Source organism: Episyrphus balteatus, chromosome 1 (assembly GCF_945859705.1).
Source record: "Episyrphus balteatus chromosome 1, idEpiBalt1.1, whole genome shotgun sequence".
In the NCBI taxonomy this organism is placed as follows: Eukaryota; Metazoa; Arthropoda; class Insecta; order Diptera; family Syrphidae; genus Episyrphus; species Episyrphus balteatus.
The window spans coordinates 54,735,517-54,806,763 of NC_079134.1; the positions used below are offsets into that span (position 1 = coordinate 54,735,517).

Below are 71,247 nucleotides of genomic sequence, written 5' to 3' on the forward strand. Positions count from 1 at the left end.
AAAAATAATTGCACTTGAAGTCTGATAGGTAAAAGTTATTTGAAAATAAAAAAAAAATTAAATTTCACACCACCAACATTTTCTTGAGTTTTTTTTTTTTTACCATTTTGATAGCGGCTATTTTTGGCTCCAAGATTTTTCAAAATCGGCTCCTTACCTCGAAAATATTCGACACTGTAACCATGATGAAAACACCATCTATTTAGGTATTTAAATATATGAATACCTCAACCATGAATACCGTATCCAAAACGTCCACCAACTCTCAACTTATTGCACGCTTTTTCATTGCCATGAATTTGATATTATTCACTATAAAATTTGTCATTTACTTGAAAATATTAAATTTTGGAAGATAATCAAACAATGGCGTCTCGTCGGTATACTAGAAATAAATATTTGCTAGAACAAATTTATTAGATAATAGAAGTTACCAAACCACACGTGAAACAAATAAGATATATTAATAAATCAACACTTATCATCTAATAATGTGTCTGTTTAAATCAGGTTGAAATGCTTACCTGGTTGTAATATCAATACATCACTTTTATTTATTATACATGAGTTTTATATGTATGTAAATATAATATATTATGTATTAAAGTTATTTAAAGTTGTTACATTTAATTTATTAGAAAAACAAAACCTGGACAATTAAATTTGATAAAAAGACCTAACTGCAAAAAATTACTATTTACATGTTTGAACAGAACATTATTTGAGTTTTTATTATAGTTTATAGGAAAAATAAAATCTTGATGTAACTTAAAATTAACAGTATATATCTTACGAAAAAAACAGAAAAAATTAAAGTTAGTACCTAGGATCGTCTGACAATGGCGACTAGAGGATCTGCCAATATTTTGTTTCGTCATTAAATTAAGAATCGAAGCATATCGTTAAGGTTCCTAACATGGGTTTTAACAATCCTGAAAGTATTTTTTATGAATCTTATCGAAAACAACTTTTGGTAACTTTAAAAAGTATGTAACATTATTTAAAAAAATAACAATTGTTGAAATTAGTCAAGCAATTAACATTTTTAAAGTTAATTTAATCGCATTTAGTCATGGACTTGCTTCAGGATGGATTGCCCCAATGCTTCTAGCGTTACAGACGATTGACTCCCCATTGCCATTTGAAATAACAGTTCTTCAAGCGTCATGGGTAGGATCTTTGATAAGTCTTGGAGGGCTGTGTGGAAATATTGCCTTTGGAATTTTAATAAATTGGATTGGCCGCAAGAAGTGCGTTTATTTAGTAGCAGTTCCCCACATAGTGAGTACATTATTTTCCATTAGAATTTATAAATAGAACAATTGCAGAAAGTTTTGTTGATTTAAAAAGGTTTTCTGCTCTAAATACTTTTCGCACGAACTTAGTTTTTCGGGTGAAACTAATCGTTGCATATTTCGTTACTACAGAAGTTAGCTGACAATTTATATTTTTGTATTATTTTCTGGTACCTATTCTACACGGTTAAAAATTCTGGAGTATTTTTTAATACAGCTCTTGTATTAAAGCAATTTTCAATACAAAAAATATTGCATTTTAATACTTCCAAAATATTAAAATTATTTTTAATCTTTTTTGTATTAAATTTCAATATTTAAGTATTAAGTTTACTACTTGTAATACAAACATTATTAGAAAATAATCTCCGTGGGTTAAATTCTAATCTTGTATTGAATTTTAATACCGCTGTATTAGAATTTAATATAATTGTAATAAAATATAATACAAATTTATTAAAAACTAATATAAAAAGTATTAAGTCGCAATACGAGAATATTAAATTTTAATCAAACGTCAGCAGCCACAGTACACATAATAAGGTAATATAATCCGAACGTTGTCAAAATTTGTTTGTCAAAAATGGGCACCAATCTTTCAGGTCGGCCTTTAATTAATATATTTCAATCGCAGTAAACAAAGTTGTTTTTGTTTTAATTTATTTTATAAATTTGAAAAATTATAAATTAAAAAATAACAAATTTTCTTCGTGTTTCTTCGCGGAAAATGGTGAATAATTTTTAACAAATTAGTGGTGTGCGTGGTTTTTCGCTTTTTGTGCGTTTTTCGTCGGTAAATAAAAGAAATAAGATTTACGGTAGCTGACATTGGTCGCCAAATTGTCATGTTTCGATAGTTTGGCGATGTCAGTTTGAAAGATATTACGTTTTGATGTGTACTGTGGTCAGCAGCAGCCATTTTAAAAATGAAAAAAAAAATCCATTGTTTGAGGTACTTTTTCTAAAAAAAATTAAATTACAATTTGTAAATTTGTACTAGTTTGAAGGCGCTTTGTGTTTTTTCGAAGCAAAATGCATACATTGCAGATGAATTTTGATCGGCAATAAGATTTTACATGCCACAGTTTGTGAAACAGATACCATTTATGATTAATATTTATTTTCAGTAATGAATTGAGGAAAAGAATACATTTTGTTAACTTTAAATACATTTGGTATTAAATTGAAATATTTTTGTATTATCTTTTAATAAAATTGTTATTGGAAATTAATATAAAAAGATTAAATTTTAATATGTACTACTTGAAATTTAATACATTTGGTATTAAATTCTAATATAAACTCTATTATTTTTTAATACAACTATATTACATTTTAATACATTTTTTATTAACTAAAAAATTTTAATATTTGTCTTGTATTAAATTCTAATACATTTCTGGTGTAGACCTATATGTAACCCAAAAAGTATTAAAAAATACTCCAGAATTTTTAACCGTGTATCATAGTGGAAGGATAAAAAAAAATGTGTTGTGTACTTCTCAAATGGAAGAAAACTTCGTTTTGTTTTAAGACCTTAGGCCCATTATTTGTATCTTCATGTATCCATCGTGTTATTGGGCCTTAAATCTCCGTTGGTATATTCTGTGTTAGAATTCGTTAACTTTTCTTGCGTCTGGTATCTGGTTTGCGAACCCATACAATTTTTTTTATTTTTTCAGGTTCATAGGGCAAAAACCAATTTTTTGATGTTTTGAAAAATCGTACATCACATTTTTACAAATTAAAAATGGCTTTTTTAGATTCTTGTCGTAAAGACGAAAAGATTAAGTAAAATTTTTCGATATTTTGCTTCGTTTTCCAGATTAAGACAGTTACCGTTTGCTCGATGTCGGCTCTTCCCCATCCATTGTGGTACATTTTGTACTCGTATATATAATTTTGAAAATCAATAAAACCCTTGCAGAAATACATATTTAAAATTAATAAGCTGGTTTGCATCAAAAAAACTAAGTGTACTTGGAATCAGTGTTGCCGCTTGAAAAAATCAAAAAGGGCCCAAAAAAGGGGACCGAGACAAAAAAAGGGGCTAACCATACAATTTCGTACAGCAAAAAAAAGAAAAAATATATAAACATCACCGAAAACATATCATAACCTTTTAATAATAAAATTAACAAATGAAAAAAATAAACAGGTTTCCAAATTAAGTCATTTTTTTAGAAAATCCCCCTTCCGCTAAACGGAGGGGAATAGACGGGAAGGGTATAGCCCGACTCAGGACAACACGACTTTGTACACCCCGACTCACGACAGCCCGATTCAACCCATAGCCCGACTCAAGATAACCCGACTCATCGCAACTCGACTCAGGTCGAGTTCTTACCTGAGTCGAGTTGCGATGAGTCGGGCTATCTTGAGTCGGGCTATCTTGAGTCGGGCTATGGGTTGAATCGGGCTGTCGTGAGTCGGAGTGTACAAAGTCGCGTTGTCCTGAGTCGGGCTCTGCTTCTACTGAATACAATTTTTTTCTTGCCTTGACTAAACCTATACGATCCAGCTTTTTGGTACGTTTCTCCCGTATATCCCTCATCTCAATGGTTGCTAACCCAAAAACCACGTTTCATAGCTTTGGTGTTCATAACTCTGGTTTTTCATAATTTTGGTTTTTCATAACTTCGGTCTTTCATAACTTCGGTCTTTCATAACTTCGGTTTCGCGTTACTCTGTCGCCCATAACTCTGGTATTCATAACTTCGTCGGTTTCCCATTTATAACTTGTATTAAAATCACAAAGTTCAATTTTGGTGTGTAGCACATTTGGCACGTTTACCAACTTCACCACCACAAACGCACCCATCTGAATTTTCAGACAAAAATTTCCAACTGAAAATCGTAACTTAATGTCAAAAAACGTAACTAAATGCCACCATACTTTTTATGACATCTGACCAATCAGAGCCTCTGAAAATTCAGATATTAAGTTCAGGTGGCCTGCGTTGAACGCGGGGAATCATTTTTATCAATAATAATTTTTATCAAAAAAACAAAACCGACTTCCATGGATCAAAACTGGGTTTTATGGTTTTTCAAACAGTTTCTATGGCTTTATTATTAACCCTCTGTAGGCACACCTCTTTTTTGTGACGTGATAGGCACACGGGTGCGAATTTGGTTTATACTTTTTCATGTCGCTAGAACTTTTTTCGGTCACAATATTTTATAGAGAATCAAGGATGAAATTGATGTAGAATATTCCGAGGAATTCGAATATTGTATTCACAATTCCGAAAAAAAATATTTTCACCCTTATAAAGAGACTTTTTTGTGACCATTTTTTGAAAAATCGTAATTTTTTTATTTTTGTCCTGCCAAACTCGCACCCGTGTGCCGACAGAGGGTTAATCAAGATGATAAAAATCGTATTAAGATCAAAAATTATCAATTTTTTTTTTCGCCTACCACTTCGACAGGACTTCTGGTGGAGCTGGTTCTATGATGCTCATCACAGAAAGATAAACCTGTTTTTTCTTTTTCTGTTCCAACCCCAATACTCTAGATTAGATCAATGTAATTTCCGAGCCAGGTTTGATCATATGATCATCATATTTCAAAAATATCTTTTTCATTCCTGGTTACTCATTTAACACTTTTCAGCTTGTATTTTTGTTTCGCAGAAAACTTTTCACCAAATTGTTCTTCGAAAATGTTCTTATTATCACCGAATTCGTAGTCATCTTCGGGGTAGTCTTTGTTTTCGAGATTTACTGGTTGGTTGTATGATGCTCCTATAGCTACCACTCGCAGAAAAGTGTCTTAAATAATGCTCTGTTTTTGGGTGGAGAGGCAGGAAAGCCAGCGACCCTTAAATAAGTAATGCGAAACAGCAGCTTTTGCAGGATTTAAAACTTCGTTCTACATTACGAAAAAAAAATTAATCTTCGGTACTGTACAAAATTACTTCAACAATTAGCTTGCAATATTGGAGGTCTGCGTAGCTCTAAGGTTTTTCAATTTACTTTGAAGGCTTACAACGCGTTGGGAAAAGTATTCCTTAGGGATAGTTGTCGCCCCATAGTTTGGATTGCAATTTGCAATTGGAAAGTCACTTGTACATTTTATATACTCTTTAAAGTATCTAAAATTATTTTCCTTCAAAGGATCGTTGAGTGTAATCTCAATTTCGGGTTCCAGGAGTTTTTATTTTTAGTAGTATGTATGCAGTCGTAAAAAGAGTTCCATCACCTACTATTGGTTTTTTAAATGAAATCCACAGATGCATTCCCAGACATTCATTCATTTTTTATGAACGCAATAATTTCCACACTCCATTTTTCAAGAACAACCTTGTGCTTCTTTGGAAGACGGTTGGACCTTCTTATTGTACCTATTGCAAATATTGTCAGAGGTGGCAACTAAGTTAAAGGTGTGACTTGCAAGTCTTAAGTTTCTTGGCAATTTTTTTTGACAACCGCTATGGAATTTTTTGTCTGTCTTTCCGAAATCGATTTGGAATCTGGAAGATGATTTTTAGTTGTATTATCAGGTAAAACTTAAAACGAAAGTTAAAAGATACATATGTACCTATTATAAAAAAATCGTCTAAACTAAATGTTGGCTTGGTTACGACACCATACTATCTAAAATCTAATTTGCTACATCGCCTTCAAATTGTTCTTGGGAAATATTGCAGGTCGCCGGATTTATTCTCATTTGTTGTTTTCTCTGCACGTATGTAAACTTTATGCTCATCAAATATGTCTGAATGCTTAAACAGTCTATAAACATTTTTTTAGTTATGTATTAGCTTTTAAAAGTAAAAAATAGTACACTAAGCATGCGATACATTTCCGGACCATTATATTCGGGATGCGCTAAACTAATTTTTTTTCGGGAGCGTATCGGAATCCCGCTTTTTAAAATCCCGTTTTTCTAAAATCCTGAAAAAAAAGGTTTTAAAATACCGATTTTTTTAAATCCTTATTCTAAATCCCGATCAATTATAATCCCGCATTTTAAAATCCCGTCAAATCCCGTTTTTTTACAATATACATGCATCAACCTAAAGAAAAAAATCATGAGAAATAGACAAAAAATGAGCAAAACTGATTTTTTGCGTCATAAACCCCACAGTATACCTACTGTTGAACACATTATGAAAATAAAAGCCGTCTTTTAATTATACCACTTGATCCATATAGATAATTAATTAACACGTATTACAACAACTATATGAGATCTTACTTTTCATCAGGATCACGATTCGTAATCGTGATGAAAAGCAAGATCACGATTCGTGATCCTGATGAAAAGCAAGATCTTATGTAGTTTTTGTAATACGTGTTAATTAATATATGGATCAAGTGATAGAACAAAACGGCTAGTATTACTCTTATAAATTACAAAATTGTCGAATAACATCCAAATAAAAGTTGAAATTTAATAAATGACATTTCTTTTGATTGTATTCTGAATTAAAGGTGTTGTAATCATTTTATGTCATTATAAATCTATGGGAGTATCACGATTTAATTGTTCTTCTTAAACTTTTAAGTAAATATTAGTTTGTTAATTGATTTGAGCTTATTATTTTTTTTATGTAGGTACTTTACTTTTTAATTGTGATTTAATTTGTTTTTTAAAACAACTAGTTTTGATAGAAAAATCGGGATGATAAAAAACGGGATTATAAAAAACGGGATAGTAGCTTACTTTTAAATGCGAAGATAAATATGATGTTACTAGCATTGAAAGTTTTATTATTTTTCTGGGTATACAGAATTTACAAATAGCAAATGTACTTTTGATCAAAACAAATAGATTTATTTTTAAAAAAATTAAGAATGGATGTTTGACTTAAAACAAAATATGTATGTCACAATATTGTAAGCTTTACCATTTTTTTTTTTTCATACCTCAAGCCTAGTACGCAGTTCCCGCTAAATTTTAGCTCCCATACAAATTACCGATAACTCTGCGTACCAGGCTTATGTTAAAATATATAAGTACATAATATATTGTTTGAAAATATTGAGAGGGATTGTTTAAAGTTCCGTGTTTTTGTAAAAAGCGCGCGCTTTTTAACATTTTCTAAACCCTTTAATTTTTTCCAGAATTTTGTAAAATCATCATCTCGAAAAATTAGCTGCTTATTTGAGATAATTTACTTACGAATTAATTTTTTGATAAATTAATAAATTTAAAAATATTGAAAAAAAAATTAGTACCTAATTATTTTTCAACGGTATATTGATGTGAGTCTTCTAGGCAGTTAGGAAAGTACCAAACATAAATTACCTACATATGAAAACGCTATGAAAAAAAAAACAGAATTAGCAGTTTTTTTCTTTAAAAAAAAAATGCTTATAGAATTTTGAAAGAGAATATAAAAAATGCAGAATTTTGAAAAACAGAATTTTCTTGAAAAAAAGCAGAATTTTGAAACCATTATTTTGAAGCCAGAATTTTGACCCTCTCCCATATCTCACATATACCGTTTTCGAGGTATTACAATTTTCTCGAAAACTGCTCTAACGATTTCGATTAAATTTGATGTACCTACGTAGTAGTCTTATAGGTTCTAACAAAACTGCGTTTTTAGTTTTTCTTAAAAAAAATTGGAGAACGAAAATATGGCGTTTCCGTTTTTTTTTCAAAAATTTTCATATTTTTTAGGTAATTCCTTTGCACCTAAATTATATCTTTACCTGGTTAAGAATTAAAATTAAATACTCGTCTTCTTTTTTTTTAATACAAGAAAATCAAATTTTAAACAAAACGTAAAGGAAAATGGGAGCCATTTTAAAAATAGAAAGAAATTTTTTGTATCTGGACTTAGGATTATCGCTACCTGAAAAAGTACCTATGTATATAAAACTATTTTGGTTCAGAAAAATGCATTTGGTAACCATTTTTCTAATAAAAAATAAAAAATCTGAATTTGTACTATTTTGAAGGGAGGCTTTGTGTTTTTTTCGAAGTGAAATGTATGATTTACTGACAATATTTGATCGCCAATAAGATTTCACTTCACATTGTTTGTGAAAAAAAATAAACGAGATAATAATATGACCATTATTATATTTATCATGAGTGTTCACTTTCAGAAATGTTTTGTTTCATTTTAAAGAAGTAAGAAAGAAAATACTTAAAATAATAAAAATTATTAAAAAAGAACGAAATAAAAATAAAAAAAAAAAAAAAAATAATAAAAAAGAAAGAAAGAAATATCATTATAATAAACTTAAAGTTTAAATTTAGGAATACGTCCTTAATTTTTAATACAAAAATAATCAAATTTCATTTAATTTTGTATTAGACTCAAAAATGTATACAATCAAAGTATTAAATTTAAATAAAATGTTGGTGTTGCCTCACATGTAACCCAAATTTTCGTAGAATCTACCTACGCCAAAATTTTTAACCGTGTGGTTTGAAAAAACACATAATCTTCAAAAGTAATGCTCTACAACTTTTATGAAAATAAAAAATTATTTTATTATCATAGAGTTTGAGAAAAATTAAAAAAAAAAACCGAAAAACTCGCTTAAAAACAGTGAATGCATAATAAAAGATATTTATATTACCTACAACTTTGGTTAAATATTAATTCGATAAAGCCAATAGTTTGGGAGATATAGACCAATTCGAGTTTTTCAAAATGGTGGATTTCGCCAGGGGGTTGGCGTCCCGAAAACCAGGACTTAAGCTTTTCTATTAACCTTCTTTCAGATTTGCAAAAATCAGCCTTCCTGTATTTCGTTTCACGGAAAAGTCTATCTTTCCTGTGCTTTAATGTATTTCAAACAATTTTTGTTCCATTGATTTCGTTCTAAATTATAACCTTTGAGAAAAAATAACTCCATCGATATCATGTATGTTTTTTGTCTTTATTACTCGGAAGTAGTTAACTGTGTATCATTTAATCTTATTACAATAATGGCAAGACTACAGAAAAAATGGAACGAAAAAGCCATACTTCCGATCTGTGCCTAACAGAGGAAAAGGCATTGACTGGCAAACAAACAACTTTCATTTATTTAACAATAATTATTTTAAATTTTTTTTTTTTTAAATAAAAATGAGCGTGTTCGTCGCTAATTCTTGCTCGTGAAATTGTTGATTTGTTACACAATAAAATAGGTTTCATCCAAAACTATGCAAAATTTAATACACCTACTATTTTAAAATAGATACGCTTTCAGAAATAAATAGATTTTTTTAATTTTTATAGACACAAAGTAGGTTATAAAGTTAATACTGGTGGCAGTACATAATCATTCACAATTAAATGAAAGGTTGTTACGCTTAAAATATTGATTTGTTTGCAGTTAAAACCAATACTTGTCCTATAGATTGAGTTAAATAATATCGTAGCCAAAAATAAAACTACACGTACTAGACGCCGGTGCAACCTTTATAAATAAAATGTTTTCAGGGAAACCGATAACGTGATACCAATAATAAATACATAACTTAAAGTTCTAAGCCAATGTGGAAGTGGTTATTTGATATAATGAAAGTACGGTTAGTTCATGAGCGGTCCGGTGCGATATGTGCAAAGAGTGTTGAAATTTCAAGTCATTCTGCTATAATAAAACAAATAATTGAAACTTGAGTATGTTCAAACCAAGTTAATAGGCTATGCGCTTAAATAAATAATTTAATAAATAGAGATGTACCAGATGGACGGCATAACGAAAATCACTTTTTTGGACTTCTCTATAATTGTAAAGTGTAATGATGGTTTTGATTAAAACCTCGAAATTTTGTTTGACACGGAGCCAATACTTGCCCTATAAAACAAGAGAAAATAATAATTTAACTCTTCGTAATAATTAAGTGATATGTTACGTTAAGTCCTTACTCAACCTTTACGAACTGAAAATTAAAATGTGCTTCGTTTTAAGGCTTAGCGTAGTAATACTTTTTTGCCCACTTTCAATACATAGCAAATGCACACAATTTTCAGGAATACCTACCCAGCAAGATGCTAGTTACATAAAACAAGAAGCAATATTACAAAACGAACGCTCAAACCTCTTTTCTATTTTAAGCCAAACTAGATTCAATGAAATCAATTTTGCTCAAATTGTTGATCAAGAAAGACTTCACCAAAGGCAACTCAGAAAAATAGACGCAACTAGACAAACTCGCTTGTTTTCAAAATAAACACTCTTGGAATTCTATGTTACGCTTATAGTCAAGTATTTTTAGTATTTTTAATCTGAGACATGATGATACACTGTTGATGTTGTTGGCTTTGCTATGCATTTCTCTCTTCATAATACCTGTTGGTAGATTCTCTCTCATATGGACCAGCAACATCTGAAGGTCGTTACACCTACACGGAGATCCTCGACGACTTGACTTGAATCGTTACCTCACTTCTTCTTCTTTCATTTTATTCGTTGCTACTTGACTATTTCCTTTCACTCCATTCAATCTCTGGTGCTTTGCAACTACAAAGGACTGTACAAAGCGTAGAGAGCTTGTAAGCAAAAACTGAAAATACTTCATTTTAGAAGTGACGTCCGTAGTAATCCTGCCGCAAATTATGATTCAGACTGACCATGGCCGGCCGTTAATACCTAGACAAAATAGCGCTACTTAAATATTGATACCATCATGTTAGTACTAAGACGAAAATTGAGTGCTTCAACAAGTTGAAAGTTAGAACCTTATTTGAACTTTCTTTCAAAATTAGATAAACAAAGGTAAGATAACAACAAGTGTTACTTAAATTTTTACTAATTCTTTTTTGTACCCAATTCGCAAAATAATTAGCTTTTTTAATTTTTGCTTTTTCTATACAAAAATTTTACTGACGTTTATTAGTATTTTTTATTTTATTTTTTTTTTTTTGTTTTTTCTTTGAGCAAAATATTTTTATTTGAACAGATGAAATGATTATTGATTTTTTTTATTTTCAAAACACATTTCACATTTAATTGGCAGAGTATAAAACGCTTTAAAAGGTTATTTGATTGTAGACAAATTTTTTTTGTGATATAACTTTTCTCAATTCTACAATTATTTATAAACATATGAATACATAAATGCAAAATGCAATTAACGAGAATAACTCTATACCTACATTTACAAATACAAATATTTGAATTATGGCTTTTATGTGGGATAGTTAGAATACAAATTTTGAGGTCAAAGTTGTTAGTTCGAAAAAAGAGCTACAAAATTAAAATTACGTTTTATTTTAAGCGTATTTATCAGAATTTCAGTAATCAGTGTTTCCATAAATACAATTTTTGCCTTAACTTCTTCTTTTTGTAAGCACAAGTTCATTGAGGTAATTTGTGCCAGCACAATTTCTGTTACACTCGAAATCTTGTCTCGCTAAAAAACACATATTTATTATTTTTATATTTAAGCATAAATTATCAAAAACTCGCCTTAAATAAAGTCACCACAGTTTATTTATTTAAGGCACCTATGAAATGTGGGTTTACATTATTTTGTCAGTTAGGTATGAACTAAAAAAGTCTGAAATAGTAGAACTGGACCAAACTTAAATGCAGGCACATCGGAAGAACTAGATTTCAAATAAAATAAAATTCATGACTGGGTCGCACGAACTTGCTCTAAGGGTTCGAGTTACTAAAATTCTTAAGAGTTTTTATATGAAAATTTAGAAAATTTATATTAAAAAAATTGAATTCGTTTTTCAAAGGAAAAAATAAACAAAATCCTACAATCAAATAGAGCTTCAAAAAATTATGCAATTTAGCATTTTAAAAACAAATATTTTCAAAATCATTAGAGCCGTTTTTTTTTAAAATAGTTTTTTATAAATAAATCTTCGAAAAAAAGATTTAAAATAAAATTTTTATTTTATTTTTCAAAAAAAAACAAAATTCAATTTTTTAAAAATTTTATTTTTGGCTTATATTAAAATCATATAAAAGCCTTTGTAAAAAATATTTAGTTGAAATTAAATTAGTAGTTTTGGAGATAATCGGATTTAAAAAAAAGCCGTTCTATGGCAGGTACCGTTAATAATGATTTTGGAAAAAAACATTTTTTCATTAAAAGATAGACCTTGTCTTAAAATAAACATTTAATTTTTTTAATAAAATCAAGTTAATCTTCTTCGTTGGCTATAGGTCTTGTTTTGATTCTATCTTATTATTTTTTTTGTCGACGTTTCACATGTGCTTACAAGCTTCTTCAGAACTAAGAAAAATAATTCTAGGAAATTCTAAAAACGTATAGAATAAGTACTTATCTTGAATCCTCTAATGATCCCCAATTGATTGCAGTGAAAGGTTTCTTTAGGTTTTTTTGTCTCGTTTCAATATTTTGAAAATCAAAAAAAAATGTCTTGAAAAAGACGTTTTTAATTAAAAACGTCTTTTCAAGACACAGAAAATAAGATAGAATCAAAACAAGACCTATAGCCAACGAAGAAGATTAACTTTATTTAAAAAGAAAGGTCACGGAATAAGGAAGTATTTATTTAACAAAATCGTTAAGCCGTTTTTGAGCAAATTCAACTTTAATAAAATCAAATTTCAAAACACAAATAAAACTATACTTTTGCCATTTTGCTTTAGCTGTTTTGTTAACCAGGTTTTAGATATAAATGACGATGTTTCTTTTAAACCGCGAATGCCATAATTTGTAAAAACACAGTGCTGAAAGTGGTTTCCCGCTTAACCCATTATGATCTGAATAATTTCAGTTTTATAAAATCGGTTAATATTTTATTATTTTTTGGATTTTGCTCAAAAAAATCTCGAGTCAATTAAAGCAGAAACACAATCACGCTTTGCCGTTGATTTTGACAACTGCCAAAAGTTCAACCATACGAAATCTGTGTAACCTCCCACAATGACACTTTTCCTACGTACGCTTTTTTTGGCAAACGTAAGGAAACGTAAGAAAGCGAACAAAAGTTCAACCAGACTGAAGTTTTGCTCGCTTTCTGACATTTATCAGACATAGTTACAGTCACCCACATAATTATTGCGCCAAATGTGAATAAAAAAAAAAAACAAATTATTGCAAAACTAGGTGTGTTTTTTAATTTCTCTTTATAGATGTTGAACATCAAAACGACATCGAGATATTTTAAATCAAAACAATTTACTTATTAAAAACAAAAATAATTTAATGATGTTGTAGACTGAGTTTTACTGGTAAAACAATTTATTTTGATTGGTTTTGTTTTGATAACTATAGGATTAAAGAATAAACAAATTTCTATGCATTTTTTAAACACATTAATATCCTTTTTCATTTTTCCACAATTAAATCAAGATAAAAACTTGGCCCAATCATTTTGTGAGTGACTGTGTTTTTTTATTTGCCAGCAGATTTTATGTTTAAATCAGCTGTTCGAAGTCAAAGTGACAGAAGCGCGCTATGAGGATTTCTCAACGTAACGCAATGACGCGTTTGGCAAAGCGTGATTGTGTTTCTGCTTTTATTATGATGTATACCTGCTCGATTCTGACCCTAATAAAATATTAATTTTGTTGGTGCTTAACGTATTATGATCTTTCAGTTTTATAACAAAAAATGAAGTAACTGTCTCATACGACACCCGTTGGAATGGAAATACACAATAACAGAATACGTGTGTGAAAATTCCCTAAACATCAATAGTTTTTTTTTATGAAATCGGTAGGAAATGGATTTACAGACCGATTCTCCCTTTCCAATCACAACTTGTGCGAGTCACAAAAATTATCAAAGTTGTGATCTCTTACAGACCAGGTAAATTCACAACTTAACGAAGAATAAATGCTTATTGTGATTCTCACATGTTATGAGTTGTGACTGTGGGGAGTGGGGGAGAATTGGGGTATTAATTTCATTTTTAAAGTAACGATATTTCTCTCAAAAATAATTTATAAATGTCGTACTGATATTTTAACAACATAAAATATTCGACTGGCAGGTTATCTTCAACTATTGGTCATATGTAGAACCAGAATAATGACCTAAAGTTTGCACTTATGCAACTATGCATAACCTCAAAAACAGTAAAAAAAAACGTTTTTATTGCATTTCATAAGGGTAATATTTCAAAAATGGAGGCCAATCGAATGCTTCTAACATCGGATTCGAGTTTAACACCCTTTAAAGCTTCAGAAAAGTATATTTTGGTTCTTGTGACAAAAAAATAAATAAAATAAATTTTAATTTTGCTGACCAGTGTAATTTTTATAGGAACTTGGAACTTTCCGTCTCCTACACCTTAAAGTTTTACTTATTAGTATAAAAAATAATTGATCTGTGTCAAACTAGCGTTACACAGCACACGGAGGCACTTGTGATTTTGTAATCATTTTACCAAAAAATTCATGATATCTCACATAAGTGGAAAACCTATGCAAAGAAATAAGATTACAAATTCAGAAACTCAAACAAAAACATTATTTATTTTCTTGATTCAAAAATAAGTAGAGAGTAATTCCTTGCACCGATTTTAAACTGTGGAACCAACATGCAAACAAAATTGTCAACCATATTTAATTTGCATGACTTTTGTGAAAAGCGTTATGCGAAACGTTAATAGACTCATAATTATAATTTCTCAATCATAAAAATACGTACATAACAAATAAGATTCGCCTATTTGCATATATTTTTCAACTCCATCCCTGTGTCCAATGTGGCTCCCAGCCAGCAACTAAACAAGGTAAATATATTTTTTTTTTTCGCTGATCAAGTGCAACATGTATTTTGTTTTTCGGTTCGTCGTCGTTATATTGCATACATTGTTAATCAGTATAAAACCTAGTTTGTTTAATCAAATTCAAGTTTTTATTGATTAAAAAATAAAAATAAAAGGAAAAAAAATGTGCATTGAACAAAAAAACAAGTTTAACACAACATGAAGTCGGTTCGACTTGTGGGTTTCTCAAATTGCCAGCCAACCGTTCCTTAAACCAAGATCATCATCATCTAATCTGCATAGTGTCGTGGTCTCCGTGGACAAATTTAAAAATTAAAAAAAGTGCGAAATTTTTTTTTTTTACTTTTTTGTATCAAACAACATTATGAATCAGCATTCTTCGACTAAGCTAGGCCTGATTCGAAAAACAAAATAACAACGTTAAGAGTGCAGTATTACACCTGCGGGCGGATGGAAAGATTTGGTGTTTTTTTTTGTATCTTATATTCGTATTGCTCGCTTGTGTGGTCAGTAGTAGCAAGTGCTGTTGGGGATACTGCCTGACACAGATTACGTTACATCTTCGCCCAGAAATCATTTATATTAAAATAAAAACCGCGCACGCAGGTGAAAGTTTAATCATTTCGATTTTTTTAATAAAATTGTGTTTACTGCATTTTTTAATTTGAAAATAATCGTACATAAAATATCAAATAAAACAAAAACAAATATAAAAATACTTACACCAGCTGAAATTGTTAATATCTTAAAACAAACAGTACTAAAGCCTTAAAAATGGAACAATGGTATTACGTACTTTAATAGTGAATACCAAAAGTAACTTCAAAATATCGCTTAAAAAAATGCAAACAAAATTTAGTAGATTATTTTAAACACAACCAAAGGAAAAACAATAGATCTTCGTGATTAAATATTTACTATTGATTTTAATGTATCACCTCCTTTTGGCTGAAAAAAAAAAAACAAATATGATATAAAAGGGTACACATTTTTGAAACAAAAATTAGTAGAATAATAAAAAAAGAACACAGCATCACCATTTCTTAACAAAAGAAACAAAATAAAAACAACATACAAAATAAGAAGATTTAAAAAAAATGAAATAAGAAAGAAATATGTGTTGTTCAAAAAAATAATACGTTCTCAGATACAAAAAATATATTGTATCTCAATTTTAGTCTGCATTTCGTTATGATGCGAAGCTAATTAATTTTCAAAAACGATAAAAAATTGTGATATCTCTTAGTGCATTTAAAATAATTAAATATTTTTCTGTGATTTATATTTAAAATATCAAATAATATAAAATGTTGTTGGGACTTCCTTTCAACAACCCGGGAAGTGTTTTTTGTAAAAACTATCGCCAGCAATTGGCCTCAACCCTTATAGGTAAAATAATTTTGTTAATAATTATGTTCTGTTGGTTTATAATGTATTTGTATAATGTTGCAGTTAATTTAATAACATTGAGCCATGGCATCGCGTATGCATGGGTCTCACCGATGCTTTTCAAATTGCAGTCAGATGACTCTCCGTTGGAGTTTAGAATCTCGGTAGAAGAGGCTTCGTGGATTGGAGGCCTAACCGGTATTGGAGGATTGGCTGGGAATGTAATTTTTGGCATCCTTCTGGATAGCATTGGCCGCAAGCTATGCATATATCTTGTCGCCTTGCCACACATAGTAAGAATTTATTTTTAGATTTCAATTTATTGCATGCAAGTATTTTGTATCTAAGTTATTTTTGTATCATGTGATTGAGAGTGTGTGGCCTTGTCTCTAGACAGTTCCATAGAAGGCTGAGTTAGAAGGTTAGGCATTGAGGTCAATGGGCTTGTCAATTTAATGAAAAGAAAATCAAAATAATGATTGTATTTTTAGATTCATATTTATGAGATATTTCAATGTGTCTGAATTGATCAATCTGATTTGCATCTGATTGAAAAAATTACCAGTATTAGTCATGTAAAAAAAACTCTTTGTTTGTAGTTGTTAAATTTTTTTTAAATTCATTGTTAGCAGGTGTTCTTTAAAAAGAAAGAGTTCAATTCCTTCTCCATATTTTTCAGACAAAAAGGAATAAAATGACGCATGACATTTCCTTTTCTCTCTTAATAATTTGTCTTTTCAAAAGGGGCACATAAATTTTATTTAAACACAACAAAGGGACAACGAAAAAGATTTACTAAGAAATTGAGTCAGTCAGTATTCCTTGGAGATAAATAATTTAATATGTCGTTAGGGGCCCGATTTAAAAGTTATTTTTATGATAACCCACATTTCTTTTTAGTGGCATTGGTATTAATTATTTGTAACTCCATAAAATTGGACATTACTTTCATTCAGAGAATTTTAAATTTAACTAACCTACCTTCTTTCTTTACATAAATTTCATGCATATGAAATATGGAGCTATTATACTTAACTATGTGTACAGTATTTTGAAGCGAATGTATGTTATCAATGCCTACCTTTTTTTGAGTAGGTACCTACGTATATTGATTAATTTGCATTTTGAACTACAATACTAATTTGTAATTACATTACTACAATACTATAATTAAAAAACATTGTCTTCTTTTCACAGAGTTCTTACGATAATTCCAAAACTTATTTGTGATTTCACAATATCCGATTTAGTTTTGAATAATTTATGTTGAAGTTTATTTCTATTAAAAACATGAAATAAATACAAAATTCCAGTAGCTTACTTGCATTGCAAATATAAAATGCACGACTGAATTGCACGTACTGGTTCATTTAGTTCAAAGTTCTAAAAAACTTTTTTTCTTATTTTAAATATGTATTAAAAATTGTACGAAATAATTGTTTGTATTTGTTCAGCTTTTAATGCGAGCTATACGCAAATATAATCAGTAAGTAAGTTAATTTTCGACAAAAAAAAAACGGCAACGTCATATCCGTATTTTTGTGACACTAGCCATTTTATTTCAATAGGGAATAGGTAGGTTGTTTTGAAATAAAATTGTGGATTTTATTAAAATTATTAATAGGTACTCTACCTAATTTCGAAATTTAACTTTAAGTTCTAAGCATACACAAATTTCTAAAGTTCAATCTTGTAGGTGAAAACAAGGAACATATTTTTTTTACTCTGTAATAAAATGAAAAAAAACCTCTTATAAATAATTGTAAAACACATCAGACAATTTCACATTAACTTTTTTTTAACGTCAGAATAAAAAAGAGTATCAAACTAAGAATAAACCTGGCTATTGAAAAACATTGATTTGCTTAAGAGACGGAGGAGTTAAAGACGTCGTTTGTTTTTATTTTATGAATAAAGGTTTATATTAAAATAAATGCGCTCTGAATTAAAATCTAATTGAGTGAGGGACAAAATAATACGAAATCAAACAATAAACCAAAAGTTATTGTAGGTTCAGCTGTGATACAAAAAATTTGAATGAGCTATCTCATTTGAGACCTTGAAGTTATTATTTTTTTATAAATATATAGAGAGATGGCATGTTTTCTTGACAAGCTTTTACTGTGTGATTAGACCGGGGAAAAACATGTGTTTTTTGTTTCCTATAGTAGGAATGCTAAGAATAGTATTTGTTGCAAAATAATATTTGAAATTTGCACGGTTTATACCTAGTCTCAATTTTTTTTTGCAGACACTATTTTGAAGCAAGCTAATTGCTAACTTAATTCATAAAATTCATTTCCTTCAGGCATTTATTTACACAGTTACTTCCAAAATGCGAAAATAACTGAAAGTGGGATACAGTACTCTTACTCTGAAAGTGTAACTCCTAGAGAAAAATGATGTACTAGAGAAAGAAAGATAAATTATATTTCCAATCTAAAAAATCCTTACAAATTTTCTGTCCGAGCAGTCGTTCTCGAGATAATGAGACAAATGCGTTTTTCAAAATGGCGGACGCCCCACAAGACCAAACAATACGCAAACTGAGATTTATACTCAGGGATTAACCCTTCTACAATACTGCATCCAAACTTAGCTGATGTCACAACTTTTTTTCGGATCCCCTGCATTTGACTCCTCATTGACTGAACTTAAAGTATTCTGAGACCCAGCAAACATTTTTGTGAATGTTCACTAAACTGGACGTCCAGTTTATTACAAAAACATTCACTTTTCTGGATCAAATATGAATGCCTGAACAAAGATTCAATTTTCCTTCACAAGTTTAACCTCAAAAAAGGTATATCTTGGGTACGTTCACTTTTATTCACATTTAGTAAATGTCCCATTTACGTTCGCTTAAGTGGAGAAATCCCTGATCATTTATGAACAATAAAAATGATTCGAATGTGTTGCCACGCTACCCAGGAGAAAGGACTTAAAAAGGTTCAGAATTGAATTCATATAATATGAAGGTTTTGTTCACTTATGTGAACCAATTATGATTCAGTTCTAAAAGGAAATGTTTGCTGGGGAATATCTTCAAAAAAGATGTAACGGTTGTAACTGTTTAACGTCCAGCACACATTTTTCTTCATAATTGAATCAAAAACAATTCGCAGAAATGAAGAAAACATCCGGATCTGAATTCTTTTTTGAACAAGTTTGGGCTCAAACTCGTAGGTAGCGGAACACCTTTCTGAATCTTTTAATGGTTCATTTTGTCTCCGGAAATCCTTCACTTAAATGAAGGCGTACAAGTACCTAAATACTCATTTAAATGGCTTAAAAATTATGCATTTTTGAATCATGGAATTTTTCGTAAAATGATCCATTAAAACGAAGGTAAATAGGATGTGCACCTACATAAGTATATATTCATTCCAACGACTTTAAAATGGTGCATTCTCGAATCATATGGTATTTGTCCGAATACGATGCATTAAAACGAAGGTAAATAGCATCTTTTCTAAATCGTTGAAAATACTCATTTATGACTCCAAAATCCTTCATAAAAGTGTATGCGTACAGTGCAGGCATCAATAATATATTCATTTAGATGACTAATATCTGAACCAAAAATTAATGTATGATCGCAATTCGCATCGGAATCTGATTTATTGAACAAAATAAGGGAACATTTATAATTTGATATTTTTAAGGAATTTCATAAATATGTAGTGTACAAATAGTTAAATATATAGAGTCAGTAAGTTAACCTAAAATCTTAATCAGAGATACCCAGAAGGAGATCGGAAACTTTCGTACGTTTTACCCTCTGAAGCCCATTTGCTTTTTCTTTTTACGCATATACATATATGCGGCTTTTCACGCATACTTCAAAAGTGTCAATCCGGGCTTGTAGGCAAACCAGTATGACCGCAGAAGTTTCCCATCTTCTTCTGGGTATCTCTGCCGTGGTTCGACCCCTGTTTTTATAATTAAATAAACACCGTTTTATTTGATCTCTTACGCAAAACCAAGTATGCCATTTGATTTCTTGTATAAGAAGGAATTTTTAGAAAAAAAATTTCAAAATCGTTAGAGCCGTTTTTTACTTGCTCTATAGAGCAAGGTATTGGTTTCGTGTAGAAAACAAAATTCAAGGTTTTAATCAAAATTAACATATCGATGTAGAGAAGATCAAAATAGTTGTTTTCTTCATGCCATCCGTTCGGTCTGTGTCCATCTGTACATCGAGCTGGGGCATAAACGAATGGATGGATTTGCTTGAAACTTGGTTCAGATGATTTTTGCGTAATTTCCTCCCATATACCGTTTTCGAGGTATTGCAATTTTCTCGAAAACGGCTCTAACGATTTCTATAAAATATGATGTACGTAATAGTCTTATAGATTCTAACAAAACTGCGTTTTTAGTTTTTCTCAAAATATTCGGGGAACGGAAATATGCTGTTGCCAAATATTTCTTCTAAGGAATAAAACCATTTTAAAATGTTTACAATCAAAATGTATTAAAATAATTTATTAAAAACAATCATTTCTTTTGAAAAACTTTTGAAAAAAGTGAAAAAATCACTTCCATCTCCCAAAAATCCATTTTTTTGATACAACGACCTATAATAAATTTTATACCACCTGAAAGTTTATTGCTTCAGCTCAAAATATTATATCGATCATGTCTATTAGACTTCTACAAAAAGAGCTAGAATTTTTTGAACTCGATCAATTTTAATCAAAAAAAGCAAAAAAAAAAACATATAATTTTATCTTCTCACGCTATTGAATCAATTTTTTTTCAATGACAACCTATAAAATATATCTTATATGTGAAAGCTCATTAATTCACCTTTCAAATGACGTTTCAATCATATTTTTGCGATGCCTAGAAAAAAGTAAGAATTTTTTAAAGCCAACCATGTCGAAATTACAAACTGATATTACGGTACTTCCCACACTGGTGGATGGTCATAGGCAGAGATACCCAAAAGAGATGAGAAACTTCTGACGTCATACGGGTTTGCCTACAAGCTGCGGTAGACATTTTTGGATAAGTATGCGTGAAAAAATATACATTTTTGGCTAAGTATGCGTGAAAAATCGTACATTTTTGCTTAGGTGTGCGTAAAAACACCGTGGCTACACTATGTGTTTTTCACATTTATTCACAAATACAAAAGAGATTACAACAACACGAAATAAACAAATGGGTTTTGGGGGGTAAAACGTACGAAAGTTTCCCATCTCCTTTGGGTATCTCTGGTCATGGGCAACAGATCTCCACAGGAGTTTTGAGGCATTTCTGAAGTTTTTTTATTTAACATTGTGTAGCTTGTAGTGAATGTTCAGTTATGTGTGATATACCAAATGAAAGATAATATTATCAGGATGCTCAATAAAGTTAAATCTAGCACTAGATCAAAAGATATTATGTGTTGAAAAATAGAACTTTATTTTACAGTTATCTCAAAATTGTGACAACAAAATTAATTTTGCACAGATAAAGTCCTGCCTGTTATCTATCTACAATATAAATTTCATTTATTTATCTTTTGAAAAAAAGATAAAAATAAAAAACGATTAAAAACGTTAAAAAAACTTGGGACAAAAAAACTTGTTTTTCCCGTTAATCAGTCAAAAATCATTTTAAAATACCAATTTTTTGCACATGTATGCGCATGGTCATAGACTTCATGTTCTATAGGTTTGAGATTTTTTAAACGCCAAAATAAAAAGGTGTTTTTCAAAAATTCCTATTTCGAAACCCAGAGACTTAAAAAAAAAATCCGTATAAGACTTTTAATTTTTTTTTATTATCTTTCGAGTGACGTTTTTCAAATTGTCAAAAAAATTTTTGGTTACCTATAATTACTATTTCTACTTCTACTTCATATTTTAATTTTAGAAAACCATTTATTACTTGGTTTTGAAATTTTTTAGAATTTTTTTCAATACCATTGTCAGTCTTGTAATAAATTTATCTATCGACAAGAAAAAATTCAACTCTTTAAATTTTTGCGTTTAGAAAAAAACTAATTTTTTGCAATTTAGTTTTACCCCTATTTACCCTATTAAAAGATGGAATTTTTTTTAAATCCTTCAAATGTATTCAACTTAAGGTTATTATCTTTCAAATAAGCTATAGAAGATTTTTGTATAATTTGTAGGTATAATCGTATAATATTTTGAATTGAAATTCGTGCCGCACTGCGATGGTTCATCGATTTATAAGACGTTATCACGTCAAAAAAAATTTTTTTGAAAAAAAATTGAAATTTTCTTAACTTTCGATTTTTTTTTAATTTTTTTTTCTCGAAACCTAACAAAATGCTAATTTTCCAACAGATATTTAAGATAAAGATACTTTGAACTACAAGATCAAGAATGTGCGACCCAGTCGCGCATTTTATTTTAAATAATTTTGTATAAATATTTATTTTTTTAATGTAGATAATTACCACTCCACTACACTATTCAAAATTATCCCGTTATTATATTTCATATGCAAGAAAATAAATAAAAGACAACGAAAAAGATCCTAGTGAAAGATCTATAGTTATTTTATGTATAAGAATTTGTAAGTGCCATGCCGCTCACGATGTTTTGACTATATTCTTTTTTTTGACTTCGGTCCCCAGGATCAAGTTAATATTTATTTGGCTCTTAGGAGTTAAGTTAGGGTGTCCATTTGGGAACCTACTAAAAAGAGAACATTTTACTCTCAAACCTTTAAAAAAAGATGACTTAGAAGATAAAAAAGGAGAACAAAAAGAACGTAACATAAACAGTACAAATTTATTTTTCCTAAACAGCTACTTAAAAGCAGTGGATCTAGGACACAAGATTATACTTATCAAACAGGAATTACGATAAAAATGATCAAAAATTTGTATTTTTTTCAAAGAAAAACGCCTCCATATTCTCAGTTATTGTAAATCCATTTGAATGGATGTTTAACTTCTCTAGAGAAGTACACTTTGGAATAACTTCACAAGTTTTTTTTTTGGAACATTTGGTTTAAAAAAAAAAACCATAAACCCAAACCTCGCATCAACGCTATATCTATTCGTGAGTTGAGTCGAGGAGGGTACTAATTAGTATATTCTTGCATACATATATTCTAAGTTGTCTGAATCAGCTTTTTTACGAGCCACAATTCATTCAAATTGTTGAAAAGTACCTAGATAAAAAAATTGAAATAAAAAAAAAATCGAGCTTAAAGACAATTAGAACAAACTGAGATCCGCGTAGAAAAAGAAATTATAAAATATGTAGATCGAAAACGAAAAAAAGGACATCTCTTTAAATTTAAAAGCGATGAACACTTTACCTTAACTGTGAGTGGGCAGAGTTGAAACAAATTTTAAGGTGGGAGACAGATAATCGTAACACTCTTGAAAAACTATGGACGAAAATAAAAAAGATACCTACTTAAAAGAGGACATTTGAAAAATAGAGAACAAAAAAAGAATTTTATGAAAAAAGAGAGTGTAAAAAAGATCAGAGTTGAAAAAGAATCAGCTTTTTTACGATCCACAATTCATTTAAATTGTTGGAAGTACCTAGATAAAAAAATTGAAATAAAAAAAATGGAGCTTAAAGACAATTAGAACAAAATGAGATCCGTGTAGAAAAAGAAATTATATAAAAAAAACTTATCTCTTTAAATTTAAAAGCGATGAACACTTTACCTTAACTGTGAGTGGGCAGAGTTGAAACAAATTTTAAGGTGGGAGACAGATAATCGTAACACTCTTGAAAAACTATGGACGAAAATAAAAAAGAAACATACTTAAAAGAGGACATTTGAAAGAATTTTATGAAAAAAGATGTGTAAAAAAGATCAGGGGTCGAATTACAGCATACGATTACGATCATTCGTTATCGTTTTTACTATTTGTGTCTCTATTTAATTAGTAGAAAAAGATAGGGACACATAGCAGCCATACGTTAACGAGCATATGCCGTAATTCGACCCCAGAGTTGAAAAAGAGAACATGTTCTCTTTAAAAGAGATGTTCTGGAAACCCTAAGTTAAGTCAGGAGAAATTTTTCATTTCATTTCTTTTAAGAACTTCCATTTTCAGGTCAACAGCCTATGGATATTAAAAAAGAATTTATTGATTATGTGTTTGCACCATTCTTCTTACCAAAATAAAAATGCCTACATAAATTATGTAAAACTTTGTTTAAAAAAATATTGGGGCATATTCATAGTTCTTGTCTAACTTAAACTGTGGTTTATCCAATGCAATATGCAATTTAAATGGGATAAACTCGTGTTTTTCTTAAAAGCAGCTTAAACAGTTTCTTTGAATATGCCCCATTGTATTCTGTTTGTCACCCCACATCAGTTATTTCCATTGAACTGTCATATTGTACTTCGACGGGCCTAGTTCTCTTAGGATTTGAAAAGGCATTCTATACGGTGTGGCATAATGCACTAATGGAGCTTTCCATTGTAACGCATATGAAATTTTTGCATGTTTTTTGGTGTTTGAAATAGGTTTTAAGTGCCGAAACGGTTTTAAGATCGATTTTAACACTTAGAAATAATTTTATATTATCCCTTCTATGTAATGAGGCATCCACAATTCGCAATTTAACAAATATAGTTACCTACCATAAATTAGATACAATGTATGCGACATTAAGTCCACCACGTTTAAGCGTTTATTTTTACCTCAAACTAGGTGAATATCGATTAAGGAGTTAAGTTCGCAAACACTTGTTAACTCTTGATAAAGAGTTTTCTGCCTCTAAAGAAGTTTTTGATTGCAATAAATGCCATCTATTACTCTTTTTCCTAATTATAAAAAGTTACCATTTTTCATGGAATGCCCCTAATACATAAACTCATTCTAAAAGAATGTTGAGGTTTTTAATAAGTATTATATAGACCTTTTTGTGCAATAGACAATTTTCAGTGTTTTTGAGCGGGGAAAATTCTCACCCAAAAAATATCCTTGCAGGAGGATCAGTTTTTTCCCCCACCCTGTTTAACGTTTTCCTATCCGATCAGTATTTATAATTTTGTTGAAACAAAAAAGAATTTTTGGAACAAAATGATAATGCAAAGATTACGAATGTGTCCCAGTTTTCTGAATGTGCACAAATAGTATTGTAATCTACATTATGAAATAGAGAAACGATTTGAATCCTTGTGACTCTGAGGCTTTTGACGAATTTCGAGCATTCAAAACTGTTTTTTTTTGTGAAAATTGCGCTATGGGAAAAAGTCAGAAGACAACAACAGATAAATTGGACGGGAAGTTTCCAACAAATATTTCAATATTTTAAAAAAATATGGAATTTGACTTGGATTTTTGGTAAAATTTTTTATTAGAATAACTTTTTGAAGTAAAAAACACACAAAAGTTAGAAACTCGGTTAACTTTTTGTTTTAGTTCATTATTTGGCATTTAAAAATACAAAATTGTTATCATATCTCTGTGCTGTGCAATGACTTATAAAATATTTTAAACTATGTAATTTTCTTTGACACAATAAAATTATCTATCTATCTTTATATTAATAACACTAACTGCATTTTATTGTATCTAATTGTACGAATTTTTTTTATACATTTTGCAGGGTTTTTGGATTATGGTTTATTTCGCCACTGATGTCTCGCACCTTTATATGGCCCGCTTATTTGGAGGCTTTGCAGGAGGAGGCATTTACGTTCTCATTCCAATTTTCGTATCAGAAATTGCTGACGCCAAGTAAATTACTATCTACCTACTTTTGAACGTTCCTGTGTAGATATACCTATATTAAAAAATAAATTTTTTATTTTAGGGTCCGCGGTAGACTTGGATCTCTTTTCTGCTTTTCACTTAATGTGGGCATACTTTCGGGCTACATAATTGCATCACATATTCCGTATTTGGTGATTCCATGCTTAGTCGTGATTCTACCAATACTTTATCTCTTACTGGCAATACACTTTCCTGAGACACCTCAGCACTTATTGCACAAAGGATTAGTTGATGACGCTGAAAAGTCCCTGAAGTTTTACAAGAACTACCAAGGAAGCAGCAAAATAAACGATCAAAAATTCAGCACTGACTTTAACGAACTTAAACTATCTGTGCAATGTACGGATGATAAAAAGGAAGTTTCTTATAAGGATTTTTGTAAGTTTTTTCTATTTTACTATTTTGTTACTAAGAAAGCATGGTTTTTACATTTCAAATAATTTCTAGTGTCAAAGAGGTCTTTAAAAGCATTGTGCAGTGGAGTAGTTCTGGCTTTTGTTAACAGCTCATCCGGAGTTTTTGTTATCCTTAACTATTCGTCAATGATTTTTGCCGAAACTCACTCCACAATGGACCCAAATACAAATACTATTATAATTGGGGCAGTGCAAATTGTTGGGTCATATTGCGCTACTGTCTTAGTTGACCGTCATGGGAGGAAGATATTAATGCTCCTATCTACTAGTGGAATGTTTCTTGGTTTAACCACAATTGGAGCGTACTCATACTTTGCGGACACAATCGATTTGACATCAATGTCATGGCTGCCAGTCGTTATAATATCATTTGTCATATTTTCGGCAAATATTGGTGTAGTTGCTGTTACGTTTGTGCTTTTGGTCGAGGTTCTTCCTCCAAAGGTATATTGTTTAGCATTATAGGAGCTGTTAATAAATTTTACTAACATACATTTTATTATTTTAGATTCGTTCTTTGGGGTCAACATTCTGCTTGGTCCTCATGAGTGTGTTTGTGTTCACGGTTCTGAAACTATTTCCTATTTTGATGGTAATCATTGGTCTGGCGGGAGTCATGTGGATTTGTGCTTCAATATCAGGATTTGGATTTTTGTATGTTTTATTATTTTTACGAGAAACAAAAGGAAAGTCACTGGACGATGATAACGCTTATGATTAATAAATATACAATAAAATCATAGTGCACTTAAATGTTATGAGATTGATACGAGTAAATTATACCAAAAGCTCTTTAAATTATTTAAGGAATTGACAAAAACAAATCTGTTTTGATTTTTTTTTTAAATCTCAAATTTAGTATTTCCAATGAACAGTATTCGATGGTAATAGAATGAAAAAACTAATAGTCAGCTATTACAAGAAGCCTCAAGAGGCGCACCTCTTTTCAAAACTAATGAGTGCAAAAGAGAAAAACGATAAAACAAAAAATTATCCGACCGGAGAGTCGTGGGTCGAAGTTCTAAGACTCTTTTTTGACGTTTCTTTCATTTTGCTTCTTGGTGCAATACAAAAACAACACATTTTAAATCAAAAGAAATGTCAAATTTGAATCCTTGACTCAACAAGAGGCATCGTGTAATAATACGCGCCTCACAGAATGATTATCAAAAGAAAATTCGAAAAAAGAGTCAAGCCTCTTGAGCAGAGATACCCAAAGAGATGAGAAACTTCTGACGTCATACGGGTTTGCCTACAAGCTGCTTTAGACATTTTTGGATAAGTATGCGTGAAAAAATATACATTTTTGGCTAAGTATACGTGAAAAATCGTAGATTTTTGCTTAGGTGTGCGTAAAAACACCGTGGCTACACTATGTGTGTTTTTCACATTTATTCACGAATACAAAAGAGATTACAACAACACGAAATAAACAAATGGGTTTTGGGGGGTAAAACGTACGAAAGTTTCCCATCTCCTTGAGGCTTCGTGTAATAGCTGACATAGAGAAGGCAATAATCAACAAGTAAATAAATACAAAGTGAACACAGAGAAAAACAAACCTAATGTAAAATCAAAAGGAAAAATTGATGTTTTTTTTAAATAATGATTCTCCATTTTTTTTTTTCAATGTAAGAACCATTGAATAATTACAAATAGAAGTGACACCGCAGATTACTCTGCAACTATAAGAGTACCGGAAGATAGATGAACTACATGTTTGCGCCTCAACTATTTTGTATTTTCGAGTTCAGTCTTAACTAATAATTTTTTTAAACCTTCATAAACAAATTAATAATTTATTATTATACATTTCAAAGAGCTTATATTGATATAAGTTTTCGTGTTTTGAAAAGTCATATTAGTCTAGAGAACAAGGACGATGCCTTTTGCTCCTACTGGCCTAGGTTCGAAAACCGGTAAAATTTGAAATTGTTTTTTTTTTTGTTTTTGCGGAGATTTTTTTTGAGAAATTTAATTAATTTTTATTCTAGTAATGTAAAAAAAAAAAAAACAATCTCAATTTCCCGTCAGATTCGAACCTAGGCAGGTAAACTTAACACACATTCACCTTATCCTCTAGGCTATCTCCACTTTTTGAAATAGGAAAACTTTTATCTATATGTATAAGCTGTTTAGGATTTGATTTTGGGTTGCTGGATTTGCTTTTGGATTGTTGGATTTGCTTTTTTAATTCAATGCACGATACAAGCGACAATTACTTTACAGCGGAAGTTTCCCTGGGTGTCCACTTCTATTTGTAATTATTCAATGGTAAGAACAAGATGTTTTAGCTGTGGCTCAGTGGATAGATGTGTTGCTCAGAAGCAAAATAGTGTTCCAGGTTCAATTCCCGGCTGAGGTTGGAATTGGAAGTTTTTTTCAAATAATTCAAAAATAAGATTAAAACATTCAGAGAAAAGAGAGGGAGAGAGAAGGAAGTGCACAGAGAAGATAGAAACATGCAAATGTGGTGTAGTTTTTTTTTTTTTTTAGATAGGGAATAGGTGCGAACAGTGAGACAGTGCAAAGAGTGAGACAATCCTTTTTTCTCTTTTCTGAAAGCAAGCACAGTAACGCTGGTTTGCGTCAAAACGTTTATTTCCCCTTCTGTGTGTTTTAATTTTGTTCCAACACAACAAAATCAGGTTAATGGACAGAACTTTATTTTACATAAAGTATTACATTGATATGTTCTTTCATCAAAAAATAAATAAATTATAATAATAAGTCCTTAGAATTCCTTGTCGTTTTTTGTAATTTTATATTTTTCCAAGAAATCACAAAGAGTAAACAACAGTGAAACATTTTTAAAATATATGATTTTGAGGTGTTTTTCCTTTTTTTGTAACTTTTTTGAAGAAATGGATTAAAGTAAAATAAATTACTTAATTATATACTAGTTACTTTATTATTTCACGTTTTCTTTAATTTGTTTGTTGAACGTGAGTCCCACTTTTCACCCTAGACTGTCGCACTATTATATAAACATCACCGAAAACATATAAACTTTTAATAGTAAAATTTTCCTCTTCTTCCTTTTTCTCGGCGCTGTTATGACCTCGATGTCGAGGGGATCATAGCTATCCCACGTGTATCTGCTTCACACTAGTGATCCGCCTGTGGGGTTTGCTGTGTTGACCTCAGAAATCGGCGGCAAGCCTCCCAGTTTAGTATTGTTCCATTTCTAAGGCCAACTGAATGTTGGTGTTTTTGACCACCTTTCTTTTTATTTCGTTTTATTTTTTTTATATCTTTTAATAATAAATAGCCCAGGGAAATTAGTAATTTAAATTGCATTTTTCGCGGGACAAAATTTTTTTCATGGAATGTGTTCGGGTGGTTGTCCTTATCATAAAAGTCAATTTGTTGGCATAATTGGAGGTTGGGAACAGCCGCCATCTTGGAAAAGAGATTGGTATCGTTTTTATTGAATAGCTCCATTGTTATTAATTTTAACAAAAAATGACAAAGGTAAGACTTATTAACAATAAAATTATCTAGGAAATGATATACAAAACAATTCCGTGAGTTGATTAAATAAAATTTTATAGTTGGTCAAAGTGCGGGTTTGTATCGCAAGGTTGGGACAAAATGACATTTTTTCATATATATTGGATAATTCTTCAAGAATGAATTGTAGTACTTATAATTACCTATAAAATGAGCCCACAATCGTTATTGTCACCATCGTATTGTAGAAGTTATCTAACTCCGAAACTCTCCATGTACTAGTCAAAAGTAAGAAAAAAGCTGTTTTTTTGCTAGTAGGCCGAGAAAATTTTGGGAGTAGAGGTAGAACCAAAATATAAGTACGCAGTTTTGCAGCCATACGCGTGTTAATGTCGATTTCGAAGGTCTGACAACTCTAATTTTGTGCTTTATACAGTTTTTGGGGGGTTAAATAACGTAAGTTTTCCAGTTAATGTGAATGGGCTAAATTTATACTATTTGAAATTATAAATATACAAGCTGATGCTCTATTATTTTTCCTAAATCTGAACACCCCAATCTTGAGGATGTGACCAATAGAACTATATATAAGCCGTTTATACGATTATGTTTTAGAAGCTTTTTTTGTTTAGATTTTTGTTAGTTTATTTGAATTGAAAAGCCTGATATGGTTAGTTAAAAAAGCTTATATCGTGAGTTCTATTAACCCCATAGCCGAGATTGAGGTGTCCAGATTTAGGAAAAATAATAGAGCATCAGCTTGTTTATTTATAATTTCAAATAGTATAAATTTAGCCCATTCACATTAACTGGAAAACTTACGTTATTTAACCCCCCAAAAACTGTATAAAGCACAAAATTAGAGTTGTCAGACCTTCGAAATCGACATTAACACGCGTATGGCTGCAAAACTGCGTACTTATATTTTGGCTCTACCTCTACTCCCAAAATTTTCTCGGCCTACTAGCAAAAAAACAGCTTTTTTCTTACTTTTGACTAGTACATGGAGAGTTTCGGAGTTAGATAACTTCTACAATACGATGGTGACAATAACGATTGTGGGCTCATTTTATAGGTAATTATAAGTACTACAATTCATTCTTGAAGAATTATCCAAACAAATCAAAAGTTCGTCAGATATATGAAAAAATGTCATTTTGTCCCAACCTTGCGATACAAACCCGCACTTTGACCAACTCTAAAATTTTATTTAATCAACTCACGGAATTGTTTTGTATATCATTTCCTAGATAATTTTATTGTTAATAAGTCTTACCTTTGTCATTTTTTGTTAAAATTAATAACAATGGAGCTATTCAATAAAAACGATACCAATCTCTTTTCCAAGATGGTGGCTGTTCCCAACCTCCAATTATGCCAACAAATTGACTTTTATGATAAGGACAACCACCCGAACACATTTCATGAAAAAAATTTTGTCCCGCGAAAAATGCGATTTCATGCCCATATTTTGACTAATTTCCCTGAGCTAAAAATAAATTGAAAAAAAAAAAACAAACACAACATTTCTAGTACGCTGCTGATGCGAAACGAATTTTTCGTCGGTCTCCACTAGGACAACGAAATGCTTGCGAAATCTCAACGGAAAAATATTAGCAAATTGCAAAACATAAATAACAAAATAAAAGCAAACACAATCTCAGTAAGGCATGCAATGACAAAATTAACAACGAAAACAAAGAAAATACTCAAATGTCATTTTTCCGCACACAATTAATATCCCTGGCAATTGTTTGTGTGCGAATAAGAAGTGGAGACTTTGCTATCCCATCAATTTCGCTGTGTCAGCACAGGGTTGAAAAATCGTCTTTGAGCATTGTATCGAAAGTGAAATAAAAAGTGTATCGAATTGTACTTTTTGAATCTTTCAAATTTTATAAAAGAACAATTCGAAAAATTTATTTTAAATGAACGAAAAACTTTAAGATAAACCAAAAACTAAATCCATTTTTTTTTTCAAAAAAATCGAAAAAACTTTTGAGGTCATTTTTATCCTATTTACAGTTTACAACTGCAAAACACTGATGTTTCATTACAATTCAAAATATGCAGAATTATTGCAGGTGTATTGAACTTCGAAATATAGGCTTTAATCTTACCGTAAATGGCTATGAAAATTGAGGTGAATTTTCCAACAAAAAAAAAAAAATTAAAAAAACTAACCTGTGCCAATTTTTTTACTTGCGATATACATAGGTACTATAGGGCAAGTTTAGGATTCGTAAAAAAAATCGAACTCGAGATAACAATTTTACATGACATTACGATGATGGAGAATGCCAAAAAAGTGGGTCCGGCAATTCTGTCTGTCTGTCGGTCTGTCTGTCTGTCTGTCTGTCTGTCTGCCTGTCTGTGTGTCTGTCTCTATCTGGAGCTGCAGCCTAAACGAGTGAAGTGATTTTCTTCAAACTTGGTAGTTAGCAGTTTTTGGTGATTCCCTAGAGGGGAAATTGAAATTTTTTTTTTATGACCAAAACTAACGGTACCTGCCATATAACGGAAATAGAAAAGTTAATTTTTTTCAAAAACGACTCTAACGATTTTGATTAAAATTTTTGTGTGTAGTACTACACATAAGAGCCAACTTTTGAAATAAAAAAAATATTTTTTGTGCCGTTATTAACGGTACCTGTCATAGAACGGTTTTTTTCGTTTCTGAATATCTCGTACAACATTAACCCGATTTAAATGAAAATTTTTATACAAAAGTGTTTAAGTAAAGATAATATTAAAATCTTAGAAAATTTTCAAAAAACGCATTTTTGGTTTTTTAAAAAATATAAAATAAAATTTTTTTTTGAAAAATCAATTTCTTGAAAACGGATCAATGAAAAATTTTGTTTTTATGTGTAAATTAATTATTTCTTCAAAATGGCATACCAACTTTTTTTTTGAAAAATGTTAAACATTTTTTATATATAAAAAATTATTTTTTTAAAAAACGGCTCCTACAATTTTCGAAAATTTTTTTCTAAAAATACCTTTTAATACAAGAAATAAAATGGCATATATTTTTTTTTGTTTAAGATAATTTAAAACGGTCTTTTAATTAATTATAAAAACTTATACTTATGAAATTTCTTCAAAATATCAAATTTTAAACATTATAGTTACTTTAAGCATAAGAGCAAGTACGTGCGACCCCAGTCGTGCAATTTATTTTAATAAATCTCACATGTAAACAAAAAAGTAATGTCCTGAAAAGAAAATTTTATTTCTTTGAAGAAAATTAAATAAAGACTTTAAATTCACCCTTGACCGTTTAATGTTCTATTCAAATCAAACGTGTATTTGACTAATATTGCAGTTTTAACAATATCTTGGAAGAATTGAAAAGAAAAAATTGATCCAGAATACCTTTTACATTGATATAAACGGAAGGACAAAACAGTATCGAATTTAGTAATAGTGTATTTGTGTACTTTAGCCAAGCCAAGTGTATCGAAAAAAGTACAATCGTATCGACTTTTGCAACCCAGTGTCAGCAGCGTAAACGAAATTTTTCGTTTACGATTTCGTTGTGGTATTTTTGTATGGGATTTTTCGTTTCGCATCAGCAGCGTACTAGGCTTAAGAGAACAAAAACTTTAACAAAAAATAAAAAGGAACCATTTTACTTATTTTTAAAAAAGTGGGGGCCAAGACGACCCAGCTTAAAAAAGGGGCCAAACAGCAACACTGATTGGTAGCCAGCCACATAATAGGTAGGTGTTTTTTATCAAAACCTCTTAACTGATGCAACAACACATTAGCCCCTTGGGCTTAGTTGTTTAGCCTGGAGATTTCCCTGGGCTTAACTTTTTGAACAGTTTTAAATCTGTGCTACCAAACTATTTTTTTCATAAATTGTTTAGAATTTGTTTACAACTGACGACGTGTGGAATGATAAAATGTATTTAACTATTACTGCGAGCATACATTTTTTGAACTCTTTGTAAAACATACAAGAAAAACCTGAAAGCGAAAAATATGATAACTCTAAATTTTAGTTGTCTGCTGTTTTCGGAACATTCCATATGCAGACTCCCAACATTTCAAGTTAAGCCTCGATGCACACACCTAATATACACAATATTCATCTAAAAAAAAATTTACTTTAGGGGACCCAAAAAATAAATTAGTTTTTTGTCAGCAAAATTATATATGTATTGTCTTAGGGCCCAAAAAATATTACTTGCATAATCTAAGCGACCATCACATAATGATGATATATATGTAAGCAGACACCTCCTCTCTCCCCTCCCCCCAAGAAAAAACTATGGAGTATACGCACTTTTTTTTATTTTTTTTATGTAAAAATTTGAAAATTTAGACTTGCCCCGGCCCCGGGCACCGGCAACTCAACGTACGCCTCTGTCTGGCACCCACTTTTTTGGCATTCTCTATCATCGTAATGTCATTTCTGATAGTTATCTCAACTTTTTTTTTGTACGAACGCTTAACTTGATATAATATAGAACCTTTATCGAAAGTAAAAAACAAATTTGTCTAATGGCCGCTAAACAATGCCGCTTTGGCTTTCTTTGACAGCAAAGCAAAAGTTCAAACATAGGAAACTATGCAGAATGCTCACAATGACGTTTCGCGCTTCACGTAACGTTTCGGAAACTATTAGTATGTACACAAACCAACGTTACATGAAGCGAGCACGAAGCAAAAGTCCAAATATTTCAACTTTTGTTTGCGTTTGAAGTTTGGATTTGTAATATTTAGGTTAAAGCCTAGTACGCAGATCGCGCTAAATTTTAGCTCCCGTACAAATTATCGAAAAATTTTAGCCGAGCTAAAATTAATCCCATAGGAATTATCGATAACTTGTATGGGAATTTTATCTTGGCTAAAATTTAGCGCGAACTGCGTACCAGGCTTAAACAAAAAAAAATTTGCAGCAAGACCAATTGTTGAAGTCAAATTGTTATTTATTATAATTTTTTTCTTCAGGATATTGCCAAACAAATTAATTTAGTTCTTATTTGCATACAATTTTTTTTTCAGCTATCAAAACTTAGATAAATGTTCAACGAACTGGAGATTTTATGGAATTATTATTTTAATTGTATGAATATGACGTTTAAAATTACAGAAATTCGCAGTTCAGGAACAAGAACAAGGCTTTTTTATGTCATTTTGAAACGCCCGTAAAGCTAGTTCAACGTAGCGTACGGAAAGCTGAGGTCAAAGAGGCATACCTGACCACCAGTTCGGTTTTAGAAGCAAGCACTCGAACAACGATTGATCAAGTGCATAGAATCACCGATGTCATTCAGAAAGCTCTTGAAGAAAAGAAAATTTGTCCAGCGGCCTTTTCAGTTGTGTCTCAAGCTTTGACAAAGAATGGCACAAGGGCCTCAAATTCAAGGTTTGGCAAGTCCTACCTTGAAGGACTCTTTACCATTCTTAGAGAATATCTAGAGAACTGAATTGTCCGCGTTAGGAACGGAAATGATTACTCAGACTTTACGGAAATAGTGGCTGTGTTACCACAAGGTAGTGTTTCAGGTCCCATTCTGTACCTTCTATTCACACGCGATAAACCTCAAACAGACAACAAAATTGTAGCTACCTTTGCTGACGATACCCCAATACTTGCAGCAGTAGGCAAAACAATTAACGAATCGACAAATAAATTGCAAAATGCTCTTAATAATTTCAATGAATAGACACAAACATGGCGCATAGCGCTTAACGCTCCTGTGCAGTTTTAAATAAAAATTCGTATTCAGCATATTAAATTCCACCGCTAAATGTAGGTAAAGCTAGACAAAGTGAATTGTCATCTATTATCTTTCTAAACAAAGAATTCTCAAGTAATTCACAGTCAACGAGTCAACGTACCTAATAAATTTTTTAATCCCGCTACTAAATCAGAACCCCTAATCTAAAATGAAAAATGATGTTGACTTCACAAACAAAGCAGAGTATACATTGCAGGCAAAATAATATCCTACTGATTGGACAAATATTTGTATGAAACTTTGCATTTCGTCATCCTTTAAGAACAAAGAAATAATATTCAAATGTCTTATAACAACTCAAGCTTTTATTTAGGTATAATTTTTATTTCAAAATTAAAGACATTTTAAAAACAAATCCAAATTTCGTGGTGCAGAAGTCGGTTTTAATTAAGCTTCGCATCAATTTGTATCAGATTCAAAATAATACTCAATATTCATCAAGTTATTTCTCAAGCCTTTAAAAATTAAATAAAATATGTATTTATTTAGCAACAAACAAACACCTGCAGAAAGAGAGAGGCATGGTACCTAAGTACAAAATATTTTCAAATAGATATTCAGTGATTGAATATTCAGTTTTGAGTTTAATGTAAGAGCGCTAGCACGTTGTTTACCTTATTAAATTGTGCTTTTATCCAATATTGCTTAGCAAGAAGAAATCGCTTTAAAAATGCTTCATATACATTTGAACCACCCCGATAGTGTGTTTTATAGAAACTATCGGCGACAATTGGGGGCAACCCTAACAGGTATTTAATTAATATTTTTACTGTTCTATTAATTTGTCTGTTTTTTTTTTATCTCCAGTAAATTTACTTGCATTTTCTCATGGCATTGGGCTTGGGTGGGCTGCTCCAATGCTTTTGACACTTCAATCACCTGAATCACCTTTGGCCTTTAACATATCTGTACAAGAAGCTTCGTGGATTGGTGCCCTTGTCAGTGTGGGCGGGTTAATTGGCAATCTTACATTTGGTATCCTGCTTGACCATATTGGACGTAAGAAGTGTTTATATCTTCTAGCTGTACCACACATAGTAAGAACGTACCTACTCAATAATATTTTTCACAAATAGTTAAAAATCTGAAAACAAAATAATTTTCGGGGGAATGATAGAGCAAAATTGTCAACACATTTGTTCAAATAAGATTATTAAAAATTTGCGTTCTAAAAGAATTATGAAAACTTGCAGAAGGTAATAGGATTGTATTGTACAATAGGATAGATAGTATTCATATTTTATATTCCTAAAATTTAGACAAAATCAGATACATCACATGAAGAATCCGATATTTTTACATTCCGTAAATCATAGATGATTTAGTTTGGGATTTGTTTTGAGCATCTATAGTTCACTAAAAATACAAAAAGTACAACTTTCTTAGACCCAAAGGTTTTTTTATGAAAACTATGAACAATGTATCATTGGTGATACCGGGTCTCAGGAGGGTCGAGTATATTACACTTTAATTCAAATTACCTTCTTGTTGACAAATATTTCCATTTGTCGTCCGTTGCCGCAGCACTACCAGAAGGTAATTCCAGTTTTTTTTTTGGCGGACGAAGTCCGTTGTTGTTTGCACTCACTCGCTAAAAAAAATAATTTTGTGTTAGAAAAAATATGATTACCAAAGCACCTGGTATGTTTAGCTCCTTTCCAATCGCCTCCAAAGTTGTTGTTCTTTTCAGAACATTTTTATAGGATCTGCCTTTCGTATTATTGCCCTGTTCCTTTGGGAGGTGGCAAAGAACTACTAGTAGTTTACTAGCGATTTTCAATGGAACGCAGTTTCAACGAATTCAATACAAATCGTATCTACTCGGGAAGAAGGGCATGAGTAGATTATAGTACTAGATTAAAGCTAGAACTATAATTGGAGGAAGCGGATACTAATGTCAAATTCACGTTTTTGTTGTTGTTGTTTTCTTTGACTTTTTGACAAGTAATGCATTGAGTATTGAGTTTAGACGAGGTGCACACTTTAAAAAATATTTGATTTATTAGCTCCGTTCCTTTGGGAACATTTATCTACTGCTTAGTACTTAAAGCTACTTTTTCTCTATTGAAAAAGTAGTTCATTCAAAGCAGCTTTAAGTACTAAACAGTAGATAAATGCTACCAAAGGAACGCAGCTATTATCCTTTACTGACACTTTGTGTTTATTTTTTTATTTTTTCATATATTATTTTCGTTAATTTTTTTCAAAACAAAAGTTTGTTTAACTTAAACTGGAGTTTAACAATGCAATTGAATTGGGATTAAATCGAATTTTTCTTAAAAGCAGTGTCTATGAACATTTAATGCAAATATATCTTTTATGTATTTTTAAGGACGGCTGAATTTAAATTAAAGATTACAAGATAAAAACGCTACAAAAACAACATTTTTATGAAAATTATTTATTTTAAACGGTTTTTAGAAATATGCAAATTTTTTGTAATTTGACAGAGCATAGAATTTACATAACCATTTTTTTCAGTTTTTTTGGGCCACAATTTTTTTCGCCAATGACGTTAATTACCTTTACATAGCCCGATTATTAGGAGGTACCACTGGTGGTGGCACATATGCTATTATTCCCATTTTTGTGGCCGAAATCGCTGATTCAAAGTAAGGGTCCGGTTATAAGCAACACATTTAATCTGAACATACATAATATATTAACTTACTCTTTCAGAATTCGAGGAACACTGGGTGCAATTTTTTGTTTTGCAATGAACACTGGCATGCTCTCGGGAAACATTATTGCATCTCAGATTCCCTATCTACTTATTCCATGCTCAGTAATAGTGCTGCCTATCTTGTTTCTTCTCTTCATTGTACAATTCCCTGAAACACCACAATTTTTAATAAGCCAAAATCAATGTGATGCAGCTGCAGAATCTTTGAAATATTATACAAACGTCAACTTAAATAAGAAGGATGAACAACAGCAATTTGATGCAAACTTCAATGAGATGAAAATGCTCATTTTGTCATCAAAAACTAAAGAAAGTCTTTCCATGAATGATATATGTAGGTATTTCATTGAACACCACTGTAACTTGAAATTAATCTCATGATCTTAGGTACAAAAAAATCTTTGAAGGCTCTTCTTGTTGGAACTGTCCTTATGATCGTTTTAAATATTACAGGAATTTTTACTATTCTCAACTACTCGTCAATGATTTTCGCAGAAGCAAGTTCTTCAATGGATCCGAAAACCAACACGATTATCATTGGAGCATTCCAGATAATTGGAGCATATTTTGCGTTTATTCTGATTGATAAGTACGGGAGAAAGATTCTCATGATCGCATCCACGGGTGGAATGAGTCTTGGTTTTACTTTACTAGGAGTACACTCGTACATGTCCACTGAAATGTCATTTACCAGTGCGAGATGGCTCCCAGTTTTACTCATGTCCTTCATTATTTTAGCAGGAAACATCGGTGTTATTTCAGTTACTTTTATAATACTTGTGGAGATACTTCCTCCAAAGGTAACTTTGTATACTAATTTGATGTTGGTTTTAAATTAATTTCTTTTTTCTAGATAAGATCATTTGGTACAACATTGTGTCTGGTTTTCTCGAGTTCTATTGGCACTATAGTCTTAAAAGTATTTCCAGTATTAATGATCACTGTTGGACTTTCAGGTGTTATGTGGATATTTGCAGCCGTTTCTGCATTTGGATTTATTTTTTTCTTGTTATTCATAGAAGAAACAAAAGGAAAAAATTTAAACGATGAAAGTTCATACCATTAAGTAAAATAGAATTTGTATACACCACGACCTTATAAAACTACAAATAATTAATTAACTTAAAAATATGACTTAAATAATTTATGACCGATTTTGTTGTTTAGTTTTGCTTTTTTTTTGTTTGATTTGTACGATTCAAGTTGGCAATTCTAATTTTTTTCTAATGAATTTTACTGTCGAGAAGAGATATCGTTATCATCATGCTAATATTTGTCGTATGTAGATATCAACCACCCAAAGAGCAAACGGGTTTTTTACTATTCAAGGTTGAATGACAGTAATATTTTGTTTTGTTGTTTACAACTCTTAAACGATGAACTAAAAGAAAGAAAGAATGGGTAAACATTGTGTTTGTTTTTTAGTAAGCAGTTGTTTTTTCAACTCATCGGAGAAACTTGATAGAGCCCAGACATAATAAATATTGTTAGATTTCCTATTTCTAGATTCTAGTACTGTAAATGTTTCTGCTATTGAATAAAACAATAAAAAAGACTCCATCCAAATCTCTTTAAGATTACACTGTGGTAGTTCTGTAGCAGAGCGGAGGCATATCAATTTGAGTTAATGCGGGTGTGCTCATTTTAGCTGTGGCAACCGTTTTAAAAACTTGGGTCAGGTTTTCAAAATATTCATAAAATAAGATCTTAGGGTAAATACTGGTAGTTTCGAATAATTTTTTCGAATAATTTTCAAAGTTCTCAACAGTTTTTAGTTTAGAGTAAAGCTATTCCAAACTAAATAGAAAAAAAGGTGTGTAAAAAGCAAAAAAATGTATAAATGGTCTTTTTTTTATTCAAAAATGGGGCATTTTACGTGAAACCAGCAACGAAAAATGTCGTGGGTCGCCAAATTTGTTCATATTTGGTATATATATTCCTCAATCGATTCAAAAAATACATTTGGAAAGATTTTGAATTTTAAGGCCAGATAGTGGAGTTATGGGCAGTGCTGCCATTTCGAGATTTAAAAAAACATGATAAAAAACATGATTTCAGTTGAAAAAACATGATTTATAAAAAAAGCAAAAACTGATAGAAAGTGAACATCCACATCGTGACTAGGGGGGAATAAAACAAATTTTTTCGAGTTCATTTTAGAAAATATTAATAAAGTATCAAAGGTACACAGGGTACTTTTTGCAAAAAGTCTTAAAGTGAAAATTTTCAAACTCATTTTATGGTGCAGAAATCACAGATATTGGCTTCAAAAATTTAGTTTATAGTTTTTTTTTTTTGGGAAAAATTGCCTTTTGTAGGAAAAAATAAATTATTTGCTTTTGTAATTTTCCCACTTTTTTTCAAAAGGTGGCCATTGTAGTTATAACTTAAATTACAAAAATGGCAGGAATAAAACTTGAAAGCATAAATCAGCTTATTATTTGTACTCATTTAATAGTGAATAATATGACCGTTAGGTTAATTTCATACACATACTTCATGTAGGTATTGAATAAAGGTTTTTCTTTTGGATTGAAAAAAACATGATTTTGGGCACGAAAACATTAAAACATGATTTTAGTTCAAAAAACATGAAAATCATCCTAAATCATGCTAAATCATGATTTCTGGCAGCCCTGGTTATGGGCTTCTAAAGTTTTGGAAAACTGTGGGGATGAGTTCATTTGAAAAATTTAAATACATTAATTAAACGACGGGGTAACAAAATTCTTTTAATGATAGATTATATGGAAAATTCGACGTTCTTTTCAAATATAAATTCGAAACCGAAAATCGATTTATTTTTTTGATAGAAACCCGGAAGTTGACATTTTAAATCAAATTTTAAGAATCTTCAACACTTGATATTTCTTTAGATAGTCTTAAAATAAAGCTTATACAACTAAGGAACTATGTGCCAAGTTTCAGAGTGGGATACCCAGTCGTTTAGAAAATATACACAGTTTAGTTCGCGGACTTCGTGGAAAAAACACCTTTTTAGTAGAAAATAACCGGAAATAAGCAATTCATTTTAAGTTTTGGGAATCTTAGACCATTTTTATATTATGTTTTCTTTAGTGTTAATGCTACCTATACAATACGGATACAATATATCAAGTTTGAAGATGGGTACTCAACTTGTTTACGGGTCACATTTTTTTGATTGCTGGGGAATCATTCATTTTCTCAATTTTTTCTTCTATTAACAGGTGCCATCTAGTATTATTAGAGAGTATAACTTAACAATTTAGTTCAAATAAAAAAACACAACGCACCAACCTTATCTAAAATGTTTTTTTTTTAACTTTGTTTTCGATTTGAAATGCAGACCATTTTTTCTGCAAATAAGTTTCAGAAATAATTTTTTGTAGGACCTACCGATATTTTAATTCTTTTCTGAAGGTTTTAAGGGTGTTGAACTTCAACGGTGATTTTGTTAAAATCCAACCATTTTTGTAAGAGATGAAAATAAAAAATTAAAAAAACGTATTTTTGAATATTTTTGAGGTTATATAAAAAATGGTTTGAGTACACTGAGGGAAAAAATAAATTGAATTTGAAACGTCGTTGTTTCAAAGATGAACTTCTTTGATTTACGTAACCATCAAAAATTAAAATTTTTAAAATGTTCTTCAACGCAAAATCATTGCGAATAATAGTAAAATCAATGTGGTTTTCATTGATTTCACGTTGTTTTATGGTGGCTTTTCCCTCGGTGTAAGAGTTGTAGACACTTTTATTAGGTATCTAAAATTTTTGCATTTAACTTTTATCGATAGGACGCCTACTTTTGACAGAAATCGTAAAAATACACGATATTTGAAACCCACTCCACTTTTTCGCCCACACACCCCCCTTTCCCCCAATTTGTTTGTGGGCAATTTATTTTTTCCCTTTCATATACTACTCAAATTTTTCCACCACCCATATGCTTCTAATAATTTTTTTTATTTTCAAAAATGATTGCCACTGGTCTAAAAAGCAAATTTAATTGATAGTATTTCTATAACAAAATAAAAACCTACTATGTTCCTACCTAATGCATTCTGGATTTTCCATAATGACACAGAATTATCATAACTTTTTTTTCTACTGTTGTTGTGTCCCTGCCAGGTCCAGATTGACTGGTGGTCTTCAATTTCTCAATGTCGAGGTCGTCAAAAAACTCCCATGACCTCCGAAACTTTCCTGTGTGGCGTTTTTCTCTTCTTCATATCCTTGCATATACTTTTAAGGCTTTTATACTTAGCTCAGGGAAATTAGTCAAAATATGGGCATGAAATTGCATTTTTCGCGGGACAAAATTTTTTTCATGGAATGTGTTCGGTTGGTTGTCCTTATCATAAAAGTCAATTTGTTGGGATAATTGGAGGTTGGGAACAGCCGCCATCTTGGAAAAGAGATTGGTATCGTTTTTATTGAATAGCTCCATTGTTATTCATTTTAACAAAAACTGACAAATGTAAGACTTATTAACAATAAAATTATCTAAAAAATCATATACAAAACAATTCCGTGAGTTGATTAAATAAAATTTTATAGTTGGTCAAAGTGCGTGTTTGTATCGCAAGGTTGGGGCAAAATGACATTTGTTCATATATCTGACAAACTTTTGATTTGTTTGGATAATTCTTCAAAAATGAATTATAGTATTTATAATTATCTATAAAATGAGACCACAATCGTTATTGTAACCATCATATTGTAGAAGTAATCTAACTCCGAAACTCTCCATGTACTAGTCAAAAGTGAGAAAAAAGTTAGTTTTTTACTAGTAGGCCGAGCAAATTTTGGGAGTAGAGGTACAACCAAAATATAAGTACGCAGTTTTGCAGCCATACGCGTCTTAATATCGATTTCAAATGTCTGACAACTCTAATTTTGTGCTTTATACGGTTTTCGGGGGATTAAATAACTTTAGTTTTCCACTTAATGTGAATGGGCCAAGTTAACAATCAAAATTTTATTTATACGAATTTGAACCCAAACTTTAGAACTTGGTACACTTTTACATCTCAGTACTTTTTGTGCCAGCATAACTTCAACATAGGAGAACTTGGCTCTTTTTTAACAGTAATGTTTTTGTTGTGATTTCACTACTTTTTGCAAGGTATGGCTGTAGAATTGAAAATCTCTATATTTAATGAAAATTCAGTGAAAATGGGTGGTTGACGCCCCCTGGCTGAAATTCTCAAACTTTAAATTTTTTCCTTTGTATAAACTACTAGCTCTACGATTCTACCAAATTTAAAGATTCTACGATAATTAGAAGTGCTCTATAATATTTGATGAAAATTCAGCGGAAATGGGCGATTGCCTCGTCCCCTGGCTGAAATTCTCAAATATTAAATTTTTTCCTTTGTATAAACTACTAGCTCTACCATTCTACCAAATTTCAAGATTCTACGATAATCAGAAGTGCTCTATAATATTTGATGAAAATTCAGCGGAAAAGGGCGTTTGCCACGCCCCCTGGCTGAAGTTCTCAAATTTTAAATTTGTTTCTTTGTATAAACTACCAGCTCTACCATTCTACCAAATTTCAGGATTTTGCGATAATCAGAAGTGTTCTATAATATTTGATGAAAATTCAGCGGAAAAGGGCGTTTGCCACGCCCCCTGGCTGAAGTTCTCAAATTTTAAATTTTTTCCTTTGTATAAACTACCATCTCTACCATTCTACCAAATTTCAAGATTCTACGATAATCAGAAGTGCTCTATAATATTTGATGAAAATTCAGCGGAAAAGGGCGTTTGCCACGCCCCCTGGCTAAAGTTCTCAAAGTTTAAATTTTTTCCTTTGTATAAACTACCATCTCTACCATTCTACCAAATTTCAAGATTCTACGATAATCAGAAGTGCTCTATAATATTTGATGAAAATTCAGCGGAAATGGGCGGATGCCACGCCCCCTGAATTGAAAATCTCAAATTTTCGATTTTTTCCTTTGTATACACCACAAGTCCTTTCACCGTGTAAAATTTCAAGTTTCTACGATATCGGGAAGTTCTCCATAATTTTGATGATCTGTCAGTGAGTCAGTTACGGTTTTTGCGATTTTTGAAGCCCTATATCTCAGAAACTACTCATCGTGGGAGGCTGAAATTTTGTGAGGTGTTTGGTTTTCACTAGCTCAACAAATATAGCGAGTTTGAAATTTCTAGCATCTTTGGTGTTGAACTTAGAGGGGGGTCGAAAATGGCCTGAGTTGTTTCCTGTAAATAAGGGTGTAGTGCCAAAGTTGCCAGAGAACTTGGCTGGGCACTACCGTGCCCCTTGATAATCTTAAGATAATAATCTTAATCTAATAATTATTATTAAACAGAGTCCTTAGACCATTTAAAACCTTTTATTAAAGAAAAAAAAATTATAACTGATAATGTGAAAAGGGGAGGCAAAATCGTGGATTTTTTTAAGCTTATGTAATTTATTTTTATTTTAAAGCAATATTTTTTCTTCCAAAAACGTTTTCCAGTCAATCAAATCATTTTTTTTTAGGAATTGTTTTCCTTTACAGATTAAAAAAAAGTATTCAATGCAAATAAAAAAGAATTGCATTAAAAAAAATAACACAAAAACTAAAATATACTTTTCTGATGGTTTTTGAAGTGCTGAACTCGAATCTGTAGTTAGAAAAAATTGATTGGCCCCCGTTTTTGAAATATTACCGTTATAAAATGGCAAAAAACGTAATTTTGAATTTTTTCGAGACTATATTTTTATGTGATGTAATTCATAACAAAGAAATTTGTAACGGATCCTATGAAAACTTTCTTCTTCCAAAAACTGTCTTTCCAATATCTCTTTAATGTCCGAGATATCTAAAGTTTAAGTTAATAAGCCAAAGACAAACATTACTTAATCTAAAGTTTGTCACTCTTCACTGGTCAACAAGCTTTTTGCCACAAAAACCAAAATATATTTTTCTGAATGTTTGAAAGTAGGTGAACTCAAATGCGAAATCCGAAATATTCTATTAGCCTCCGTTTTTGGAATATTACCGTAATGAAAAAAACTTTATTTTGCATTTTATAATGGTAATATTTCCAGAAGGAAGGCTAATAGAATTTTTCTGATATCCAATTCGAGTTCAGCACCCAAAAAAAATTCAGAAAATTATAGATGTTATGGTTCTGTGACAATTGAAAAATTGCAACTAAAAATATTTTGCATTAAAAAAAAATGTTATTGCAACTGAAAAACATTTGCATTTAAAATAAAATTTTTATTGCAAACACAAAAAATGTTTTGAATTAAAAAAAAAATTATTACAAATTAAAAATTTTCTGCATTGAGAATAGAAACAAAATCAATGCAAAATGTGTGTATTCATTTTTTTTTTCTTTTTATTAGCTAGGTATAGGTACCTACTGCTACTAGTCGAATTTCTTATAATTTTTACGCCGAAGGCGCCCGAGCTTTTACAAAAGTTATATAAATAACGAAGTCTTTCCAATCGATATTTTATTTTACTTTCACAAAGGTGCCCCAAATTTTTTCTATTTTACTTTTTCAACGGCGCTCGTATATTTTGTCCTAAACTTTTTGAAGAATGAAGGCGCCCCCAATTTGGGGTCAATTTATTTGGCTTCCGGAAGGACAATGGTGTCCAAACCAGAGATGGAGTGTGTTTCTTTTTTTTCCGGTTATGCAAAAGAATATAACCACGAGACAAAATATTTTATGGAGAATATCCAGACTGTAATAATGAATAAAGAAACACAAGGGAGACGGACTTTATCTCGAAATCCAAAATCCAGAAAGCCCGAAATCCAGAAAACCCTTAATCCCGAAAACCCAAAAACCTAAAATCCCGAAAACCCAGAATCCCGAAAACTCGAAAACCCAGAATCCCAAAAAAGAAAAAACCAAAACCCCGAAAACCTAAAATCCAGAAAGGCCAAAATCCCGAAAATAAAAGAGAAAAAAAAAAAACTTTTCAAAATTGTGTTTCACTGAAATTTTAACTGAAACATAAAATTAATGCCAATTAACAATTTAAACATACAATAATTACACTGGTTAACAAAGTTAAACTTTTTTTTTGTTGCTTAAACAAAAATATACTTTTCTGAAGGTTTTCGGTGTGCTGAACTCGATCCGTTAGAAAATGCAGTACTTCGGACCTTATTCTTTTATATAAGGAAAATTGTCTGAGCATATTTAGTAACGGTTTTTAAAAGAACTATTTTCCACCTTTTTAAATCTTTCCGATATCTTTTTTACTGCCCAAGATATCCTCAGTTGTTTGGTATTTTTAAACAGGTATCGAAAGATGGAAAATAGTTCTTATGGAAACCGTTCGTTACTAAATATGCTCAAACGATTTTCCTTATACAAAAGAATAAGGTCCGAAGAACTCAAAAAAACATTTTTTTTTTGCATTTTCTAAAAGTAAAATATAGTCTCTAAAAAAAAGCTGTTTGAAAAGAATAGCGGTTGGAGATCGCATGTCTACATAACGTATGAAACAAGCTTTTGAAGTTTTCTAAATTGGCCAAATGTGTTTTTTTCTAATGAAAAAAAGTTTAATTTGAATTGTTCTCATGGGTATTACCACTACTTTCACGATTTTCACAAGGAGGAAAAGTTTTTGACACTCCACCAATCAATACAAAGAGGTGTAATGGTTTTGGGACTTGGGAGCCATTTAATACTACATTCGATTTGGTTTTCGTTTCAAACCGCTGTTCTTTATAGACTATATTTAACTTTTATTTTAACTAAGGATGTTCGTCACTCAAAATAATTTGCCAAAAAGTTGATGTTCTTTCCGTTATCCCAGCTTTTTCTTTAATTTTGCTCGTGGATAGGGCTGAATTCGAAACTTTTCTTATAAATTTTCTTTTTTCCTGAAGTGCTAAAGCTTCTATTGTTTCTTTCTTGATGTTTTTATCGTAGGAGGCATTGTCTAAAAAATAATTCCTCTCGAAATGCCTTCATCCTATTTTTTTGGCAATGGCGCTTATGGAAACACCTTTGGAATCCACCGCATCATTTTCCCTTTTTCTTTCGCGCTCAGAACTTTTTTTTACAGATTTTGAATGAAAACCAATAAGGACCAGTTGTACAAGTATTTAATCCGTGGATCAGCGACTTTTATCTTCTGAAATCGGTACTAAAGCTGGGGTTTAGCACTTGTTGAAGGTTCATATATGTTTAAATAGCCACTTCCATACTTGAACCAAAGTTGACCCGCAGCTAATCCGCCGAAATCGGTGGGTTAAATTCCTGATCCGAGGCTGAACCACGTTTGTACAACTGGCCCTAAAACATTACTCCATGATGCTTAATCTTCCAAAATTAATCAAATCAGCGCATTAGATCTCGCCAAACTAACTAATTAAAGGTGTGCGTCTAATCATGTGAACCAAAAAAAGTGCCCTTTTTCTTACGTCAGAGACAAGAAGTAGTAAAAAGTACCGTTAACTTCCACTCACCCACTATTTCTTTTTGTTTTTTTATTAAGAACTAAATAACCATTCTAATGAATACAATTTTTTTGGTTATTCTTGTACACACCTTCAAAAAAATGAAATTTATGTAAATGAACATTGGTGCGTCTAACCAAGTGAACCGCACTGTATATGAGAGGTAAGAAATAATCTACAATTGCTTTTTTTCGTGATTTTAGGCCGTTTGTGAATTGCGTTAAATAGTTAACACCGGGTAAAATTTTTGACACTATTGAGGTGCATAAAAAAATTTCAGCTGTTAAAAATTTATTGGGCTCTGGGACCTAGTTAAATTTAAGTTAAATTTTTTTTTGTCGATGGTTTTGTTTTGTTTTTTTTTTATTAAAAAGGAGTTTCATGGCAGAAAAGAGGCAGAGAAAAATATTAAACAATAAGCCATACAGCTCAGTTTCAGTCAGTCATTCGACGCACACAGACGTGCCGCGGATAAATATTGAAATTTATACAACCACCGACCGTAATCCCCAGAAAACCCTTTTTTCTACCCACGGAGGATTACCTGGAAATAGGCTTAAGTTTTATTACCCTCTGGTAATAAAACATACCTACTCCTAATTATCAAAGCTAATCCGTTAAGCTAAGGGTTAATGTGCGCGCGAAAGTTTTTTTAAAAATATTGTGCGTGCAGGTAATCAGGGTCATAAATAATAAGTGTTAAAAGTAATTAACAATGAGCGAACCATTAAATCCCGAAACAGCATTTATTGCCCTGGATGAACTCCTCCAAAAAATAATTAACGACCTGGGACCTTAATATGGTCCGAGACTAAACAAGACGTTGGAAAGTTATATCCAGCCAAATATAGAACAAGAACCGGAGGAGAAGAATCAACAAGATGACGCCATGTAGACGGAGAGCGACCCAAGCTACGGAAATAAGAAGAAGCCAGCCAACGAAGACCCAAACAGCGATGAAGTCAATACCAGTGAAGAAGAGGATACCAGCGATTCTGCTTCCAACTCTGAAGTGGGCAGCCTATCCCCCAGCCAGGTCAGAAGAGACTACGTAAACCGACCAAAGTTTCCAAGGCAGCTAAGAAATTAACAACAGCAACTAACAATCCATTGCTATCTATTGGGCCACCAACTACTGCCCGACCACAAGCACCAACCCTGCCAATAACTAAAACGCCATTAAGTAACCAACAAACAACGACTGCCAGCAGCACCTCAACCCAGCCAACGAAGACAATATCAAGCACCAACTCAACAGGAATGCCGCCAATCTTTTGCTTTTCCGGCAACATTGCGGAAATCAGGAGATTCTGCATCAGCCAAAACATCAACGTAACCTTCAAGAATCGCAACACCAAGACGACAATCATCTCGACAGGAAATCGCCAATCATTTGAAGATGTAAAGAACTTCTTAAAAGCTAGGAAGATTCAGTTTAACACCTTTACTCCCCGTGAGGACCGGAAGAACCTACTGCTCTTGAAAGGACTGCATTTCACACTGGCAGCCATAGAATTGGAGGATGAACTGAGGATTGAGGGTCTCCCAGTAATAAAAGCCACGGAGTTTAAATCAAAGAAGGCGCAGGCAAAGCAGTACAATAACTTTGTTGTCGAACTCAACAAGAATTGTGACATCGCTGAAGTCTTCTCCAAGACCCTGATAATGAACCACAAGGTTTATTGGGAGCGGTTAAGGTCGAACGACATCGTGCAGTGCCGCAACTGCCAACGCATTGGCCACACTGTGCCACCAACTGCGAGCGCCAGTACGTGTGCGTCAAATGCAAGGAGGAACACGAACCAGGCCAGTGCAAAAGGAAAGAGAACACCGGATTGGACGTTTGGTGCGCCAATTGCCAAAAGGAAGGACATCCAGCCAGCTTTAAGGGATGCCCAACACTAAAGGCTAAGCTCACAGAGAGAATATACCATGAAAGCAGAGAAAAAGGCTCAGCAAGAGTTTGCTGCTAAATCAGCCTATGCGCTGACCCGCCCAGCAATCAGTTATGCAGCAATTGCCCAAAAAGCACGAGGAGTTAAAGCTACCGCAGCAACAAAAACACCAAAACCAACAAGCACCAAGAGCCATATCCAGCAGCAGCCACAACAACAGCAAGCAATTACCCCAGCTAAAACTATCCCTGTCAAGGCAGGGCCAACGAAGACAACAAGATCAGGGTCAACCTCAACACCACTATCGATGAACCTCAACAACGAAGTAGAGCGCCTCTTCGGGGATAATCTCCTCACAGTGATGCAGAAAGCCCGGAGTGCCGTTCCAAGCAATTATAGGCAACTAAGTGAGGGAGATAAGTCCGCGGCCTTAGCAACCTTCATATTTACCTTATGCCATTAAAGAAGCTCCGCATACTGACGTACAATGTCAATTCATTGTACAGCCTGGAAAAGAGGACATCATTTAATTTGTTCATGAAGAACAACAATCCAGACATCGCCCTCATCAGCGAAACCAACGTGACAAGGAAGAAAAACATCGATATCCGGGGATACAACACATATCGGCAGGATAAAACGGAGAACCGCAGAGGGACCGCAATATTTGTTAAGAAGAATCTAAACACCAGTGAAACCATCATCACATGACTCCTCACCAGAGAAGCCACAGCTATTAACTTAAACACAGGAAGAGATGAATCATTGACGATTATCAGCGTTTACTTCAAGTGCAGTTCCAACGCCAGAGGCATCCATAAAGATCTGCAAACCCTCAACGGCGTCCTCTCAAGAAGCACCTATGGACTCATCGGCGCTGATTTTAACGCTAGACATCAACTTTGGATGAATATAACTGTTAGCGCTGGAGGCAAAGCGATAGCCGACTGGCTAGATATCAACTGTTCTCAACACTCCCTAGTTCCAGTTTCCCGACCGAAACCAACCTACCCGAGAACACCATCAACCCTGGACTTTTTCCTCACAACTTCAAATCTCATTCATATAGAACCAGACTTCACCTGTTCAACAGTACCCAGCGACTCGGATCATGAAGCAGTACAGTTAATAATCAAGCTTCACCATCCCATTTACGTTATAGAACAACCAGTAGCACACTTCATTAACTACAGACGTCTAGATGTAGACAGGCTGCAGAGGGATGTCGAACAAACCGTGACACTGCCTCCACAAAACAGGAACTTGGAGAATACTGAAATTGATGCTGCTATTGACTCCCTGGAAATAGCAATCACAAGAGCACTGGACAGTAGAGTGGAGCGTTTTTGGACTTTTCTTTCAGATCACTGCGTGCAACTCATGGTTTATGCCTTGTGCTCTTCTGAACATATTCTTATACTTTTTTTTATTCGACAATGGAAAAATAAAAATCGGAAGCCTCTGAAGATTGCTCGTATTTCACGAAAATCGATATTTTATGAGGCGTTAGAACCCACCTGAATTGACTTAATCTTTTTCATTTCACTACCAACTGCTCCTAACTTATGCTGAGTGGTCTCTAGAACCAGATCTGATCCCCTATTTTGAGTCGTTAATGGAAAAAACGAAATCGGGAAGGCTCCGAAAATACACATTTTCGCAAAAATTCAGATTTTTTAAATTGTATAAAATCCCACCCAGAACAAAGTTCTTTTACAACTTGTTTGTATTTGCTATATTTGTTAGAACCTATTTAAACCTTACAAGCTATGGAGCACTCATACTGAGAACTTTTCTGTAATAATGACGTCGTTTATGGGGGATTTAAGAAAATGCTACTTTGACATCCCCTGACCCATTTCAATAGAATTTTAAATTCTAATACTACCCATACTAAATTCTTGCCCATGCTAAATTTTTATTTCGAAGTCAAAATGGCGTAATAATTATACCGGTTAACGATTTGTTTTTATGAATTTAACAATATTAAAAACATAAGTTTGCGGAAATCAAAAAATTGTATGGTATTAAAGAAAACCGTCTGCAGGTAAAGTTAAAAAAAAAAATTAAGCATGGGCAAGAATTATGGAACACCTACATGTCAAATATCTAAGGATTGAAATAAGATATCAAGTTTTTAAGTGTAGTATTAGCATTTAAATTTCTATTGAAATGGGTCAGAGGAAGTTAAAGTAGCATTTTCTTAAATCCCCCATAAACGACGTCATTATTACAGAAAAGTTCTCAGTATGAATGCTCCATAGCTTGTAAGGTTTAAATAGGTTCTAACAAATATAGCAAATACAAAGAAGTTGTAAAAGAACTTTGTTCTGGGTGGGATTTTATACAATTTAAAAAATCTGAATTTTTGCGAAAATGTGTATTTTCGGAGCCTTCCCGATTTCGTTTTTTCCATTAACGACTCAAAATAGGGGATCAGATCTGGTTCTAGAGACCACTCAGCATAAGTTAGGAGCAGTTGGTAGTGAAATGAAAAAGATTAAGTCAATTCAGATGGGTTCTAACGCCTCATAAAATATCGATTTTCGTGAAATACGAGCAATCTTCAGAGGCTTCCGATTTTTATTTTTCCATTGTCGAATAAAAAAAAAGTATAAGAATATGTTCAGAAGAGCACAAGGCATAAACCATGAGTTGCACGCAGTGATCTGAAAGAAAAGTCAAAAAACGCTCCACTCTACTGGACAGTCAAAAGCAACCGAAGACATCAAAAGACCGCTATCAACATCTTCCTGAACACGTACAAAACATGTACGCACATGGACAACGGTTAAGGAAGCAACTCCAAAGGATTCACCAGCGGGAACTGAACACATCAAATCCAAACTACCGAACGCTGTGGAGTGAACTACAATGCAATGCACCAATATCATGCTGCAAAACTCCATTCAGCGCTTCTACAACACACAATTCCAGAAGAAACTACAGTCAATAAAGCCCGGACCTGATGCCTTCAAGAACATCAACCGAATCGTCGGTCAGAAGTCACCAATCCCGGATGTCATAAATACCAACAATGGAGAAGCAACGACATCGCAGGAAATAGCAGAAGCATTTGCAGTCCACTTCGAAAGTAACTTCACCCTTCCGTAGTCCCGGTCTTCTTAGAGGAAGTCGAAGCATCCATCCAAAGGATCTTATTACCTAACAACGATTAAGCAACATTCAGCGACTCCAATCCTGCAAGTGAACCAACTGACAGCCCAAACCTGAGTACCCCAGAAGAGATTGCCGAAATAATTAACCTATCCAAACCGAAAAAATCAGCTGGACCCCATGGTATCTCCAACTTCATCATAAAGAGGCTCCCGCAAACAGTGATAATCTTTTTAGCTATCATCCTCAACAACTGCATAAACAACTGCTACTTCCCACAGAAATGGAAAACTGCAAGAATTGTGGCGATTCCTAAGAAAGGTGCTAGGAACATCATCTCCAATTACAGGCCAATCTCTCTTCTCAACAATCTTAGTAAACTCTTGGAAGAGCTGACACTCAGAGAGCTGAAGAAGTTCTGCAGCGATAACAACATCATCCCAGACATGCAGTTCGGTTTTCGGGAAAAGCACTCCACATTGCATCCGCTCATGAAGTTCCACCAAGACATTATCTCAGCTTTAAACAACAATCAAGTTACCGTCGCATGCTTTTTGGATGTCGAGACAGCGTATGGATAGATGCTCTTATCCATAAACTTCATTTACTAGGCTTTCCTTTGGCACTAATTAAAATTATTTTTTCTTTTCTCTCTTCCAGAAACTTTTTTGTGCAAGTGGAGGATCGGAAATCACCAATGAAAGTCATTAGAGCTGGAGTTGCTCAAGGATCCAAACTTGGCCCCTTCCTTTACAGCATCTTGACGTCAGACCAACCACCTGCAAGTGAGTACGAGAACCTGCTTTACGCGGACGATTCACTCACTAACTGCAAGTCCATCTCGCCAACAATAGCTGCCAGGAAAGTCGAAGCTCACATTCGGAAACTGTATGAGTTCTACAGTAAATGGGGTATCCAAAATAAACTCATCCAAGTCGGAACTACTGTGCCTTAGACGATCTGGAGGAAGAGGCAGTCGATCGGCTGGAAGCTGTAGAAGCATCACATTGACACTTCCAGATGGAACTAGATTGCCTGCCAAACGCAACGCCAAGTACTTAGGAATCAACTTTAACGAGCTCCTCAGATTCAACAATCACTTCCGTTTGGTCCTAAAAAAAGCCAACTTTGCTTTCCATCGCCTTCACCCTCTGATGAAAAGAAGAACAGGATTGAGTCAACCAACGAAACTCTTGATCTACAAGCAGCTTCTGCGACCAGTCATTGCCTACAGCTTTCCAGTATGGTACACCATCTCCAAGACAGCCATGAAGGAACTACAAATGTTCGAGAGAAAAATACTGAGGATTTGCACTGGACTCATCTTTGACCGACAGCGGCAGAAATACTATAGCAACAAGCGACTCTACGAGGAAGCAAAAATCATACCACTGGACAAGTATCTAATGCAATCGGCGAAGGTACTGGTAGGAAATATCGCCAACCATCCCAATCAACTGATGAGAAGAATGACAGCCCAACAACGACATCCGGAACCTAGGTACCTTTGCGCTTTGGATATACTGGCTGAGAACATTATTTCAATGGACAACGAAAAAGTTAACTTTTACGTTTATTTGTTTATTTGTGAAGAAAATGTAATAAAAGTAAAATTTAATGATATATCTTATAAATTATATCAATTAAATACTAAAATTCTGTTGTAGAGTTCAATTTTACTATGCCAAAGTCATATCTACAAATGATAATCTGTTATTAAAAATTGTTTTTAACTGAAGAGCAAGTCCCTACATGAAATCTAGTCGCGCATTTTATTTTATTAAAAAAAAGAACAACAATAATAGTTAAAAATTTCTTGCATCAGAACTTCCTTAGTGCACATTCAGCGATAAAATATCGAACACACCTCGGAATTTGAAGTGAGCTGTCAAAAAGCAATCCGTCGTACGACGTATTCTATGGGTCACCCCTTTCTGTCCCATCCTTCAACATCAACGGATGGATCGACGCAACGGATTCTATGGGTTGGGGCCTTAAAATTGAACTTTACAAGAGAATTTAGATATTTAATTGATATATATTATTATATATATCATAAAATGTTACTTTTATTTCAATTTCTTCACAAATAAACAATTAAAGTTCTCAATTCATAAAATCGGAGAAGAAAAGAACACAGTTCTTAGTTCTGAAATTCCCCGGCGTGCACTGAGAAACAGATAATCGAACTGGTCTATTGTTGACAACCAATGTCAAAGGATGCGACGGATGAAAAAGTAGAAAGTTGGGCTACTTCTTCCGTCGAATCCGTCCGTCTCCTTCCGATCCGTCGCTTATGGGTGGGTCGCTTCCCATAAGAACGTGTGTATTTTATCGAGCTGTCAGTTGAAAACTTCGACGGAACGGACGCAACGGATTTTATGGGTTGGGCCCTTAAAGCGATATTAAATCAGAAGCGAAAAAGTATTCTTGTGTTTTCTTTTCTTTTGATCTGGAGAAGTTTATGACTTATGAGATTGTGTGTATGCATGTTTTCAAATGTGACCTTGTTGTTGTATATGAATTGATAGGTACCTAGATACAAAAAATAATAATCATTGGTTTTGTGTAGTAAACAAATTATAATTGCACAAGTTGATAAAAAATGCAAAATGCTTTACCGCGGCAGTATTCGAGTGCCACAAGTCTTTTTTTTTAGAAGCGCCACGCCACTTGCAATCTTGCCCAGGGGCGCCGGTAGTGCTTAAACCGGCACTGGTCGTTTATTACTCAAGATAGTATTATTAAAACTTTGAAAAATCATATCTCGAAAACCTATCCATTAATATTTTTTTAGATAAGATTTTCGAGTTTTCTGTTTCCAAATTTTTTTTTATTTTTTTGCAAATTACTGTAAGTAATCGATTACTGATTACAAAATGTAATCATTAATCGATTACTTATAACAAAATGTTATCAATAATCGGGATTACTGATTACATTTTGTAAACAGTAATCGTTAATCAGATTACTTTTTTTGCCAACACTGGACTACCTAGTACCTATATAGCAAGTAAAAAGTGGTAAGTACTTTGGATCGGACCTACCCTTCAAGCAAGAAAACGGAGTTCAGAAAAGACACTCCGACCTCCGACCGAGAAAAACGGGGTTGCACTCACACACTTGCAACTTTTTGTGTATGAACACGAAGTCGAAGGAGAAATCGTGGTGAAAAAAGTAATACATATAAAATCGGCTCCGCGGTGATTATAATTTCAATACTAATTTGAACCCGTTTCTGAGCCGAAGTCGGACTCAGCTCCACCTGAGTCGGAGCGGATTCGGACCGAGGTCGGACTTGTTTGCTTGAAGGGTACCTAGCGACATGTACCTACTTCGACCCGCTGAATCCAATTTTAAAGTCCATTTGTCCCGATCACCCTCCAGTTTTGAGCTGTGACTGTAGTTTTTTGCAAGTTTTGCCATTTTTTTTTGTTGTTTTGCAAAAAGTTAAAAAATTACATTTAATAAAATTTTTGTAAGGACTGTGGACTTAAATACAAAATTTTCTTATAAAATAAACTGCCTTAACTAATTTATAATCAAACGCTGAAAACCATTATATATGTTCCTATGCTGTCTAGTTTTTGAGAATTGAATTGAGTTGAAAAATAGGAAAACTACTTTTTTTAAGAAGAAATTTTATTGCACGTGTTTTAATGATGTTATTGTTAATGAGGTGAGGGGTTTAGTTCCTTTTATAGGCTATTAATTATGTCATTTAGAAAGGAACTAAGACGTTCACGGGCTTTAATTGCAGGAATCGTTCAATGGGTTATAAGAGAAAATAAAATTTTCTAAAAAAAATACCTAAAATAAAAAAAAAATATTAAAAAACAACGGCAACACTTACAGTTATGATTGATACTTTTTTCCAAAGCTAAGACTATACGCTTAATAATAATTTCAAATTTAAGTTTTTTTAATCAATTGTTTTTGAAATAAACGGTTTCAAAAACAAAATTTGGGAAAAACGTTTAAAAATCACATTGAATACAATCTTCACAAAATCTGTGGTATTCAATACGAAATTGATTGACAAAGTAAACTGCCTTAATTGATTTCTTATCAAATCATGAAAATCATATGTTCCTACGCCTTCTACTTTTTGATAAAATTGAAAAATAGAAAAACTACTTTCTTTATCTGACTCATTCGTGTATTTCCAAAAAATAATTGATTAAAAAACTTCATTTTAAAATTATTATTAAGTGTATAATCTTAGCTTTTGAAAAAAGTATCAATCATAACTGTAAGTGTGGCCGTTGTTTTTTAATAATTTTTTTTTATTTTAGGTATTTTTTTTTAGAAAATTTCCCCTCCCGCCAAAACGGGGGAAGACAGACCCCCCCTCCCATAGTCAACAATGATTGTATTTAACCCCTCTACAAAATCTCATTATCCATTCTCGATTCTTAAGTTATCGTACTTTCCCCTCAAAATGTTTCTGTTTTACTTGAGTAAAACTAAAAATGCGAAAAAAAGATAGATTCAAATGGCCATACTTCGGTTAATTTTAAATGAAAAAATTTAGTGAGCTCAGCATTTTGAAGGAAATATATTCTTCTTTTTTTTAGAGCAATGTTTATTTCTATCTCAATAAAAAAAAATGTACCACTAAAAAAGCAAAAAAACTCAAAAAGTTAAATTTTTTTTATGATTGTTTCGACTGTTTTGGTATGGACATTTTTTTTTTTTCAATTTTTAAATAAACATTATTCTAATAGAAAATTCAATTCTCTACAAAAAGTTTTGAGTGCAATATATCAAAATCTTGCTCGGCTTACGAGATATGTATATTGAAAAAAACAAAGGGGGCTTTTGCACCCCTATCTTCTGTTTCCACCCTCTCATTTAATAGCACTCCACGGTTTTATCTTTTCTTATAACCCATTGAACGATTCCTGCAATAAAAACCCGTGAACGTCTTATTGCCCTGTTTTTTTCGACATAATCAATAGCCTATTATTGGAAGGGGACTTTTAATTAAAACGCTTTTGACATTGATGCCTGCCTTGGGACTTTACATACCCTAAGCGGAGAAACGAAGTTGTTAAGCTGGTAAGAGGACCCAAAAAGTAAAGTTAAAGTTACCTATAAAAAAAACTGTTGACATTTGCGCCCGCCTGGCGACTTTACATTACTAAGCGGAGCAACGAAGTTGCGTGAGCGAGACAGAGGACCCTAAAAGTAAAGTTAAAATCCTGAGAACCCGCGAAGCGGGCCAGGTAAGGTACTGTTTACCTAAAAAAATTTTGACATTGGCGCTTGGTATTGGTATTGGCGATTGGTATCTATCTAGTGTATTTCCTGGAGTTACACAAAGCTTTCAACTTACTCAATGTATAAAATATCAAAAATCTTTTTAATGGTGGCAATGTAATGCCAAAGGAGAATGGGCAAGTTTGTATGAAACGTGGACGTTACGCGGCCAGAACCCAGGAATGAATTTGTTATTTTTTGATGTAATTAAGGTTTACATATATTGTGCAGAAGTTTTATCCCTGTGATGTATTTCAATAACAGATAAAATGCATTTTTGCATTTAACACTTTATATATGTATGTCTCAATGTTATAACTCAATTGTGTATTTTAAGTGCAAAATATTATTTTCTGTCATTTTCCCTGAGTCTGAAGACCTTTATCTTGAATATCCAACCACTAGAACCCAAACTATAAGCATTTTTAAACAACAAATTCAAGCCTATTTTTAGAGTTTTTTTGTTCAATTTTTTGTTACTTTGAATTGTTTGAAAACTTTCGAACCTGAAATGGTTGTCTTAAAAATCTTATATTATGAGTTCTATTGGTCGGATTTTCAAGATTAATGTCTTCATGCTCAGGAAAAATGACAGAGCATCATATTTTAAATTCCATATAAAAATATAAATCAGTTTTTCCTTCATACATTGAACAATGCAGTAACAATACTAATACTGCATTATCTTGCATTCTTAACGCAATACAGCGAAACGTCCATAGTAAAAGTTTTTCCTGGGCTATAATTCTTTCATTTGATACCAATTTTATTGATGGCCGCTCAACGTCCAAAATGCCCACTCTCCTTTATCTAAAACAGTTGAAAAATCTGATAAAAAAGTAGTTTTTGTGTTTTTCAATTTTCTTAAAAACTATAAGGCATAGAAACATATGGTTTTCAGTTTTTGATTAGGAATCAATTAAGGCAGTTTACTTCATCAATCAATTTTGTATTGAAGTCCACAGTCTTAAGAAAAATAGTATTCAAATGTTTTTTTTCACAATTTTTGACTTTGAATTCGACTATTTCAAAAACTATTGATTGCAATAACTTGATTCGAAAATTAAAATTAAGTATATAAAATGTTGGCTTTTGAAAAAGGTGTCTTTTTAATAATAATAATAATGTTGCTATTGTTTTTAAATATTTTTTTTTTATCATTTTTTGTTTTTTTTTTATTTTTTAGAAAATTGCACCTCCCTCCTAAATGAGGAGAGATAGACCCCCCCCCCTTCCTAAAAAATGCTTGTATTTGACTGTTCTACAAAATCCCGTCACTATTTTTCACCGCCTTAGTTATCGTAGTCTTGCCATTTTTATAGTAAATCTTGTGATTTAAAAAAGATTTAGCGTAAATCACCCTAAATCTAGATTTATGTGGCGGAGGAGCTGGGATATAAGTTAATCAGTAAATCATACAGTTGCACAATGTTTTTTTTACTAACGAGATTTTGGTGGCAAGTATGTATTACCATCATCATCAGTCTCAAAGCATTCAATTGCTTAGTGACTAGGTACTACCCATTTTACTTACGGAGATAAAAAAGATAAAGATAAAAACAAGAAATAAAGATAAAAATAGAAAAACGCTTTATTATAAAAATGGCTTGGATAAAGATAACGCATTCAAATCATAAATTAACACTAAAAACAAACCTCTTTGAAAATAGATTCCGGTTGAGTTCATAACCGTATCTAGGCGGCGCACAGTGGGGCATTTGGTACTTTTTGGCGTCAAAGTTCATTAGCACGGCCATTTCTTGATGAAATCGCCGAAAGATATTTGTATGGAGATTACGAAAAAGCTGCCAATTTTTATTCAAAATGGCGGCTCCAAAATGGCGGCCAGAATAAGCCTTTAAATAGAATTTTCTATTTCAAAACAGTATAGATATAAGCTAGATTTTTAGTTCTTAAATATAGAATTTATATTTATTATATTCCATAAAAAAAATCAAAAAATTTTAAAACAAAGTCAAAAAATTGCCAAATTAGTAAAACACACATTTGGACCTCTTATTACGCTATTTCATGGATATTTTTGTAAATTAGCACAATTTTGACATCTCTTCCATTTAAGTTTCATAAAAAAGTTGAGTATTTTGGGGTTATATAATTGCCAACTATTTTTTTAAATAAATATTAGAAAACATGATGTATTGAAAAATTTCGATGTTCAATAAAACTGAAATTTATTTTTTCGGTAAACCAAAATAGACTTTTCTAATAGGTAGATTTTATTATTTTAAATTCACGTATTCACGTAGTGTAGATAAAAATTCATTTTGAACTTCTTATATATCAACTTCAGACTGAATTAGGGTTCCCTACTTTGCTTGGAAACAAAGGAGGACAATATTTTTTTCAGGATACAAAAAGACGTCATAAAAACCTTTGCTTTGTTAATAAATAAATACTAATAATAAAATATTAAGCCGGTCCTCATTGACTTTTTTTTTATTTAATGAATACATATTTAAAGCAGAAACACAATCACGCTTTGCCAGACGCGTCGTCGTGTTACGTTGAGAAATCCTCAAAGCGCGCTTCTGTCAAAACACAATCACGCTTTGCCGTCGATTTTGACGAAAAGTTCAACTATAGGAAATCTGTGTAACCTCACACAATGACGCTTTTCTAACGTACGCTTTTTTTGACAAACGTAAGGAAACGTAAGAAAGCGAGCAAAAGTTCAACCAGACTGAACTTTTGCTCGCTTTCTGACATTTAACAGACATAGTTACAGTCACCCACATTATTATTGCGCCAAGTATGAATAAAAAAAAAAAACAAATTATTGCAAAACTATGTGTGTTTCTTAATTTCTCTATATTGATTTTGCACAAAAAAAACCACATTGATATATTTTAAATCAAAACAATTTACGTAGTAAAAACAAAAAAAAATTAATGATGTTGTAGACTGAGTTTTATTGTTAAAATCAATATATTTTGGTTGGTTTTGTTTTTATAACTATAGGATTAAAGAATAAACAAATTTCTATGCATTTTTTAAACACATTAATATCCTTTTTTATTTTTCCACAATTAAATCAAAATAAAGACTTGGCCCAATAATTTTGTGAGTGGCTGTGTTTTTTTTTATTAGACAGCAGATTTTATGTTTCAATCAGCTGTTCGAAGTCAAAGTGACAGAAGGGCGCTTTGAGGATCTAAACGTAACGCCGTCTGGCAAAGCGTGATTGTGTTTCAGCTTTCACTTTGACTTTGAATAACTGATTGAAACATAAAATATGCTGTCAGATAAAAAAAACACAGTCACTCACAAAATTATTGGGTGAAGTCTTTATCTTGATTTAAATGTGGAAAAATGAAGAAGGATATTATACATATGTGTTGAAAAATACATAATAATTTGTTTATTCTTTAATCCTATAGTTATAAAAGCAAAACCAATCAAAATAAATTCTTTTTTAAAGAGAATTAGCAATAAAACTCAGTCTACCACATCATTAAATTATTGTTATCCTTAATACGTAAATAGTTTTGATTTAAAACATCTCGATGCCGTTTTTTTGTGCAAAATTTATATGCTCAATCGTCTCCAAATAAAAAAAATCATCTAATTTTGTGCAGATTTTTATCTACATCCCTTAATAGATTTTTGAATTATTCCCTTATATCACCTTTACGACTTGAGCGATTTTGTTCTACTTTTGCACAATTATAATAAAAATTATACTTAGTAATATTTCATTCCAAGATAGTATAAAAAAATTCTTGAATATAAAAAATCAAAATTTAGTACTTACCTATTACGTTTATTACACTTGTTTCTAGATTTCTCAAGAACGGCTCAAATAATTTTTCCAAATTTCGTCAACACGTTTATATGCAATTTTTAAATAATGTTGCATACTTACTAAAAATTTTAAGTGTTTTAATTTCTTTGATTTTATTTACAAGGAAATTAAAATTTATTTTGTGACGATTGAACGGATGTCTTCATTGATTTTGTGTTAAGGACCACTCTTATAAATACACTTTAAGGAACTCTTACTTTTTATTATTGATAATAATTAAAACAAAGTAACCAAAAACTAGTATTTCTAGCTATAGTAAAAAAAAATTAAATACATCACAGAATTCATAAGTATTTTAACTTAAAAACTGTTTTTTAATGTAAATTCTCAAATATTTTTAAGACAAAAAGTAAACATTTTTTAAATAAATAAATTAAATAAATAGAATAAATATTTCTAAATTTTAATGAATGTAATGTTTTTTTTTTTGAAAAAGGAGGACAGTTGGGAACCCTAATAGACCGAGAGCCGGCAGCATATTTTGGCAGTTTTGATTTAACCGAAATTCGAGTGTGCACATATCTAGATATGCACCACAGTATATCAACGGAACAAGTCTGGCAGTGATCTTTTTCAGCTTTCCCTTGCCAGACGCATCCAAAGTGCAGCAAAAAATCAATTTTTGGCGTTTTGGTATAACCGAATAAATGATACACCAAAAAATCATAAAAAACCCCCTGATTTCGAATCTGTGGGTACCGCAAGTTTCTTTTTCAGCTTTCCCCCCGCCAGACCGCTTTAAAGCATTTTTAAGTGCATTTTTCTAATAAAAAACCTAATTACTTATTTTCTGTTAGGTATAACCGTATGATGGTAACAAATTAATATTCTATGTCTATTCCAGGTCTAGAAAATATAATTTTTAGCCAGCTATTTTTCAGCCTTCCCTCTGCCAGACGCATCCAAAATGCAGTCAAACATCAACTTTTGGCGTTTTCCTAGGTATTAACTGAATAAATGATACACGAAAAAATCATAAAAAATCCCCTGATTTCAAAAATGTGGGTACCAGAAGTTTGGTTTCAGCTTTCGGCCCGCCAGACCGCTTTGAAGCATTTTGAAATGCATTTTTCTAATAAAAAACCTAATAGCTTATTTTCTGTTGGGTATAACCGTATGACGGTAACAAATTAAAATTCTATGTCTATTCCTGGTTTAGAAAATATGAGTTTAAGCCAGATATTTTTCAGCCTTTCCTCTGCCAGACTCCCTTAAAGGTTTCCCAAACAGGTTTTTCCATAGAAAAAACACCTAGTTTCTGTTTTTTTCTTATAAAATTGAAATAATATTTTTTGTTTAGAATAACCATATGATGGCCAAATATTAACATTCTCTGCCTTTTCCTGATTTAGAAAATGTAAGTTTAAGCCAGTTTTGTTTCAGCCTACCCTCTGCCAGACAGGGGCGTATACAGGTTTGCTTCTTGGGGGGGGGTCATGCCAATTTTTTTTTTTTTTTTTCAAAAGTTTTGATATCAGGCATAAACCTGAAAATGGGCTTTTTGAATTATTAAACATTAAAATTTGTGCGTCTTGCATTTCGAATCGAAAAGTTCCGAATGTAGTTCTAAAAATAACCAAACAAAAACGGTATGAGATTCGTTTAAGTTTAGCGTTAAGCCTTAAAGCCTAGAACGAAATCTGGACCGAAAAATACTCAAAAATTGCAAAACATAAGTGAAAAAAAGCAAACACGCATCGCAGAAAGACATGCAATGACAAAATGAACAACAAAAACAAACAAAAAAAATCAAAATGTCATTTTTCCACACACAATGAATGTCCCCGGCAATTGTTTGTGTGCGAAAAAGAAGTTTAGACTTTCAATTTCGTTGTGCCGAACAGCGTACTACAGAACGAAAAGTTGAACGAAATTTTTGGTTTACCATTTCGTTGTTTCATTTTTGTATGGGATTTTTCGTTTCTTATCAGCAGCGTACTAGGCTTTAACTTTGACCAATTGAGGCTATCCTCTCCTAAAAATAAAATGTACTGTACGAGTACTTCGATTGAATAATTTGCCTTAAAACAACTGTTCATTGTTTTCCGCTAGCCCAGAAAATTAAAATAAAAATCGTTTTTACTTAATAACAGTTTTAACTTTTGAATTAAAAGTCTTCCTAACCTCAGGCAAACGAATCGCAAAGTTTTGTAAAAAAAATTGCATTTGAAAATATAATTTTTTTAAAATTTTGTTTTAAAATTGAATGGGAATTTAAAATACCTCTATTAAAATAGTAAAGACAAAAAAAATTATTTTGGCGATATTTTCGGATTCGTCCGTTTTCAGGTATTAATCAGCGGTTTACAATATAAAAAACATTCAGTTGTATTTATTAGATTAAGCCCTGCTTTTTCAATCGTCAGATAGACTATCAGAAGAATAAATGTCACTCTAAAAAAAAAACTTTTATTCCTAATAATAAGCTCTAACTAAGGTTTATCTAACTATTCAAAAAATTAGCCCTAAGTGATATTTAATAATAATATTTAAATTGCCTTAGATAATGTTGCTTACATTGCTTCTATAATTGGCTGGCCATTGATGATTAACAAATCGATAGTTGTTTCAAAAAATGCAACAGATCTAGCAAATTTAGTATGTACAAAATACTGTCATATTCTGTAAGCAAACAAAATTCACCAAATTTTATCAGACAAATGTATTGAACTGGAACATTGCAAAAAACTAAAAAGATTTGAGAAATGATATCCTTCTTTAACATTTTGCCGATGACGAATTTTATCAACAGAATTGACCTCCACACAGCAAAGCCACAGAAAGCTTCCCTATTTAAAACATATTTTATTCACTTCATCATATAAAAAAATAGAAGAAATGGCTGCTTCTTTTATTTGCTGGTAAGCAGTGTCTTGCCCTTAAGATATTATTTTTGTGTACCTACCAGATTCAATTTCTTTTAAAAAGCTTTGAATATAATAGGTACGTATCCGGATTTTGTTTCCATACAAAACTCTACAGCACAGCTCAACTAATATTATCGAACGAATCAAAATAATCCTAATCCAGCATAGCGTTCGCTAAAAATATGACCACATCCCCAAAATATGGTAAAATAGTTTGTTTGAATACCAAAAACTTTTTTTACTTTTAATTTTCGTTCATGTTCTAAAATTTCAACATTTTGAAAATAACACCGGCACACAAAATAAAAAAAGTGTCATGTACCAGGAACTATATATTTTTTTGGGGCACGCTGAATCCGAATTTCAAGTCCGTTTGACCCTGTCACCCTCCAGTTTTGAGTAAAATGCAAAAAACTCAAAAAAAGCAAGTTTTTTGCCTTTTTTGGGGTCTTTTTTACATTTTTCTCAAAACTGGAGGGTGACCGGGCAAAACGGACTTAAAATTCGGATTCAGCAGGTCCAAAAACATATAGAAAGATGGGTATTGTTCCTGGTACATACAACTTTTTTTTTGGTGTGCTGGCACTGTCGCAAAATGTCGCTTTCATCCCCGGCACACAAAAAAAAAGTTCCATGTACCAGGAACCAGACATATCTTTCTATATGTTTTTGGACCCGCTGAATTCGAATTTCAAGTCCGTTTTGCCCGAACACCCTTCAATTTTGAGAAAAATGCAAAAAACTCCAAAAAAGTCATACAAATCCAAACAAAATGCAGTCACAGCTCAAAACTGGAGGGTGACCGGGCCAAACGGACTTGAAATTCGGATTCAGCGTGCCTAAAAACATATAGAAACATAGGTCTGGTTCCTGGTACATGACACTTTTTTTATTTTGTGTGCCGGTGTAATCTTACTCAAGAGATTTCAGTATCACATAAAAAATTCTTTTTTAAGTTCTGAGTTCTTGGGGGGGGTCATGACCCCGTGACCCCCCCCCTTGTATACGCCGTTGCTGCCAGACGCCCTAAAAGGTATCTCAATAGTACGGGAAAGTTAGATTTTGCTATATGGGGCATGGGGGTCTGGGAAAAAATCCGAAATGCATTTTGACTTCAGGGCTCGAAAGGCATAAAGACACGAGTCGTAAACCAAATTTTGTTCAATCGCACCAAGAGTCATTTGGCCGCCATTTTTTTTTTTTTTTTAATACAAATTTTAGTTTTTCACATAACTCGCGTATTTTTGAACATACAGAAAAAACAATGTAGGTATGACAAACTTGAAATAATTTAATTTTCTACAATATATGTTAAATAACATTTTTCGATTATCCCTTTGGTTTAAAAGTTAGGGTGTTTTTTTTTTAAACACGTCAAAAAGTGATTTTCTTATTTTTGTCATATCTCTTTTACTTGAGCGTTTTTCAAAAATTTTGTTCGTTGTAAAAGTTGTAGATCTTTTAATTACCTTCATTTGTTACAATATTGGCTTTTCGATTTGACACACCGTTTTCGATCTGTAGGCAAAAAACTTCAAAAAATTGCAATTTTTTGTATAGGGACAAACAAAATGATTCTTGGTGCGGTTGTACAAAATGTGGTTTTAGACTCTTTCGATCCCTGGGTTTATGCTCTTTTAATCCCTGAAGACAAAATGCATTTCGGATTTTTTCCCAGACCTCCATGCCCCATAAAGCAAAATCTAACTTTCCCGTACTATTGAGATACCTTTTAGGGCGTCTGGCAGAGGGTAGGCTGAAACAAAACTGGCTTAAACTTACATTTTCTAAATCAGGAAAAGGCAGAGAAAGTTAATATCTGGCCATCATATGGTTACTCTAAACAAAAAATATTATTTCAATTTTATAAGAAAAAAACAGAAACTAGGTGTTTTTTCTATGGAAAAACCTGTTTGGGAAACTTATATTTTCTAAACCAGGAATAGACATAGAATTTTAATTTGTTAGCATTATACGGTTATACCCAACAGAAAAAAAGCTATTAGGTTTCTTATTAGAAAAATGCATTTCAAAATGCTTCAAAGCGGTCTGGCGGGCCGAAAGCTGAAACAAAACTTCTGGTACCCACATTTTTGAAATCAGGGGATTTTTTTATGATTTTTTCGTGTATCCAAAAACGCCAAAAGTTGATTTTTGACTGCATTTTGGATGCGTCTGGCAGAGGGAAGGCCGAAAAATAGCTGGCTAAAAATTATATTTTCTAGTACTGGAATAGACATAGAATATTAATTTGTTACCATCATACAGTAATACCTAACAGAAAATAAGTAATAAGGTTTTTTATTAGAAAAATGCACTTAAAAATGCTTTAAAGCGGTCTGGCGGGGGGAAAGCTGAAAAAGAAACTTGCGGTACCCACAGATTCGAAATCAGGGGATTTTTTATGATTTTTTGGTGTATCATTTATTCGGTTATACCAAAACGCCAAAAATTGATTTTTTGCTGCACTTTGGATGCGTCTGGCAAGGGAAAGCTGAAAAAGATCACTGCATATCTAGATATGTGCACACTCGAATTTCGGTTATATCAAAACTGCCAAAATATGCTGCCGGCTCTTAGACTATAACTGAATTCATGACTTGAGATTTGAATTTAAAATATTAAAATCTGTTAGAATTGAAATTTTTCAATATATCATGTTTTCTAATATTATTTAAAGCTTGCAGCTTTTTCGTATTCTCCATACAGTAGCGAGCAAAACAAAATGCAAACGAAAAAAGTTTAAAGAGTTGTGAACACGAACTAAGTTACCAAATTTGGCATATTGAAACTGTTTTATTTTCATCAAACAGATTCAATTTGTGGAATATTTTACTCCAAAAACATTATTTGGTCAAAAGTTTACCTAAACATGCGATTTTAGACGAGCAAAAAAATGCAAATGTTTTTATTGTTTGCATTTTTTTTGCTCGCTACTGTACATATATCCTTCAGTGTACTAAATTTCATGACTTTTCGTCGACAAATGGCCGTGCAAATGAATTTTGACGCCAAAAAGCACCAAAGGCACCACTGAGCGGCGGGGTTATGGTATGTAAACCCCCTTTCCCCGAAATTTTTTTGAATAAAACAAATCGAAATGATCACAATTTGAACCAAGACAAGCCTAATATGTATATCGATACCGAATGTTTTAAGCGACATTTTTTCTATATTTTTTTTTTTCAATTTTAAATTCATTTTTATTATTCATCAACTTATAACTATCTTAAAGCTGGACAAAAATTCATAAAAGCTAGCCTTCTTATCAATAACTTACTGCCCAAGAGTGGAGCGTTTTTGGACTTTTATTTCAGATCACTGCGTGCAACTCATGGTTTATGCGTTGTGGTCTTCTGAACATATTCTGATACTTTTTACTTGCTCTATAGGGCAAGTATTGGTTTCGTGTCAAAAAAATAATTCGAGGTTTTTTTTATTCGACATTGGAAAAATAAAAATCGGGAAGCCTCTGAAGATTGCTCGTTTTTCACGAAAATCAATATTTTATGAGGTGTTAGGGTTCTAATTAATAATTTAATTTTTATATAAAACACTAACCTTTGCAACTGCATTTAGTTTATGTCAATATCTTCTTTCAAGCCTTAGATATTTGACATTTAGGTTTTTCCATAATTCTTGCCCATGCTAAATTTTTTTTTAACTTTACCTGCAGCCGGTTTTCTTAAATACCGTACAACCTTTTGATTTCCACAAACTTATGTTTTTAAAATAAATCGTTTAACGGTATATTTATTACGCCATTTTGACTGCGAAATAAAAATGTACAATGGGCAAGAATTATGGAAAAACCTAAATGTCAAATATCTAAGGCTTGATATTGTTAAATTCATAAAAACAAATCGTTAACCGGTATAATTATTACGCCATTTTGACTTCGAAATAAAAATTTAGCATGGGCAAGAATTTAGTATGGGTAGTATTAGAATTTAAAATTCTATTGAAATGGGTCAGGGGATGTCAAAGTAGCATTTTCTTAAATCCCCCATAAACGACGTCATTATTACAGAAAAGTTCTCAGTATGAGTGCTCCATAGCTTGTAAGGTTTAAATAGGTTCTAACAAATATAGCAAATACAAACAAGTTGTAAAAGAACTTTGTTCTGGGTGGGATTTTATACAATTTAAAAAATCTGAATTTTTGCGAAAATGTGTATTTTCGGAGCCTTCCCGATTTCGTTTTTTCCATTAACGACTCAAAATAGGGGATCAGATCTGGTTCTAGAGACCACTCAGCATAAGTTAGGAGCAGTTGGTAGTGAAATGAAAAAGATTAAGTTCTAACGCCTCATAAAATATCGATTTTCGTGAAATACGAGCAATCTTCAGAGGCTTCCCGATTTTTATTTTTCCATTGTCGAAAAAAAAAGTATAAGAATATGTTCAGAAGAGCACAAGGCATAAACCATGAGTTGCACGCAGTGATCTGAAAGAAAAGTCCAAAACCGCTCCACTCTAATATACGGGCACTTTAAGTTATACTTCATTTTTCTTAATTCTAATGCCTTTCGGCCTTATAACTATTTTAATACTAATATTTCAAAGGTTGTTATTTATCACCAAGAAATAATTTAAAAAAACTTAGATTATTTTTGTTTTTTTAGTGATAATCCGCAACTTTTTCCTGGGCAGTGGTACGAAAATTATACCACCGATTTCATTTTTTTCAAGCTTTAATGGACAATGATATTAAATTAATACCATATTTCTATGGAAGTTGAAACCAATTCTTTCAGTTCTTCGTTTACGGCGTTCGGCTTTGGAACTCTCTATCACGACATTTTAGGAATATTAATGATAGAAAGAATTCAAAAGGAACTAAAGGCATATTATTTAATAAATGAAATCAAATTATTTAGTTTACTTTTCGCTCTTTTTTTGTTAACTAGTAGAACCGGTCTTAACTGAAATTTTGGCAGCACTGTATATTGAATGTTCCGAAAATAGCAGACACAACACAAATTAAGAGTTTTCATATTTTGCGTTTTCACCTTTTTCTTGTATTTTTCGTGTATCTTTTACAAAGCCATACAAGAATGTATGCTAGCAAAAATAGTTTAATACATTTTATCATTCCAAAAAAGCCAACTACGCCTTCCATCGCCTTCACCCCCTGATGAAGAGAAGAAACGGATTAAGCCAACCAACGAAACTCCTGATCTACAAGCAGCTTCTACGACCTGTCATCGCCTATAGCTTTCCGGTATGGTATACCATTTCCAAGACAGCCATGAAGGAACTTCAAATTTTTGAGAGGAAAATCCTGAGGATCTGCACCGGACTTTACTTCGATCGACAGCGACAAAAATACTACAGCAACGAGCGACTTTACGAGGAAGCAAACATCATGACGTTGGAAAAGTATCTGCTGCAATCTGCAAAGAAACTTGTCGGAAGCATCGCCAACCACCCCAATCAGCTGATGAGAAGCATGAGAACCCAACAACGACATCCCGAACCCAGATACCTTAGTGCTTTGGATATTCTGGATGAGCACATAATCCCAACCGACAACGAGGAAGTAGTTTACTTTTACGCCGATACGCAATCGGCCTACTACCGCTGCTAAATGCCATACCACCCAACCCACCATAATCAATACCACAACTGGACAACCGGCACGGAACACCCCGAGGATAACCTAGTCAGCAGACTTGTAAAATTAAGCCTATTCATGTACTATATTTATATATATTTTATCTTTTATCCATTGTATAAGGTTAGGCCCCATATGTGCCAACAAATTTTATATCAATCAATGTATCTTATTAGAAATGAGTTAAGCTTAAGTCAATTGTATATAGTATGTTCAATAAAACAAAATTGAATTAAAAAATTGAACATTTTATCATTCCAAACGTCAGTTTTCACGTTTGTCAGTAAATTCTAAACAATTTATGAAAAAGTTAGTTTGGTAGCACCGATTTAAAACTGTTCAAAAAGTTAAGTCCAGAGAAATCTCCGGGCTAAACAACTAAGCCCAGGGGGCTAAAGTGTTGTTGCATTTAACATTTAAAATGCTTAGCCCCGACTGCGTTTTTTTTGTCCAGTTAAGATCGGTTGTAATAAAAAACACACCTAATGTATATTTTACTCAAATTTTGAATAATTCAAGCGTCTATGAGTTTTTACCACGATTAAAATAACAACACGATCTAAATATAACTTTGCAATAGATTATTAGATTTTTGTATCTTAATAATAAACAATGTCTTTAAGAAAAAAAAAAATTACATAGAAATGTGGTATTAATTTAATACCATTACACATTAAAGCTTGAAAAAATGCTAGAAAGGTGGTACGATTTTCATACCACTGCCCCCGAAATAGTTAAAGTCCTTTCTAATGATTACGTGACGTTTTAATAAGAGAAAACAATGATCTTTCTTTCTGCATTACAACGTTTGGTATAAGATCTTCAATCAGCTCCCTTGTTAATATTTTTTGTACGCCTACAGAAAAGCGTTAAGGTATCTTTGATCAAATACTAAAT

At 32.1% G+C, this 71,247-nt stretch overlaps 2 protein-coding genes across 4 annotated transcripts; both read left to right on the forward strand.

The window, feature by feature from the left end:
- Positions 1-726: 726 nt before the first annotated feature.
- Positions 727-27,269, forward strand: LOC129920953 (facilitated trehalose transporter Tret1-like). Of its 3 annotated transcripts, none has more exons than XM_056002527.1 (6): positions 727-986; positions 1,052-1,281; positions 25,863-25,993; positions 26,070-26,407; positions 26,477-26,889; positions 26,954-27,269. In XM_056002527.1, the coding sequence occupies exons 1-6, from the start codon at positions 917-919 to the stop codon at positions 27,164-27,166; spliced, it is 1,395 nt and encodes a 464-aa protein (XP_055858502.1). In that variant the 5' UTR covers positions 727-916; the 3' UTR covers positions 27,167-27,269. The 3 variants fall into 3 exon arrangements, with proteins under 3 accessions (XP_055858502.1, XP_055858503.1, XP_055858501.1); XM_056002528.1 differs by having other exon boundaries at positions 728-986; positions 1,071-1,281; XM_056002526.1 differs by lacking the exons at positions 727-986; positions 1,052-1,281 and adding exons at positions 15,019-16,305; positions 16,369-16,598.
- An 8,746-nt stretch (positions 27,270-36,015) lies between these two features.
- Positions 36,016-39,491, forward strand: LOC129920956 (facilitated trehalose transporter Tret1-like). The gene is made up of 6 exons (XM_056002533.1): positions 36,016-36,403; positions 36,462-36,691; positions 38,136-38,266; positions 38,334-38,671; positions 38,725-39,137; positions 39,191-39,491. The coding sequence occupies exons 1-6, from the start codon at positions 36,325-36,327 to the stop codon at positions 39,401-39,403; spliced, it is 1,404 nt and encodes a 467-aa protein (XP_055858508.1). The 5' UTR covers positions 36,016-36,324; the 3' UTR covers positions 39,404-39,491.
- The last annotated feature ends 31,756 nt before the right edge of the window (positions 39,492-71,247 follow it).

Excerpts from the sequence above, each read along its gene's own strand:
- LOC129920956 (XM_056002533.1), top strand. The coding sequence starts at position 36,325 with ATGCTTCATATACATTTGAACCACCCCGATAGTGTGTTTTATAGAAAC. Across the intron at positions 38,267-38,333 it reads GCCGAAATCGCTGATTCAAA|AATTCGAGGAACACTGGGTG; the intron begins GTAAGGGTCCGG and ends TTACTCTTTCAG. Across the intron at positions 38,672-38,724 it reads TCTTTCCATGAATGATATAT|GTACAAAAAAATCTTTGAAG; the intron begins GTAGGTATTTCA and ends TCATGATCTTAG.
- LOC129920953 (XM_056002526.1), top strand. The coding sequence starts at position 16,224 with ATGTTGTTGGGACTTCCTTTCAACAACCCGGGAAGTGTTTTTTGTAAA. Across the intron at positions 16,599-25,862 it reads TTGTCGCCTTGCCACACATA|GGTTTTTGGATTATGGTTTA; the intron begins GTAAGAATTTAT and ends TACATTTTGCAG. Across the intron at positions 25,994-26,069 it reads TCAGAAATTGCTGACGCCAA|GGTCCGCGGTAGACTTGGAT; the intron begins GTAAATTACTAT and ends TTTTTATTTTAG.